Consider the following 72,089-nt stretch of genomic DNA (forward strand, 5'->3'; position numbering starts at 1 on the left):
GTCTTCCCTTGCCATGGTTCTCGTCACCCTTCTTCCTCCTCTTTCCTCCAGGTTTTCTCTTGACGTGGGAATGAGTTTCCTGTGTTTAGTGCGTGCAATGGTGAAGAACGAGTTGAGCCTTGGAGGAGGCTCGACCTGGAACTCAGAAGGGAGAATCCGGCCTCTACTTTCTAATTGATTCAAGGCTTGCTTTCAATAAACCCTTTTTCCCTATAAATAGGAATAGGGACGTAAATGAAAAACTCGACCCGAGGGTCACCAAGTTCACGAGAATTACAATTAACCAAACCAACATACATAAAAGGAAATTCCATAATTTAATTCCTACATATGTTTATTACCCGAGATGCTATGGAGTCCATACTAGAGAGTCCCTTCATCTTTTCAATATTTGACATTGACCTCCATAGGGGTAGCCACCGAAGATGTGTCCTCGAACCCAGCGAGTGTAATAAGATCTTGAATATACTTATGTCGGTTTAAGAAAATACCAGTGGGTTTGTGATGTAACTCCAGCCCTAACAAATACGTGAGTTGCCCAAGATCCTTCATATGAAAGGTGGCATGTAACACCTACTGCAGCTTGGTAATCAATCCAGAGTCAGTGCCAGTAATAATGATGTCATCCATATAAACAAGGAGAAAGACCATGCCCGCGACAGACTTATGATAGAATAGAGATAAACCATACTGACTCTGTGTAAACCTGTGGAGAATAAGTGTGCCATGAAATTTCTCAAACCAAGCTTGGGGGGCTTTCTTAAGCCCATATAGAGGACGATGAAGTTTAAAAACCTGATCAGGAGAGGAGGTAGTCATACCCGAGGAGAGCTTCATGTAGACATCTTCCAGGAGGTCACCGTGGAGAAATGCATTCTTCACATCCATTTGATGCAGCGGCCAGGACTGAGAGGCTGCAATGGCTAATATAGTATGGACCATGGTCATCTTGGCAACCGACGTAAATATTTCCTCATAATCAATCCCAAATTCCTATCTATTCCCTTGGGCCACAAGGTGGGCTTTGTAGCTATCCAACGATCCATCTGAATGCAACTTGACAGAGAATACTCATCTATTCCCAAGAGGCCGAATAGTAGGAGGGCAAATCACAATGTCCCAAGTGTGATTTTCTTTGAGCATTTGTAGTTCTGTTTGCTTTGCCTTTTGCCAACATTCATGTGACATAACCTGTTTATAGCCAGAAGGAATGGAAATAGAAGACAAAGTAGCTGCAAGTCATACAGGGACGGAAGGGAAAGAATGATGTGTGGATCTGTGAAGAGTGATGGGAGCAGAAGTAGAGGGAGCATCAGGATCAAGCGCCAGGTCAAGATGAGGAGGGGGCAGCGATGCAGTGGGGTGAAGCTCATCAAAGTTCGGCCGGTTAGACAGAGATGCAGAAGGCAGTGTAACTTGAGAGAGAGAAATATTGATTTTACAAGAAGACCACATTCCGAGAAACACGGGCTCAACGCGCCTAGAAATCATAGCAAACATAGCCCTTTTGAGAAAAGGCATACCCAAGAAATGCACACATAACTGATTGGGTTATAAGTTTATGTCGTTCATGATCAAGTAGATGCACAAAACAAACACAATCGAACGTCTGAAGATCAGTGTAGGACGGAGAATAACCAAATAATTTAACAAATGGAGAGACATGATGCAAGGTAGGTGAGGGCAAGCATTTGATTAAATGAACGGAGGTAGCGAGAGCTTAACACCAAAACCGAGGAGGTACGGATGATTCAATGAGAAGAGTACAGACCATATCAAGAAGGTGACGATTTTTCCACTCAACATTGCCATTTTTTTGTGGTGTCGAGGGACAAGAACGTTGAGAGATAATGCCTTTGCTTTGAAGAAATTCCTGGAATCCAGCCGACATGTACTTGCCTCTAGAGTCAGAGCTTAGTACTTTATTGTGAGCAGAGAACTGTGTTTCAATAAGTGCAAGAAACCTCTTAAAAATGACAAAAACTTCAGACTTAGCTTGAAAGAAGTAGACCAAGTTAAATGGACTAAAATCATCAATAAAGGTGACAAAGTACTTATTGTGTGTATGCGAGACAACAGAAGCAATTCCCCAGACATCACTATGACTAAAGTCAAAGCAATGGGAGGCATACAAGGCATGATGAAGAGATGGTATAACTTTACTTTTGCCAAGTTTGCATGATGAACAGTCAAAATAAGTATCAAGAGAAGTACAGTCTTGACTGCCTAATAAACCCGATTTAAACAAAGTACGAACGACATCTGAGTTTGGGTGGCCTAGACGTCTATGCCACATCTTAGTGCCAGAATCAACAACATTACAGGTAAAAGAAAGTACATGAGAATGTGGAATAAAGGTGGATAGAAAGACTTTTAAGTGAAAATAACCTGCCCACTTTAGGTCCCTTCGCGATCACCTTCCCCGACGTTTGATCCTGCACAACATAGCCAGAACGAGAAAACTGAATATTACAATTTTTATCAACCAGTTGACCAACAGACAGAAGGTTTGTCGATAGGTCAGGGAACACAAAGACATCAGCTAAAGCAAGAGAGAGATCACCAATAGCACTGATAGGCAGAGTGCTGCCATCAGCAGTGTTGATGTGCAGGTTGGCCCCATACTTTCTGACATTAGAAAGAGACATTACATTGTTGGTCATGTGGTTAGACGCACAGGATTCAAAATACCATGGTTGAGTAGAGATTTTTGGCTTACCTGAGATACCAAAAGTCGAAAAAGTAGATATGATAATCCGTTGTACCATTTTAGGAGTGAGAGTGGTCGAACTTGCAGGTGCTGGAGAAATCGAAAGTGCAGTGATGGGGACGGCAGTCAGCAATGCTGCAAAACTAGAAGTACAAGTGGAGACATGATAAGCGGTATTCTTTTTCTTTTCAGGGCGAGTAGAGCAAGTTGTGATGAGATGACCCGGCTTCTTGTAGTAGTTATAGGACTCCTTGGGGCATTCCCAAGCAAAGTGACTATATGTCTTGCAGTGGAAGCACTGAGCATAACTCATGTCCCGACCCTTATTTTTCCCTTCTGCTACATAAGCCACTGGAACCGAGATATCTGATATGCCCCATTTCCATGGATCAGCCACCAGACGATCTCTTCTTGGTTCCAAATCAGAAGACGTGAGGATAAGGAAGCTTGCACCTTAGGCCTTGTTAGAGAGAGAACCCGAACTCATGCCTCGTGAGAGAGAGAACCCGATCTCATTTGAAACTATGATCAATGCTTGGTCTTTCATTAATCAGACGTCTCTATAAAGGGAATTAGGGAATGACGCCAACAAGGTCCCAAGCAAGAGGCCATAAGTTTCAATCGAATTACAAGAAAACCCACTAATGAATTAAAAGTGAAAACTACATAATCCACCCTCTTCATTGACTAGTTAATCTAGAAGCTATGGAGTCCATAACATCACTCCCCTCATGGAGAACGAGTTTGCCCTCAAGCTCAAATGTAGGTCTGTTTGCCCGTGACAACGTCTCAATACATGCACAAGTGTCAACCGCAGTAGCTGGGTCAGCCCTCTGGACTACAAAAGTAGAGCATCCAACCAGAGGAGCAATAGACAACACGGAAGGCTATGACTGTTCCCATGAGGCTACAGCAGTGTAGTCTCCGTCCACGAAATGAAAACCTCCCACGCATCGGTATACGACGAGCCTACTGATGTAAGAGTTCCTGCAATACTAGCTTCAAAATCTACTACTACGTCCTGGTTGTGTTGTGTCTTATTGCCCTTTATAGTTGTGATAACTTAACCAAATAATCCCTTTTGTCTTGCGTTACTGCTAGGGGTTGAACTGGTGGCTTCATTTTGCATAGGAATAGTGTTTTGGTAAAGTAGGCTAATGGATTTCAGATATCGGTATATGTCATTCCTGGACAAAATAGAGATGAAAAGGATTTCTTGATCTGTGTTCACCAAAATGAGTTCTCCTTCCGAAGCACAACAGAAAGATAAATTCAAAGTTGCGCTTGATTTTGAATTTGAAACAATCAGATCCCTCAAGGAAGTGTCCAGTAGTAAGGATAAATCTAGAAGAGACCTTATTGCGAAATTGCCACTTGTAAACATAAGTATAAGACCAATACCAGTACTAGGAATGGAGACTGTTGATGCCCACCAGCAAGTCCCCTAGAAATTTTTCATATTGTGCACTTTTTTAACCCCCTGCACCAGATGAAGTAAGGAATACAAATGTGCAGCTTTTTCAAAACAAACCAACACTAAGTGATTGCTTTGATATTGTTGCGTTACTCATCTGCCCTTGGTTTAAATGTGGACTTGAGGCAATGTATCCATGGCCAGATGTATTTTGCTCATCGAGAAGGTGCAGGAAGAGTGCTTTTGCAGGTTTTTTATAGTGGACCCCATAGCCGCTGAGTGGATTTCCAGCGTCTCCATCAAGGGCCAAAATGGATGAATCTTTCAGGGTTACCAGCAAAATATTTTTTTGAGAGCCATTGGAGCTTCAATTCTCAAATTTTAAAGCACCAGTAGATGGTTCACTTGAAAAACGTCTCGGAGACAATATGGTAGGCCCTTCAATCTCAATTATCAAAATCGATCCTTCATCAGATCCAATGACAAGTTTCCCTAAAAAGGAGTTCATATGGATGGACATTACAGCTCCTATAAACTTTAGAAGCTTGAGGTCATGAATGTTATTCCTGCATCCTTGATTTGTACTTACTTGCTCAGGTTTGAATGTGAAATTGCAGATCATTCCATGTTGATCTCTAGAAACAAGAACCCGAACAAAGTTGTCACAGGAACACTACTCAAAGAATGAGTAGCATCCATATCACCAAAAAAAATTAACACAACATGTTGACATGGACTGTTAGCGCTGGCGAAATGACCCAAAACAGCCACCTTGTTGCTATAGGCATTCATCGGAATAGAATCTCGCCCCTGCCCTTGTGAAAAAAAAATTGTTGAGGGCAAACATAGGTAAGGCTCTCAACTGCTTGAATTGGAAGATGGGCATGATTCCATAAGGATTAATTAATCACGTTGGCTTTGCCGACCAGCCAACAACATCACGTTGAGGCATTACTTCAACAGCTCCCCACCATTAGGAGTCCCATTAATGCATGGAAAAATAGCTGCATAGAGAGAGAGGGATGCACGCTCCACTGTAAGAAAGGTGGAACGGAAATTGCACACCTGATTTTGTGCCTTGCAACCATGAATGGAAGGCCGTTTACAGCACCCCGAACAGGGGCCTCATCTTGTTGAAGTCATTTCAATTCGAAATCTTCTATGCGAGACCTCTCTTCTTTTGCAAGGGCCACGATTTCAACTTTGAAATCGAAATCTTTCAGTTTGGGTGGGTGTTGGTTGGTAGAAGCCGGCAATGGTGCTCGTCTGTAATTTTCAAGCCCCATGGCAACTACTAGCTCGTCAAGCTTGAGATGTTGTGGATGGTGAATAGGATGAACGAGTGGCCTAAATTGAGAACATTTCTGCTTCTCGATGAACATGTGTCGAGGTTCTGCTACGGCAGAGTAGGTCTTCGGTTTGGAGGTTGCCTCACCGTCTGATTTCAGACGGTCAGGGAGTTTGGCCGAGACAGCTAGCTCTTGGATTTTCGGTGTCTTCTGTTCGGGAGGATGTATGGCATTCAGGGAGAAAGGCTTTGACAGTTAACCCCCTTCCATTTTTGCTGACGAAGTTTGTGGGGAGGATCCTTCCGATTTTGGACATGTGGATTCCCCAATTGCGGACGACGCCGCCGCAGGAGAAACAGAGGGTCGAAGAGTGAGTTGACGAATAAGCTCTTGGATTTCCTTAAGACCAATGTGGAGTGCTGTGTAGTGGTTCTGTGTTTCAATCAGAAATTCCTTCACCAGAGTGCGGCAATCATTTAGAGAAGATGAATCGTCGACGATGGTCCGCTCTGATACCAAGTTGATATGCCCCATTTCCATGGATCAGCCACCAGACAATCTCTTCTTGGTTCGGGATCGGAAGACATGAGGATAACCAAGCTTTCGAAGGAAACTTGCACCTTAGGCCTCATGAGAGAGAGAACCTGATCTCATTTGCAACTATGATCAATGCTTGGTCTTTCATTAATCAGACGTTCCTATAAAGGGAAATAGAGAATGACGCAAACAAGGGCCGAAGCAAGAGGCCATAGGTTTCAACCGAATTACATGAAAACCCACTAATGAATTAAAAGTGCAAATTACATAATCCACCCTCTTTGTCGACTAGTTAACCTAGATGCTATGGAGTCCATAACAATATCACTCTGGACTCTATGTTCCATCCCGGCCTGAGTAGCAAGGTACTGCTCTTCCCTCAGAAGTTCACTCAAACAGACATCCAGTGATGGCATTGGATGACGATTCATCAAATGTGATCGAACAATCTGAAATTCTGGATGTAGCTTCATCAAGAATTGGTCCCGTTTACTGGTTTCATGTACGGCTTGTACTGCAGAGAGAGCAGCAACCGGGACATTCTCATAAACAATATCAGTGTAGTCTGCCCACAGATTTTGGAAGCCAGAGAAATATTCTTCAATGGAACGACCTCCTTGTGTGAAATTTGCCAATTTCATATTCGACTTGAAATCAACACGTCGTGCTGGTTTAGTGAGAAACCTTGTGAAGGTAGTTTCACATATCAGTTGCAGTTTTGTAGGGCCTCATATTAAGGACTAGATGAGGCTCAATGGATCCAAGTATCTAGGTCATGACTCTAGCATCCATGGTAGTTTATTTTAACAATGCTTCAGCATCGCGAGGCACCGGATAACTCCCATCAATATGACCCTATAAGTCTTTTCCCATGACAAATAACCGGAACTAAAATTCCCAAGCACTGTAGTTCTTACCCGTGAACCGAATAGGAGCGAAATCTAACTTGTCTATTGACATGTTACACCCAAACACCACCCTCAACAAATTCCAAGTCTACCCCCAAATTTTCAAAAATTCCAAATCTGCCCCCACATTTTCAAAATTTCCAGATCTACCCCCACACTTTCAGAATTACCAGATCTGCCCCCATGTTTTCAAAAATTCCAAATTTGTCCCCACAGTTTCAAAAATTGCAAATTTGCACCCACTGTTTCTAAAAGTTACAGAAATTACCTTATGCAAATAATTGCATTCCAAACTTATGAACAGGTCCTCCAAGCTCGGATGCTGTTTTCCGACTACGAGAGTTCTACAGAACTCTCTGAGTCGTCAGACAACAACTCATCGGATAGAGGTTCGTCGGGCGGAAATCTCTTTCGACGGAAGTGATTTGATCACTCTTCGGTTGGAGCAAGCTTTGATACCATGTCAAGAAGGATTCCCAACGTTGAAGCAAGACCAAAGAGTAGCAACAGGTAGAGTTCAAGCTCTGGTTTCTGGGAAGCGAAGAAGACGTTCGTCGAACAGCAGGCTGACGGTACAGCGAGAGCTCTCACCTCTTACGGCGGTGGACGGAACCACCACCACCTCACGGGACTGACGGAACAATCCAGACGAAGAGCGTCGCGCTCTCTGGACTCTTGGCGAAGAGGACGGCTATGGAGAAGAAAAAATTCTAAAAAATGATCTTTTAATTTCCTCCCTCTTCATTAGCTATTTAAGCTTAGGTTTAAGAGGTTATTACAAATGGGCCCATGGGCCCAATACAATGCCTACCTAAATACCCTATTTACATAATCCAAATTGTACAACAATTATAATCAGAAATTCTATCTAAATTATAATCTCACCCCTAGCTTTTGAGGGAGTGTTGAAATATGGGTCCAAGCGAACATATCCAAGTGTTGTGGAAGATGGGCCCAAGCCCATTAGACCAAGGTATTACCTCTTTTTAAGTCTTTTTGTGCCATGGCGTCTACTCAATTTAATACTACCTTAAAGATCGTTCGTTCAGATAATGCCAAGGAATAGTTGTTAGAGAACTTCTAATCCTTTTGCAGAGATAAAAGTAACCAAACTTTTTGTGTCTACACACCACAACAAAATGGTGTGATTGAAAGAAAGAATTGACACCTTCTTGAAGTTGTTCGTGCTCTACTACATCATATGCATGTGCCTCATTACTAGTAGCCACATGTCATCCTTCTGACATGTTATCTTATTAACAAGTTACCATCTTCAGTCTTTGGTAATAAGACACCATAATCTCATATTTTTCCTGTGATGAGCCATTTTCTCTTCCTTTGAAAGTTTTTTGTTGTACATGTTTTGTTCATGCTATATCCCCCCATACTACTAAATTGGATCCTAGAGTGATTAATGTATCTTTGTTGGCTACTCTCGTACTCATAAAGGATATGTGTGTTGCAATCTTTCTCTCAAGAATATACTTATTTCTAGTGATGTAATATTCTTTGAAGAATATGCCTTTTATTCCTCCACCAGTGTTCCACTTGGTTTTTTTGCAACCAATGAGTTTCCTAAGCGTATTGTGGCGATTGATGACTTGCTCTACCCCCTGAAGCATGGTTGACACTACACCTATGGAGTCTCCAAACACCTCTGAGGTAAGTTCTCCTTCTCTACCTCCTATTTTTTCTCCTCCATTTGATACCCGATTGTTGTCTCTTCAGAAAGAGCCTAGGGCATGCACATGACCATCTATCTCTCACCCCATTGCTAATTTTTTATCCACCCATCAGTTATCCCTATCTTGATGTCAATTTATTGGTTCCATTTCTTTTGTTATTAGTCCTCAGAAAGTAGTCAAAACGAACTAGAACTAGTGAATAATTTCCAAACTATTCTTCAAGCCCTAAGTTAGAGTTCTAACAATTTAATTGAGCCGCCACTCCTTCAACAAACTAGAACTTGAGGAGAGCTTCAAGAGGACTTTTAGTGTTCCTAAGGAGAGATTTTTGGTATAAAAATTAAATATAAAGAAAACTCACGCACATGACAACAAGGTGATTTATGGCATTCAATATGAAGAAAAAAAAAGGAATTTTGAGGGGGATAATTAAGGCTTGAGTAAAAAAAAAACTTTTGAGTATCAAAAACTTGAATCAAATCTCTCATAATGTGAAATATAAAGTGAACCTTATCTAATTAAGGAGTGGACTTGCCGAATAGACTTTAACCTTTTGATCCACTTCAAAGCTAGCCAAACCCTTTGATTGAGTTTTCTATCCACTAAACTCTAATACTATGTTGCATTCTAGGGTTTAATTCTTAGATGACTTGGTTTGAGAAGAAGAAGCAGAAAGAAGAAAGAAAGAAGAAAGAAAAGAAGATGAGCAAGAGAAGGCAAGAGCACAAGTTGAGAGAGCATGAATTTTAGCTCCTCTCCCTTTCTTTCTAATTTATATAAATGGGACATAGATGTCCATATACATAAGAATAAAAAAGAACACTTAAACCACTAATTACAACTTATGTCACTCACTCTTATAATTATATTGAATACCACTCAAATTACTTCGACAAACACATAGTGGCCTTGACCTATTGAGAACAGATGTGTTGGCGTAGATGGCACTCAAATAAGGTGGAGGGAAGATAAATCGAGTGACTATAAAATAAAATATGTGGAGATGGAAAGTTAACTCAAAATAAATAAATAAGTAGGAACACAAGATTTTTGTTTATGTAGTTTGGCCAACCTCGACTTAGTCCAGGCTCAGGCAAACTACATAAGCTCCGCTAGCAAACCATGGGAGGTTAACAAGGCTCATTCCTCCAAGTACAACAAGAGGAAACCTTTCTTCACAGACCCATAACCAACCTGCCGCCCATCTCAATCGCCTGAGGTTCACACCGGATCTCAATACAAACAGACCAACATAAATATTATGTTTTTTGTTTAAAATGTATGCATTTTATAACTCTTAATAGTATCTTATGGCAAATATATATGTTAAATTCAAGAGTATATCTAGCTTAATTTGTAACGAATGATCAAGAATCTAGAATTATCACGCTGAATTGCATGAATGTACATGATTCTTCTGAATAGCTGTGCCTGTGGTGGAGAAATTTTAGCAAGAACAACACTGGAGTCTGGGCTATAACCCCCTCTGCAAACGAAGTTCACTGAAACTTTGAGGTATTCAAGTCCGCTTCAAGATACACAACCACATCGTATACATATAGAAGCAAACATTCATCAAGATTTTCATTTTCCAAAACTGACACACATTGTTCCTTCAAAGCCTCCCATTCTCTTCAAAACTTGACTAAGGAACAATGATGTTCATAAATTTCCTCTTAGCAAACGCTAACCACCATTTGTTTGGGGTACCGTTAGGCCTATAGGCACAGCTCAACAATCGCCCACTTGTTTCCTCCCTTATTTGCTTCAGATAGGTTCTGAATAACTCTGTTGTCACACAAAGAAGATGTCAATACAGAAAACACGCTATTGAATGGGTTGAAAATGCTCAACCAGTGATTTTAAAACTGAACTGGGCATCAAACTGAACGTAAGCTGATTAGATCAGGTTCAACCAGTGGCCAAACCAAAACATGATGCAACTATTATATATGTTATTTCATCATATTTACACCCAAGACAGTGATCTAGTATGCTGGTTAGGTATGTAATTGTGTGAATGTCAGGTTTGCAGTTCTAACCCTCCCCCTTACACCTAAAAAACTTTCACTTGTCTTCAACCATACAACCTAGTTTCAAACAGGACCAATCCAAACGCTGGTTCCCTGGTTCTCAACAAAAACAAGTTATGAGTACTGAATACTACAAAGGGCTTGGGCTCCAGTCTCGTTGAACCAGTCAGTCTGCTCCAGTTCTGACAACATTGCACTCAACAGATGAAACAGAGCAATCAAAATTAGCATTACACTAGTACCCACTGTATGAGAACTACCTTCAACTTAAAGCAATACTCCAGCTCAGCTGGTACCAGTTTGCTGGAGAAACATGGCATACCTGTATCTAACACAACAACCGTTCAGGAAATCTCATCAAGAGAAAAATGAGTGAATAGATACCTGCTTCTTGAGGAGTCTGAGGAACAGCAAAAAGACCAGCAAAAGGAAAACCAGCCTCTCCTGGCACAGGAACCTTTTCAAGCCCTAAGTTTATTATAGCTTTGGTCCCTTCAGCTAATGTTCTGCAACCCTCTAGTCTTTTCAAAGCCACATTGATGTAGAGTGTCAAATAAATAAGGAGCTTGTCAGCAGAACTTTTGATGTCAAAGTTTCTAAAGAAAACATTCGCTCGGAAGAAACTGATTGCTTCATCGACAACATCAGTACCTGTGACAATGTTGACATTTTTATAATTCAAAGAAATTTATGTTTCATCAAAAATAAAAAGACAGTTTTGAAACGCAAATGTGTAACATTATAAAGTAGGGGAAAAACTCTTATTTTAAGGAAACAAATATCCTTTGAGAGTAAGAAATAAGAAAACAACCTTGATCTGTCACTGGAGCAGGACCCTTGATGTGACTTTTTAGAGGAAGAAGTGGGCATCCACAAGCTTTAGTAATCCCTTCCTCATCAATAAAGCTTGAATGATAAACCTGCAGACCACAAGAATTGATCTTTGTTCAGATGCCATCTTTTTTTACTTTAGAATACATAAGGCAATTAGGACTTTAGCAGTAAAATGTTCTTTATTATTGCAATTACGGGCTTTGGACTATTTTAATAACTCAAAGAGTAAATTAATAATTAGAAGAGAAAGATTTGACTTGGATGTGGCAACGTCCTAGTCTAAGTAAGAGGTAGTAATCAATGTTAGAGTTAGAATGAAATTAGGAGTTAAGAGTTAAAGTAGGACTTAAAGTGTTTTTTTTTTTTTTATGAATAGTGCGTATATTGATAAGAAAAAGAGAAAAAATACAAACCTAGGTCCGGGGGCCTGACTCCACAACAAAGTGTTGGAGAGAAATGCCCATCTTGGCCTGGGAGTCTGCCAAATGATTAGCAGAGCACGGAATGTGATTTCATTTATAGCTTAACGGGGAAAATAAATTACATATTTCATTGAACATATCCCAATAACACCATGGGGGTTTGACGGGGGTTGCACACTAATTGATGACCACTTTTGAATCGCCTTCAATACAAAGGGGACCAGAGAGGTGGCTAGAGAAGATTTTGAGCCCGTGCAATAATCCCGAGAGTTTTGCTGTGGTAGAGTCTGAATTGCCAAGGGACCCGGGCAGCCGAGAGCACTTCCATCAAAATTGAGCTTTGAGTGCCCAGGAGGAGGGAGGGCTCATGTAGCCATGGTTGGGGGGCGAGAGGGCAGAGATAGCCCAACGATTGTCTTTCCCCTGAAGTTTGTATCACTAAAGTTTCTGAATTCTTTTTTATTTAGAAGCCAGACAGTAACTTGATTAGTGATTTGCTCAGTTAGAACCTCAATAGGAGAGGTTTTGAATTTGAATTTGAATTTCCTCCTATTACATTCTTTCCAGAGAGCCCAAATTATATGACCAATACAGCATGATATAATCGTTTTACCTATCTTTGGGAGTTTGGAGCTGATGAGTGAGAGGACAGTGTCTGCTAAGTTTCCTGAGGCACAGTATTGGAAGCCAATTTTGTTTAGAAGGGATGTCCAATAGACCAAGTGGGCAAACTAACATGATAGGAGAATATGGGTTGTTGTTTCTGGAGCATTTTTATAGAAAGGGCAGAGAGGATCCAAGATAAGAGTGCCCTGACGGATTAAGGAATCAGAAGTTAAGATTTTGTTCCTGCATGCAGACCAAATGAAGAATTTGGCACGTGGAAGACCAAGGAGGTCCTAGGCATAGGCTACAAGGTGCTTTGGGTGAGCTGTGGAGAAGTTGTTTGGGAATTTGTAGGCAGAGGATGTGGAGAAGGATCCTTTTAGGCAGGGAGTCTAGATTAAAGTATCACTTGAGTTATTTGGCTTTCTGACTGGGAGGTTGTGAAGGAGCTCGGAGGCAAGGAGAGCTTCAGGATCAGTGAGGCGCTTTCTAAGGTTTAAATTCCAGCCCCCATTTTCTGACCAGATGTCAGAGATAAAGACCTTCGAGTTACCCGAGAGGCCAGAGATTTCTGGGAAGCTATTTTTGAGTGGGGATTGGCCAGCCCACCAATCATTCCAGAATTTTGTTGAGACTCCATTTCCAATGTAACATTTTGCTGCCATTTTGAATTTGGGGAGGAGCCTAAGAGGTGGACTACCCTAAAAGGAATACCTATGAATGTAAGATTTCTAGTTTATAAATTGAAGAAATCACATTTAAGGGTGGTGCTTAGACCCCTCATTCTATTTTGTTTCTCTTTGTCCTTTTCTTTTGTATATTTCTCTCTCTCACATTTTTTTAAGGTAGGTTTGACCTCAACCTCCTTTGAGGTAGGTTCTTAACAAGTTGGTTAAAAGCAGATTTTCCTCAGATTTATTAACATCAATACATAATTTTGATATTACAAATTATACCACAACGGAAAACCTTGTGATCCTACTTTCAAATGCAACAAAAAACTTATCAATCCAGTTTTGCTACAACAAGAAATCGGCACCAAAATCAGTGATGTCGAAAGGAGGGAGGTTGTAGGCAAAAGAAATAAGCTTCAATCAACTGAAGTTTTCACCATCCAAAACTGACTTTTATATTAAATATCTTGAAAGAAAACCCAGTTAGTTTACTGTCTAACACAAGAAACAAATCTGTCTACAAGGATAAATCAATGTCAGAAGAAGCAAAGGTTTTGTTAGAAAAATGTTGCGAACAGCAAAAGAAGTATCCAAAATGTGTCTCGAGAACTCAGACAACAATTTCTATAGCCCCTTTTTTCTCTCATCACTTTATTCACCGAATAAACGACAAAACCGAGATGACACCAGAAACATGTCACAGAGAACGAATGGAGACCCTATTTACAAGATTAAACAGAGTCATTACATGAATAGACGGTTTGACTAATCATGCTGGCCTCATCAAATCCAAACTCGCCAACCTTTAGACAACTATTGAGAGTTCTTTTAGACAGTTGTTCGAAATGGCAAAAGTAGGCACCTCCAGACCTTGACGCAACTTATACAGCAGGTAGAGAGTGACCTTCTGAAAGATGCTAAAGCAGAACCATCCAGCGGAAGCCACCTCCATAATTCAAGCTAGAGAAAGCCAACATCAACATGCCTGAGACCAAACCCATACTCTCACCCCAACTGAAAGAGTCATCCAGCAACCCTAATGAAAGGCTCCAACTCCAGCTTGCTCATCTTGATTTTCTAAAAGTATAAAACTGAGAAAGATTAAACCAATTGAGTGTTGTGGTCCTGGGTTAAGTACTTGGCTTTCCGCTACCTATCAAACCGGTCTTTTGGGTAGTATTGGCTAGGTACTTAACATTTGGTATCAAAGCCGGCGCTTACGTTGCGAGTTTGAATCCCGGCGTGAGCAAACTTAGCGGAGGGGGCGACATAGAGACTGGATTAAAATTACTGGTAGGGTCACAAAAGGTGGGTCGGGCCAGTGTCGGTAGAGTGGGTCATGGCTAGGTGGGCCGCCGGACCTCGGGCTAGGGTATGGGCTTGGGCTCGAGTCGGCTCGCAGCAAGGGAGCTTGGGCTTGGGCTCGTAAGAGCTTGAGGACAAGCTCTCTCCCCAAGGGGCGTGTGATGTTGTGGTCCTAGGTTAAGTACTTGGTTTTTCGCTACCTATCAGGTCGGTCTTTTGGGTAGGATTGATTAGGTGCTTAACATTGAATCTACAATGCCGAACAATTTTTTGAGTGGCACATGAACATTTTTTATCATAAGCCAAAAGTGAGATACTTTGTACTAGGCTAGAAGGCAATGCTCCACCAGCCAGGGAACAACCAAAAGTTGTTGCTGACCTCTTTTCATCTAGAAGAGCATCACTATGGTACTTGTGCACAAGCTCACATATTACTGAATGGGGTGATATAATGATTTCTCAATCTCTTCTAGTTGACCACATCACTATTGTTGGAGATGCTAAGGATTACTTGTGGCCTCTGACTAAATTATAATGCAATCCACAACAGACATCTACAAAAGTGTAGGATTATGTGACAATGGATGACACAAGCAACAATGGTCATAGCTTTAAGTGACATAATATAATTACAATTAAGGAATCGGGTATTTTAATTTAATTAAAGAGTAAATTATCAGTTTGGAGAGAAAGTAAGGGTTGACTTGGATGTGGAGATATCCTAGTCTATGTAAGAATCATGGAAGTAATTAAAGTAAGAATGAGAATGAAACTCAAAGTTAAGAGTTGAAGTACAACTCTTTTTTTTTCAATATTGAGAAAAAGGAATCCATTAAGAAAACTCCAAAGGGAGAGAGGTACAACTAGACAGAGTACAAAAAGAAACAAAAAAAAAAGAGTAAAAGTAGAACGTACTGTTAGAGTTGGATTTCTCTAAAACAGATATTTATGAAGGAAGATTTCTAGTCAAAGGCGGACAATACTTATGACCCCTGAACCTGTTCTGTCTCTCTTTTTTAGTGTGTTAGTCTCTCTCTCTTATGTTTCTTTTAAAGTTAGGGCTGATCTCAAGCTCCTATGAGATAGATTCCTAACAAATGCGGATCCATCTTTTTTTACTTTTGAACACATAAAACAACCTCAGTACCAAACAACTGTTAGGGTCTGTTGAGCAAAGAAAGCAATCACAGCAGATTTCTTTTGTGGTATTGTTTTTGTTTTTTGTTTTTTTATCAAAACAAGAAATGCCCTAACTAGATAAAAGAAAGTCACAACATGAAATGAAGTATCAATAAATGAATAAATGGAATACTAAACCTTGGAAAATCAACCATACACTTAAATTGTAGAGGGGAAATTTCTCTCAAACATAAGAATTCATAACTTGGACAGACCACCAGCAAGTTTTTTCTTTCCCCAAAAGAAGATACTAATGAATGGCCACACTTTGGTAGAAAATAGAAATATCAAGAAACCTGAAAATAATTTTTTATATATAAGGTGATATTTTATTCTAAGGCCAAAGACAAAAATAAGACATTAAGAGGGAGGTCTTGTTACACGAGAGATTGAAGGGACACTCCTTGCTTATCTAGCAAGTCAGCAACATGATCAGCTAATCTTGGAATTTTACACCAAGGACATAAAAAAGACTAAACAAGGTCCATAATTCATGGTAGGCTTGCCAGTCTCTATGAGGGTTTAATGCCTTTGGAACACCAGCTAATTACAATGCTAGAGTCACCCTCAATCCAAAGAGATCCTCCCATTCTACTCTCGAATATAGATAACCCCTGTCTAAGACTGAGAAGCTCCAGCGTGGTGGAGCCCAAAGTACCTATGGTGCCAGCACATTAAGCAAGGGTGGCACCTTCATGGTTCCGAAAGACCCCTCCAGTTCCAGCCGACCCAGGGATCTTATAGCTCTGCCATCTAAATTAAGTTTGATGATATCCAAAGGAGTGGACCATTCTGCCAAGTGATTAACCATCTCGTTCTCCTTACCACAGAGGGTGCAGGTGCTGCTTGGTAAGGTGGTTCCCCCTACAGTTCAGGTTGTCAAAAGGGAGAATCTGCTCCGGAACAGCATGCCACATGAAAAAAATTATCTGTGGCATGGTAGAGAGTTTTCATGGCATGGCCACCAAGTAAGTGCTACTGCAATCCCACCTCTTCTAGGCTGCCTAAGTGGAGGAGACTGTAAAATCCCCACTCACTAAAGGAGTCAAGATCATTATATCATCCTTCTCCCTACTGATTCGAGCCTCCTCAAGAAGCCCAGGAAGGTTTTCAAGCTATTCAGATTTCTCATTGCTCAGTCCCCTCCTAGTCCTAAGATTCCAGCCCTATTCGGCTTCACCAAAGACTCGAGCCTTGTCAATCAGCATTTCCGGATTAGTTGATAAACTAAATGCCTAAAGGTGGGTGAGTTGGAGATGACCATTGCTGAAGATAATGTGTTTATACCAATACCACTTGTCCTGATCTAGAAGTAGAAAATTTGAATTTTGTGGTATCAAATAAAATTTGCAAGATAAGAGCGAGTGTCAATCTGCAGGTGGACAGACTATGTCTCCCTAAAACACAAAAAAACCTTCAGATCAATGTCAACCAGACTATACCGGTAGAAGTGAACCTCAGATCAGAAGGAATTGAACAAGATGGACCTGTGAGACCACTCTCATCTCCTACACTGGTCCGATGGAGATTTCTGATTCGACATCAGTTGAGTTTTTCGCCCTCTTCCAAGGGCTCACTATCTTTCGTGATCACCTCACCGGCCCCCTCATCATTGAAGGTGACTCACAGGTGATTATCAACTAGTGCTCTTTCTTCGTGACCCTGATATGGCACCATTGGCTGGTCTTTCACCACATATCTGATATTGTTTCCCCTCTCCACTGTTTGTGGATTCATGCACCTCATTCAGCTAATTCCTTAGTTGATTCTCTTGCCAAGCAAGGAACCTCCTTCCAATCTCCTGTTGTAAAGGGAGGGCTCCTCTAGCTGGCATTGTATTTCTTTGTGCTCTAAATAAAATTTCATTTCTCTGTAAAAAAATGGATGGACTTGTGACTATCAGGGACGAAAGAAAACATTAAGAACATGATTCACGAGATGCAAATATATAGGCCTTTAAATTAGACGGGAAGTGGGTGAGAACGGATGATATAAATCAGGGAGAATTTACTACTACTTGTGATTGTAGGAATTTTATGAGTTCCGTCAAATTTAAGAGTCAGTCCATAGTGAAACTAAATTAAATTAAATGATTTCTAGTATCTTAAGTTAGTGAAATAAATGGATTTCTACATTTGAATTAGCAAAAAAATAATTAGATTCTACTTAACTTTTAATACAAATATTTTTTTATTCTTGAATATAATATGTATATATATAGGGGGTTTATATAGATAGATAGATAAAGGGCTGATCCAATACGAAAAGTCATTTGGTGCGAAACATGCAAAACGGCTATCTCAGCCGTCCGATCTACACACACACACACACACACACACACATACTTGTTTGAATATTTCTTGAAAAGTTCTTTGTAACTTATCATTGTTAAGAAATAGTAAATTTTAAGTTTATTAAGTTTTCTTTATTTTCTAAAAAAGTATTTTCCTGTAGAAACTAGATTCCTAGGGTTTAAGGGGAGCAAATATTTATTATAATTTTTGCCATTGATTAAGTTATAAATAAGAGAGAGAGTCTCTAAACCCAAAACTCTCCCATACTTCTATTGAGTTTCTCTTGGCTCTCAAAAGTTGTCTTGTTCTTCTTACTCCAAGCACAATTTTTTTGCAACCTTGGCTGTTGTTGTGTTGCTATCAGTATGATTCACATACCCCACATTTGAGAGACCCTCACTCGTTTTTGTTCTTCGCCTCCTCTAGATCCTGACCTACAAACTCAAGCATTTTTTTTGTTTTACATTTTTTTTTAAATGATGCTGATTTTTATTAAGACAAAAGCAAGCTCAAAAGAGCATACTACAAAAGAGGGAATCCTTCCCACACAATGAGAGATTGTTGGGAAATTCCCAATTTATCAGCCAAAGAGTTGGCTGAACTAGGAATGAGATTCCAATTGCAATGTGTAGAAGATACAATGTCAACAATACTATCAGTGATTGGCCAGTGGTGCCAAGGGGGGAGGTTGTCCTTGGAACACCAACTAATAACCGTCTTCGAGTCGCCTTCAATGATTAACTTGCCATGGAGACGATCCCTAAAGATTTGGAGGCCTAACAGCAGAGCACTAACTTTAGCATTATTAGAATCGGCAATGCCTACCGGTCCAGCATAAAAAAGAATAGGGTCTCCATTGTGACATCTGAACACACCACCTGCTCCTACTGGTCCAGGACATCCAATAGCACTACTATCAAAATTCAGTTTTATGCAATTGCAAGGGGGAGGATCCCAGATAGCCATACCCGCTACTGGGGCCAGACATATGTTTTGCTTTCAATCTCTCAGTCGTCTCTCCACCTGATTTCCAAAAACTACTCTCTACAAAGTGAAGCCTCTCTCCAGCATGCCTTTGGAGACTGTTAATCCTCGCTATCTAGAACCTTTTCTGCTCACCTCAAGACCCTGCATCATGGAGACCTGACAATGAAAAAGCTTTGATTTTCAAGAGACATACATACAACTCGCTATAAGCAATTATGATAAATTTGTCGGGAACAGTTACAAATTGCACATAGTGCAATCATACAAGTGCTTTTGAATCACACTTTTGGGAAGCCAAGGTGAGAAGATTCTATCTGTCCCCTTCACATCCATTTTGTTTTTAATAATTGCCTAAGTATCACTTGTCTCATTACTAACACTTCTCGCCCTCCTCAATTGTTCAATTTTTGTATTTTGTTTTATAGCAGTATCTCATTGGGATGTATTTCTCATTCCTAATGGAGCCTTCTGAGTTGAATTTTTTTTTCTCACAATTACAAAATAAAAAATTCCAACAATGAGACTAGAAACTTAGGACTACTCTAGATTTTGGAAAACCAAAAAAAATAAATGTCTCATCACATTCCTTAATAACAGTTCAATTGAACAAATAGGGCTTTCAAAAGGTAGAGTTAACACAGGTAGTGTAAAAGTGTATATTTTAGGGTTTTGGAGAGAGGGTCAAAGAGAGAAAAGATGGGAGAATTCAGACCACTGGAAAGACTCCGGTTGGGGGTCGAGCTTGCTCCCCAATGCTTTTATAAGAGTTTTGAGAATAAATTAGAGAAGTATTCTTTATCACTTAAAGAACACTTAAACCCTTATATCTCTGTTGAAGAGAAGATATGGAAGGCTCTTACAGGACTCTCAAAGTAAGAAGTCTCACAAAACCAGAACTAATATGGTGGAGTTTTACAGGAGTCTCACTGAAGGAAGTCTCACAGAAGAGTCTCAGTTTATAGGTGTTTTAGTTATGTTAGTCTTCTATTTATGTTTGAGTTATTTAATTATGCTAGGACTTATCTGTAAGTGTTAGAGTTTGCGTGTAATTGGGACAAGGGTAGTTTAATTGTAATTAGACTACTACTTTCCTCTATTATAAATAGGGGCTCATGTACTCTAATTACAACAAGTCAATGAAGTTTTTCTCTTTTCTATAAATTCAACATGGTATCAGAGCAAGTTCAGTGAGTTGACTCGGTCAACCCACAAAGATAATGTGATCCTTTTTCTGATCTATTATTGCTAGCATGCTTAGGTTCGTATCTATCTTTTTTTTTTCTTTTTTCAGTCCCTATACCCGTTGTTTGCTTTGAGTTTTCACCTCTATACTGAGATTTTCATATTGCATATTATATATTGACGGAAAGATATTTGAGTCTACTTTCCAACGAAAAACTAATTTTGGCAATCAGAGTTCTCTACAAAGATAAATTAATATTTGAAGCAGCAAAGCTCAGATTGCAAGAGAGGTTCAAATAGCAGCTGAAAGCTTCGACTTTCGAGCCGTCTTATGCCATCAAGAACGAGACCTTACAGGGAGAATTATATATACAAAGAAAGCTCTGTAAGTCTATTTTCTTAATTATTCAACCAATTCTCAATTTGAGTTTTCTAGATGGAGATATCAATCTTGGAAGAGTCAATAGTGGCTGGCCAAAGAAGAAATAGTACTTAGTTCAGCCAGATTATAGATTCCAAAATCTATCAAATTCTTTTTCTCAAAAGAAGTACATTTTGTGAACAGATATTATACCTGGATGAAAGGTATTGAAGTCTGGTTTCAGAAAGAGAAATTTCATGTCAATCTGATGTATATTTAAGGAGATATTGTCATTGAAGTCAGCAAGAGTCTTGATACAGAATAAAGAGAATCAAGAGATCATAAAAGATTCGAGAACGAATATTTTTATGTCAAATTTGATATCAAATTAAAGATATTTGAGTCTAGTTTCTTGATCAAGAAACCGTTTGTGATTTTAAGCTATATTTTTGGAGATATTGATATCAGAAGTATTAAAGCTTCCTTATTCAGGGATAGACTCACACCGGATTATTTCATGTGTCCTTATTAAGGACTTTCATTATTTGGTACGTATTACTTGAGCATTGGCTCATATCCATTGTTGCTATTGTCTCTTTGACTGAAACATTGTTATGGAAGGACTCCTCGGTTGCTAACTATTGCCAACATTGGTTATCCTGATGATGATTTGATTAAAGAACATTGTGGCCCCATCATCTTATCTTCCTTTGATTCCCATTATCATGTTATTGTTATTTGGCAGACTTACTCCTATCGTCCTTTATTTGACTCTCACTTACCCCTTTGGCCAAACCCTTTTGAAGCATTGCTTTGGTTGGTCCATTTTACTTATATGGGTGTTTTAAGTCCATTGAGACTTTTTATTGGTACCTGTTGGTCTTTTGTCATTGTATTATGAATGACAGGCATTACCCACTTTAGTGATTATTATCACTATATTTGTTCAAAATCCTTTTGAGTTTGGTTTTGACTTATGTTTTATCACCCATTTCTACCTTTGAGAGTCGATGCCCAATGTTGGGACACTGTGGAGGAGCTTATTACTACATCTATACTATTTGGTTCAAGTTGGGATCATTGCCATTACCTCCCAGCTTGAGGGTGAGTATTGAAGAGAAGATATGGAAAGCTTTTATAGGACTCTCACAGTAAGAAGTGTCACAGAGCTAGAACTAAAATGGTGGAGTTTTACAGGAGTCTCACAGAAGGAAGTCTCACAATAGGTCTCAGTTTAAAGGTGTTTTAGTTATGTTAGTCTTCTATTTATGTTGAGTTTTTTAATTATGCTAGGACTTATCTTTAAGTGTTAGAGTTTGGGTGTAATTGGGACAAGGGTAGTTTAATTGTAATTGGACTCTACTACTTTCCTCTATTATCATGTACTCTGATTACAACAAGTCAATGAAGTTTTCCTCTTTTCCATAAATTCAACAATCTCCTTACATACTTATTCAAATTACATGAAAATCGAACTAGAGACAAAACTAAACACATAAAATAAGATAAAGTAGCTGCTGGACTTTATAGTGAGTGCAAAATAATGATATTGCCCTTCAATAGATTTTCTATCACTCCCCCTCAAGCTGGAGCGTATGTATCCATAAAGCTCAGCTTGCCGTAGAATACCCCAAATTCACATCTACCCAGTGCTTTAGTAAACATATTTCCAATTTGATCACCAGACTACACATAGGGAGTCACAACATCATTTTTCATCACAGCATCTCAAATAAAGTCACAATCTACCTCCATATATTTAGTCCTTTCATGGAACACTGGGTTCCCACAATGAATATAGCAGCCTGATTGTCACAGTACATGGTCATAGGTCCATCCTATCGTAGGTTCAAATCTTACCTACATCAGTTCATTGACTGTATGAGTCATGGCTCTATACTCAGCTTTAACACTGAAACGAGTTACAACATCCAGCTTATTAGATTGCCTCCCATAAAAACACAACAACCTGTAGTAGACTTCTGGTCAAGCTCAGATCCAGTATAATCATCATCCAAGAAGGCCTCTATCTTCATGTGATTATGAGGCTTAAAAATAATCCTTTTCTAGGTGCCCCTTTCATATATCTTTGGGCAACACCCAGGTGAACCTTGAGAGGGCACATCACAAACTGACTAACAATACTAACGGCAAAGTATATGTCTCGACAAGTCACAATAGCTTATATGACTTTCCAACTAACCAATGATACAATTGTCTTATTGCAAAGCTCATCACTCGGTCCATCATGAAAGTCATGTCCAACCTCCATAGGAGGCTCAATAGGCTTAGAATCCAACAATCCATACTCATATAGCATGTCCTTGACATATTTCCTCCAAGTCAGTACTAGACTTGCCTTGTTTCTAGCTACTTCAATACCTAAAAAGTATTTTAGTAACCCCAAGTTTTTAGTCTGAAATTTCTTTGCTAAATATGCTTTTACCTCGTCAATGTTTGTCACGTCACTGCAAGATAATATAATATCTAGACTTGCACATTCAACAGATACATCTGGCTTATACTTCACAATATATACCCATCTACTGTCCACAACTGTAGCACTAGCGGGCAGGTCACACAACTGCTTGGTGCCCCTATCCAATAGTGTCTCCATCTCAACATCCATAGCTGCCTTCCACAAAGGAGAAGAAAGTGCAGCCTGAATAGACGAATCATTAGTATCGGAGGACAACAACAAAGCATATTGTTTGTACCGATCAGAGAAAAAATCAAATGACACAAAGCGAGATGAAGGATAATGAATACCTTTTCTAACACCTTTCCAAAGGTTCACTTTTTGTCTGTGATATATCTGTAGCGGCTTCTCTACAGTAACATCAAGAATCAGACTAGGAATCTCCTCCACATGCATGGCTGCAACAACTTCAGGAAAGAAATGGGTGGAGACACATCTAAGGAAGATGTAGAAAAGAAAGGAATATCCTCAAAAAATATCACACTTGTAGAGATAAATGTTTTCTTAGTAAATAGATAGTAGCACTCGTATCCTTTCTGTGTGCAAGAGTATCCCAAGAAAATATATTTGACAACTTGAGGGGATAATTTGTCCCTGGAGGTACCAAAGAGATGTGCAAAATAAATGCACCCAAAATCCGAGGAAACAACGAAATAAGGTGGTGATGGTATTGGCACCTATATAGGAATTTTACCTTTGATAACTAAGGAAGGCATTCGGTTAATGAGGAAACAAGCAGTGAAGACAACATCAGCCCAATATGATTTCAATATATTTATTTCAAATATATATATTCATATGAAAAAAAATAGTCCGAGCCACTTCTAAAATATGACAATTTTTATGTTCAGCAACACCATTTTGTTGTGGTGTAAACACACACGAGGACTAGTGTATAATACCATGACCTTGATAGAATAAGTTAAACTTTTGATTCATAGACTCCAGACAATTATCAATGCAAAGTGTATAGATGTATCAAACTGATTCTTTGTTTCATTATAAAAAAGTTTGAACACATCAAATACTTTCATAGGAGACATACCCAAGTACATCTACTGAAATCATCAATAAACGAATGAAAGTACTTATAGCCAAAAAAAAAAACAAGGCATTGGACAAGGCCCCCAAACATCAGAATAAATAATATCACATGAACGACTATGTTGGGATTGACTTGGAGGAAAGGATGTCCGATGATGCTTGTGTTGACCATAGGTTGACAACTAGCATGTCGTGGGTCAAATGTCCATCCCCTCTTAGACCCCTACTTGACAAGCATGGCAACTGCCACAGTCAAGTCTCCTCAAACTCAATTTTGATAGAAGTTCCCTTAGAAACCCATGTCAAATTGGTTTTGGATGAGTATTTCACAATTCGGAGGGCATGCCCCTCATCACTTACTCAGGGCCATTGAGAATTTCTAATTCCACTTTTGTTGAGCTCTATGCACTTCTTCAAGGTTTCATCATCTATCGGGATCACCTCAGCACCCACTCTTAGTCGAGGGTGACGCCAAGGTGGTAGTTGATTGATGCTCTTCACATTCTATCCCACCTTAGCGCCACAAGGACATCTTTTATGAGATTATGGATATCATTCCTCTCATTGTTTGTAATTGGTCTCAAATTCCTAAATCAGTAAATTCTTTTGCTGATTTAATTGCTGAGCAAGGAGCATCCCTCAAATCCCTTGTTGTAAAGGAAGTGCTCCCCTGATCTGTTTCTATTTTTGTGTGCTTGCGGAAATAAAATATCACCTTTCTAAAACAAAAAAAAGAAACTTAAACCCGTAGAATAAGATAATGTAGCTGTTGGACTTTATAGAGAAAAAACTAAACACGTAGAATAAGATAACGTAGCTGTTGGACTTTATAGTGAGTGCAAAATGACGATATTGCCCTTCAATAGATTTTCTAATAGGTAGCTTAGAAGATAAAATAAATATTGGCTGTGAAATTCAGTCGATTTACAAATAAGCCAAATATAGGACACTATGGAAGAATATACTCCAATCAATACAATTCTCAGTTAAAGACAGATGACCTTGATCTAGCACCTGTTATTTGTAGTCAAAATTACGAATTTAGCAGACCAAACAAAGTCTCCGTTAATAGTAAGCATTTACATCCAATAACATAACATCATTTTTGTCTCATTACTGCAATATCACTATTTCAGGATCTAGACTTTACACCAGAAAAAGCATAGGTGTACCAATCCTCATCATTAAAAAAAAAAAAAACTAATTAATGTTTACCATGATTATCTTCAGAAGACTTCCACAACTGCAATAAGTTTTATGCACGAGGAAACATGAGACCACTCAAAATGTGGGATTCCTGCTACAGATTATCGCCATTGCTGTCAAAGTAAAGGCAATGCCAACATTAAACCAAATCAAGAATGGAAATCTAAAATTGAGATTTATTTCAGGTTGTGTTATAGAAAATTTGTTCAGACCTTAACGAAACAAGTGATACAAATGTTACGCTGATGGTTACCTAAAAGGTCTGATGATTTGTTGTTTAAACTGCCTGTTATTACTTCTGCTGGAAATGGATTTCAAGGACGTAGGACAGATTCCCTCAACGTCCTAAGCCTTTCATTCTTTATCATTCAAATTGGAGAAACATGGTGAGCACTTACAGGGCTCGTGCAGAATAATGGAGTAAAGAAACAAAGGCCTCTCAAATATCAGCAGTATATAGTGATGACTTTAGGGGGGGTGGACTATAATAATAATAAAAATGACACTTAAAGATTACAACAAGCCTAACAAGTTAGTTTTGAAACACAATAGAATCCAAGTAAACTTTTTTTGAAGAAGAAGAAGAAGATGTATTAATAAAAAGAAAGAGAATTACAAAATTTGAGGGAGCACGTCCTTTATAACCAGTGATTGTAGGGTAGCTCCTTGCCTGGCAAGCACATCAGCCGCCGAATTTGTGGATCTCGGAATGTGAGACCAAATACAAGGAACAATTGAGGTAATATATAAAACTTCTTTAAATGTATCCCAATGCCTCCACGGAGGAGAAGATTCGTTCTCACACCAACCTATCACCACTTTGGAGTCACTTTCAATGTGGAGAGGCCCCCTACATTTATCTCTGAAGATACGAAGACCGGAGAAGAGACCGTGCAATTCAGCAGATGTAGAGTCTAATATACCAAGGGGTCCGGCATAAGTGAAGAGTTGATTACCGGAATGGTTTTAAATAACTCCTCCGAAACCAGAAATACCAAGGTTGCCAAGAGACGAACCGTCAAAATTTAACTTTAGGAAACCAGGATCAGGAGGAGACCATTCTTTCATGACCGGAGGCTTTTTCCCAATGTGCATCAATGCCAAGTTTCTCCAATTTTCACGAATGGAGGAACCCAAATAAGGAGAGAAAGCTTTCTTGGTTAATAGCCAAGTTGATATTTGCCCAACCACTCTGTCCGCAACTCGGTCTAGAGATTCACTTTTTGCATCAAAACGTCTTCTATTTTGCTCATTCCAAAGACCCCACGGGATAAAACTAGCACATGCAGAGAGCATCATCTTTCCAAGACTCGGCATAGGGGTACCCATGAGAGATTTACTGAACGAAAGCAGATCAGCCACCATGCAGAACTGAAAACCAAACTTTCCAAGAATGCTGATCCACACCTTCCAAGAAAAGCTGCAATGGAGAAGAATATGGCTAGTAGTTTCATTTTCAAAGTTGCAGAATGGACATATGGGATCCACTGAGGGATGACCTCTTCTTCTCAATACGGCTGCCGAGAGAATTTTACTTTGACAGGCACTCCACATGAAGAACTTTACCTTTGGAGGGGCACATAAATGTCATACAAATTTGATTTCATTCACCCTCCAAGCCGAGTTACCGCTGTTTAAAAAACCATATGCTGTTGAGACCATGAAGGAGCCCTTTTTGTCTGGCCACCAAATGAGCTTGTCAGCCTCCAATGGGCGAATTTTAAATGAAGCAACAAGATCCATCAATCGACTAGCCTCCAGAGCCTCACTATCCGAAAGACCTCTTCTAGGATGATCCCCCCCCCCCCCCCCTCAAAAGCTTCTGCTACTGATATCTCTCTACGAGTTGTGAGAAGATAAAAACTCCTGGATGCAGCCTGCAGGGGTTCTTGCCCAATCCACAAATCATCCCAAAACTTGAGCGATTTACCATTGCCTACATAGAATCTACAAGCTGAATGGAATTTAGGAAGCAGAAGGTATAATGCCCTCCATATTGGGGAGAGGGCTCTACGATTCCCACCAGACATCCACCAGTGAGGATCCCCACCCACCTTTGTGAGAACCATTTCCTTCCAAAGATTTGAGGAGTGAGTATTAAACTTCCATAGCCATTTCAGAAACAAAGCTTGATTCATTTCTCGAGTTTTCCGGATTCCCAGGCCACCCATATTCTTTGGCATGCATACTTCATCCCAGCTAACCAGATGGTACTTGAAAGAATCACTTGATCCCCTCCATAGGAAACGTCTTTTTAGCCTATCCATAATCTTACAAATTGCAACAGGGCAAGGCATGAAAGATAGGGCATAATTGGGAATACCGGCTATGCAGGACTTGAGAAGGATGAGTCTCCCCGCTTTACTAAGAAGACGTCCCTTCCATGATGCTAGACGAGATTCCATTTTTTCCACCACCATATTCCAAAGCCTCTTGCAAATACGACCATTGAAAAGAGGCAAACCAAGATATGTTCCAGGTAAGTGGCTTATTGTGCATCCGAATATACTTGCCATCTCACTGAGAAGCTCAGGGTTAACATTGAAGCCCATTAAAAAAGTCTTTCCCCAATTTACTTTTTGACCAAAGGCTTCCTCAAAAAGACCCAACACAGCTTTAATCTTTCAAGCACAATCAGTGGTGCCAACTCCGAAAATTATGGTATCATCTGCATACTGGAGGATGGGAATATTATAAGCTGAACTGGAGCTAGTAGGGGGGAGCCACCCAAGATTACCTGCCGAGTAGAACATAGCAGATAGAAATTCACCAATCATATTGAATAAAAGCGGGGATAGGGGATCTCCCTGCCTAATACCTCTAGTCCCTTTGAAATAACCACATACGGAGCCATTGATGAGGAGCGAGTATGAAGCCGAGCCCACACAACTTCTTATCCAGAATCTCCATCTATTGCCAAAACCCATCTTTTCCATGATCTCATCTAATAGGATCCAATTAACTCTGTCAAAAGCCTTTTCAAGATCTACCTTTAGGGCAATTCTAGGATCCTTGTTGCGCTGAAAATGATCAATAAGTTCGTGAGCAGCCATAGTAGAGTCCAGAATCTCCCTTCTCTTCAAAAAAGCCCCTTGCCCTTTGTGAATAACCGATAGAAGGAGAGCTTTGAGACGGTGCGCCAAGATTCTGGCTATTATCTTATAAGCACTAGAGCTGAGACTGATAGGCCTGAAATCCTCTGGTTTCTCCACACTTTGCTTCTTCGGGACCAATACAATAAAAGAAGCACCAATACTATGAAACGTGATCCCATTGTTGTAAAATCAATTAACCATGGCTATGATATCCCCCTTGAGACGAGGCCAAAAACTTTTTAAGAAAACCCCATTGAAGCCATCAAGGCCTGGTGCCCTATCACCCTCCATGTCTAAAACAGCACGTTCAACCTCTCCCAATGAAAACGGCAAGTCCAAAAAAGAGGCAACTGCTGGAGATAAGCGAGAGAACCTGATATTCTGAAGCTTCGGTCTATAATAACATTTCTCCGAATATAAATCTGTGAAAAAACTTGAGTAACACATTAATGATCGAGGTCCTACACGATGTTACCTCATTATTAATGCATAATGAGGTAATACGGTTGGACCTCCGCTTAGCTGAAGCTACTGCATGAAAAAAAATTGTGCTGGCATCTCCCTCCTTTAGCCATTTAAATCTGGCACGTTGTTTCCAACGGACCTTCTCTTGATGGAGAAGTAAATTAAGATTTGAATTTTGAGAGATTCGGGTAGAGAACTCCGCTGGAGATAAATACCTCTGTTCCTCCGCCAAGTCAAGGTCCGCAATTTGGGAGATAATGGAAGACTTCTCAGTAGCCAGAGAAATGTGATGCTCTATGGCCCACTCTTTAATTTTCTTTTATATAAACCGAAGCTTTAGAGGAAAAACCCACTCCTGCCTGCCCATGTCTGGGCCCTCGGCCCACCATTCATCAATACGAGCTTCAAAATTTTTGGTAGATAACCATGAATTCTCAAACCAGAAAGGACAGCGGCCCCATTTCTCAAAAGAAGTGGTCAACATGATTGGCCAATGGTCTGATCCCACGTTATTCAGAACCCAACCTGAGACATTCCCAAAAAGTTGCAGCCACCCTGGACAGGCCAAAAACCGATCTAATTTGGACAAAATAGGCTGATGTTGGTTATTCGACCAGGTATAATTTTTTCTCGAGAGAGGGATCTCATCCAACCCACTCCCACCAATGAAGTCAGAGAAACCACGCATAGAAGCAGAAATGCAATTAGCCGGCGGTCTCTTCTCACTGCAGTATCGAATGGCATTGAAATCACCAACAAAGAGCCATGGAAGTCTCCAGGACTGGAAGAGATTACTGAGTTTTTCCCAAAATAAGCCACGCTCACGGTATCTGGTCGGACCGTATAAACCCCCTACACACCAGATTTTGCCCAAGGAGAGGTCTCTAAACTGCAGACCCAAAGAGAAACGACCTTCAGATACTTGCAAGGATGCCAAGAGCGTCGAGTCCCAAGCAACTAGGATACCTCCTAAGTTACCCTCAGCATTGACAGCCACCCACTTAATAGAAGAATTGGACCAAAGCTCTTTGATGATAGCATCGAACATCTCTTGACACTTTGTTTCTTGGAGGATCGCAATGGAAGGCTTGAATTGAGAAATAAAATAAGAGATCACTCCCCTCTTCCGGAAAGCCCTAATTCCTCGAACATTCCAGGAAAGCACGATCATTTATTACCATACTTGATGACTCCGGATGCATTTCTGTCTCCAGGTAACGAGCCTCTAAAAATTGCTCCCATGAGATGGGCCAAATCCATCATTTGCTGCCAAGATTCCGCATCATATTTGTGCCTTTCCACTTGGAGTGCCTTGACCTCACGGCCAGGTCTACCAGGAGAGAGAAGGGTTTGGGGAGTAACTGGGCTGTCCTGATTGTGGAGATTAGCCGGCGTTGGAATTCTGGAGGCATTAGTGTCTATTTCTTGCTGAGGGGGTAAGTGAGCAGGCTCTATTATTCCCAATTCAGTGGTGTCCGGGATATCCGAGAAGAGAGATGTCACTTGACAGTTTTCATTTAGGGTTTCGGGAGTAGTGAATTTGCTAGCTTGGCTAGATTGTATGTTTTGGAGTGTATGCTCAAGATCAAAATTAGAATTTTGTTGTGAGCGGTGCTGATCTCGAGAATGAAGATTCCAGTGGCGGATTGAGGAAAAGGATAGGGGATCGAGAGGACTTTTCTGGGGGAGAGGTAGGGTTGCGCTAATTGAGGGGTGGTTTCCTTGGGAGTTGGAGCCGTGGGATAGGGACGCAGAGGAGAAGGGTAGTGTGGCTTGTGGTATTTTTGGGCTCGAGTAGATGGGGGTAGGCGTACAGGGGGTAGAGGTGTGGGGGTCTGAGAAAGTTGAGATGGGGGTTCCTGAAGCAGTATTTGAATTTTCTGCTATACAATTTGAAAATTGCCTTGAAAAAAGTGAACACCCTTCGGTGAACGTTGCGCCTGTAGACGGTCTATCTGCACCATTCGAAGAAAACTCCTTCTAAATTGACTAAGTCAGATTTTCGAAAATCGTACCTGGATGGGGCTTCGGATCGTCTTTTTGGAGACTCCCTTCTTTGCAATGTGAACCGGAAGATGTGTGGACTTCGTCCTCCCGATTTTCACCGTCATTCCTTGATTTTGATTTAGAGATGGCAGATGACGCTTCGAGGAGGGGTGCTTCGTTTATTTTAGGCGCCTTTATCGGTGTCTGGAACCTCGCGCAGGAGTTTTCGGGAAGATGCAGTCCCTCGGTTGGAGTACACAGAGAGTATTTTTCGAGATGTACCGTTGATGGGCCCTTGCTGGAGTCATCGGGACTCGGGTCTAAGATTCCCCGGATTTGAAACACTTTTTGTATTTCGAAAAGCGAGTTGTCATCTCGTTTTGAAATACTTCCCCACGATTTTGAATTTGAGCCCGAGTTCGATCCAGAACTCGGTAAAGAGGTTGACTCACCTGAATCCGATGAGTTAAAGACTGTGTTGACTCAGTTTGGGGGTGAGTTGGCCTCCAGAGTAGTGCGTCTCCTTTGAGTCCGGCGAAGCTCCAGCAGTCGTAGGATCTCCATGGCTCCGAAAGACACCTCAAGCCATACGAAATCACCGCCAAAAATTAACTCCGTGAAGAGAGATTCAGGCCAACCGTGTTTGGGGTAACGAACGCCTTGGCGATGTCCAATTTCTTTTTCTCCATCGTGTCGTCGTCCCATCTTATGATGGTTCCAAAAGCACAGAATACTCGTCGCAGGACCTCCTCCGACCACAATTCTATTGGAAGTCCCTTGACGGATATCCATTGTCCGAGGGGAAGATTCCTGGGGGTTTCCTCCCATTCCGACACTGTTATCTCAGTTTCGGCCTCCCAAAAGCTTTCGTCGAGGGCTATCTTCACCTCCTCCCACGAGTTAAGAAAGACAAGCCACTGTCGAGGGCTCAGCCAGGAGATTTCCAGGAGGTAGTCGATGTGGATTTTATCCCGAAACCAGTGCGTGAGGGTCTCATTTGTCCATTCGACGGACTTGGTCTTCACCTTGAGGGCTGATTTTAAAGCTTTACATCCGGTCGAGAAGAGGTCAGAGGGCAAATGTATGGCAATATTTTGGTTTTTGGGGGGAGGGGATTTCTGGCCTAACGGGATCAAAATATTCAAAGGTGGGATGGATTTCTGAGATGAGAGGGGTGAACTGACGGTCGTCTTTTTCGCGAGGGACGGGATGAATGGATGGGGTCTCAAGGGCGATTTCGATGGGATGAAGCTTAATATTTTTTCTCTCAAAACTTTCCAACAGAAGGATGTGCCAAATTTTTCGGGGAGGTACACTCGGGCCATTATCAACATACCTCTGCTTTGGACGACTTTCAACGTTCTCGTTCCTCTTTGTCGAAAAACCGAAACGGAGAAAGAGAGCTCTCTGACTCTAATCTCCCGAAGCCGAGGAACTTGCAACACTTCTTCATCTACGAGACAAACTGCGAAATCCAAGGCTGCGGCCAACGGTATTGAGACGAAAGATCGCTTATTTCCATTTTTCACTGTAATTCGTAACACCTTTTCGGTTCTCCCTGGTTTGAGCTCCAGCGAGATTTCTGAATTTCCGACGACCCACGCTATTTCTTCTTCCTTTCGTTTTTCTATTTTCCCGGAATTCCGGCCCCTTGCCGTGTGCCATTCTCCGTCACCATCTTCCTCCACTTGCTTGGGATCTCCATCTTCTTCCACTCGATTGGGAATGTTATCCGCCGTCGACAAGCTTACCTTCGACTTCGTCGGCGTCATCTTTGTCGTCGTCGTCGTCATCGTCTTTGGTTGGAGAACGGACGATTCCCCTCGCAGCTCCCAACGTCACATCACTCTAATTTCTTTTTTTAAATTGTCTGAATAATTTCCAAGAATCTTTAATACAAAATTGAATAGAATCCAAGTAAATTATGTGGATTTCTGTGGTATTGAAGATCTTTTTTATTCTCTTTCTTTTCTTTTTTTATGTAAAGTGTGAATTTATTAAGAGAGAAAATTTCCAACCTAGAGGGGAGGGGGGGTGGGCTCCCGCCACATCAAGAACTTGGAGGATGTGCCCCGTTTAGCTTGAGCATCCGCAATATGCGGATCTAGGCACATGATTCCAAATACAAGCTAGGGAGAAAGAGATGTTACAAATATCCCAAAAGATGTCCCAAAGGCGCTAGGAGGGAGACTTGGATTTGGCGCACCAATCAATGATCACTTTAGAGTCTCCCTCAATGATGAGGGGACCAAAGAAGCGATCACGGAAGGACATCAACCCATGAAGCAACCCAGCAAGCTCTGTCATGGTGAAGTCCAAGATGCCCAAGGGGCCGGCATAGGAGAGAAGGAGGTTGTTGTGATCATCATGGATGACACCACCAAAGCCCGCAAGCCTAGAGCACCCAAAGGCACTACCATCAAAGTTTAGTTTAAGGTAACCAAAAGGAGAAGGGTTCTAGGTAACCATAGTAGAAGGGCTATAGGCCCCAACCATAGCAGCAACAAGACGCCAATTTCCCCGGAGGTAGGAGCTTCTGAGATGGAGGAAATCTTTTTTCGTAGGAGCCAAGTAGAGACCTGACCGACAATAGATTCAGCTAGTTCAGAATCAGTGGAGGCCTTAACAGGAATTTCCGCCTATTCCGCTCCTTCCAAAGCGCCCAAGGGATATGACCCGTGCAGCTTGCAGCTAGAAATGAGGAGCTTACCAAGCTTGGGAAGCCGAGATCCAACAAGTGATTGGATCATCGAAGGAAGATCACTGGCGACACAGTAATGGATCCCGATTTAGTTCAGGAGGTTGGCCCATACCGCTGGGCAAAGCTGCAATGTAGGAGTACATGGATGGTGGGCACGACGGGTCGGCAACAGGAGTTCAGCTGTGAAGCAAGACATCGGAAATGAGAATCTTATTCCAACAGCGCACCAAACGAAGAATCTGGCGCGAGGGGGAACATGAAGAGACCAAGCAACAACAGTTGGGTGGTGGGCCAGGGAGGCATCATAGCCCATCAAGCGATTGTAAACAGAAGCAGCAGACCCTTCGGCCAGGGCATCCAGATAAGAGTATTAGGGGTGGAAGTCCTGATTTTAATCTTTCCGAGATCAAAGAGAATTCGGGTAGCTTCCAAAGCCTCCTCGTCAGTAAGATTTTCGCAGAAGTGGAGGTTTCAATCACCCGGAGCAACAAGACTGTTTGAGAGGGTCGAGAGAGACGGTAAGATTTCAGTAGCAACTTATCTCCCAACCACCAATCCGACCAAAATTTGGTGCGGAGACCATTTCTGGGGAAGCATTTGAACGGCAACCAAGAAGTGAGAGAAAAGAATAATTTTTTTCTTCCAGATAGGCATGAGCCTGTGGCATCTTCCTCCATCCAGCCACCAACCAGAGCACTTATCAGCTTTGGCAGCCACCAACGAACACCAGATCAACGAAGGAGAGGTGTTGAATCGCCAGAGCTGTGTGAGGAGATATGCAGAATTGATGCCCAAAATGTTCTTGATTCCAAGGCCGCCAAGAGCAACAAGTTTACAAATATCAGCCCAATTCACCGGATGATACTTCCTTGTTAAGTTGTGGAGCATAATCAACGCCCTACGTTGAGTCGGTATGCAGATCGACTTTCGCAGTAAGGTCGTCGTGTTGGAAGGGGGACGAGAAGCCCCCCTCCCGAGGGTGTGGGGACGGAGCCCCCGCCCTACGTTGAGTCGGTATGCAGATCGACTTTCGCAGTAAGGTCGTCGTGTTGGAAGGGGGACGAGAAGCCCCCCTCCCGAGGGTGTGGGGACGGAGCCCCCACCCTACATTGAGTCGGTATGCAGATCGACTTTCGCAGTAAGGTCGTCGTGTTGGAAGGGGGATGAGAAGCCCCCCTCCCGAGGGTGTGGGGACGGAGCCCCTGCCCTGTCCACGATATATTAATTGTTGTTTCATTAAGGGCAGTTTGAGAATTTTACTCTTGTATCGCAGTTGCCTTAATTTTCTCTTTATAACTAAAGGGTGCCGCTATTAGGGTTTTATCATCACCGAGGAGCTGGAGTTGTAGCCCAAGAGTGGTTAGAGAAAACACTTGTAAGTGTGTCCAATTTCTCATGTAAACTATTTCATCTTTATAGTGGATTACTATAGCAGCGGAAGACAGGACGTAGTCTCACCTTGAGGCGAACCTGTATAAATCTTGTCTTGTTTTCATGCTTGCTTTTCCTTTTTTCCGCGATTATTATTATTGTTCTCGTTAGTTTGGAATTAGGGTGTCTAATTCTTAACAAGTGGTATCAGAGCTTTGGTTTGTGATTGAGAGCAATAGCTAGCAGAGAAGGATTGGTACTTGGAATCAACAAGTTCGATGGTATAGATTTTGCGTTCTGGAGGATGCAGATCGAGGATTATCTGTACAGTAAAAAGCTGCATGCACCACTTCTGGATATGAAGCCAGAAGGTATGAAGGATTATGAGTGGAATCTCCTCGATAGACAGGTGTTGGGAGTAGTCCGGTTAACACTATCGAAGAACGTTGCTCACAATGTGGCATCGAAGAAAACCACAGTGGGGATGATGAAGATTTTGTCCGACATGTATGAGAAGCCTTCCACAAATAATAAGGTACATCGCATGAAAAAAACTCTTCAATATAAAGATAAAAGAAAATACATCAGTGGCATCACATTTGAATGAGTTTAGCACGATTGTCAATCAATTGACCTCCGTTCAAATTAAATTTGATGATGAGGTTCGTGCTTTAATTCTTTTGACATCTCTGCCAAATTGTTGGGAGCCTATGAGGGTTGCGATCAGCAACTCTATAGGCAACGGGAAGTTGATTTTTAATGATGTTCAGGATACCATTCTTGCGGAGGAAGTCCGTAGAAAGGACTGGAGAATCGTCAACATCTAATTATGCCCTAAGTGTCAATACTAGGGGTAGGAACTACAAGAGGAATTCCAACAAGGGCAACGGTAGAGGGAAGTCAAGGAATGGAAGAAGCATGTCCAAATTCGGAAGGAATGTGGAGTACTAGAATTGTGGCAAGTCTGGTCAAAGAAGAACTACAGAGCACCGAAGAAGGATGAAAAGAAAAATGATGTTGCAAATGCAGTGACTAAAGAAATACAAGATGTTTTACTCTTGTCGGTTGATAGCCCTATTGACTCTTGGGTGTTAGATTCAAGAGTCTTTTCACACCATCGCACATCGTGAGATCATGGAGAAATTATGTTGCTGGAAATCACAGGAAGGTGTATCTTATTGATGGAGAACTTTTGGATATTGTCGGTATTGGTAATGTTAGTATGAGGATGTCAAATGGGTCAGTGTGAAAAATTCACAAGGTGAGACATGTACAAAAACTTATGCGTAATCTGATTTCAATAGGGCAGCTTGATGATGAAGGTCATAAAGTGACTTTTAATGGTGTTGCCTGGAAAGTCACTAAGGGAGTCATGGTTGTTGCACGAGGAGTTAAAACTGGAGCTCTTTATATCACTTCCAGTTGCAGAGACACAGTTGCAATTGTTAATGCTGTTACTAATTCTGACTTGTGGCATTATAGGCTCAGTCACATGAGTGAGAAGGGATGAAAGTGCTTCAGTCCAAAGGAAAGCTACCAGGGTTGAAAACTGTAAACAACAGTTTGTATGAAGGCTGTATTTTTGGTAAGCAGAAAAGGGTTAGCTTTTCTTAGGCTGGAAAGGAGCTAAAGATAGCAAAATTGGAGTTGGTTCAATAGATGTGTGGGGGGGCTTTCAACTGTTACTTCCCTTGGTGGTTAAATTACTATCTAACATTTATTGATGATGCAAGCATAAAGGTATGGGTTTATTTCCTAAAAATGAAATTTGATGTCTTTGATACCTTCAAGAGATGGAGAGCAATGGTTGAGAATGAGACAAATTTGAAGGTGTGAAGTGTTTGTAGTTAAATAATAGGAGAGAATACATAGATGATGATTTCAAACGATACTGTGTTGATAATGGAATCAAAATGAAGGAGACTATTCCTAGAAAACTTCAACAGAATGGTATGACTAAAAGGATGAACAGAACTTTGAACGAGCTTGCTAGGAGCATGAAATTACATGCGGGATTGCCAAAGATGTTCTAGTCTGAGGATATTAGCACCGTTGCCTATTTGATCAACAGAGGTCTCTCAACACCATTGAATTGCAAAATACCAGAAGAGGTCTGGAGCGGCAAAGAGATAAACCTTTCTTTCTTGAAAGTTTTTTGTTGTGTTTTTTATATTCATATTGATTATGCTATTAGAAATAAACTTGATGTTAAATCTAAAATATGTTTCTTTATTGGCTATAGTGGTACCGAGTTTGGTTATCGCTTTTGGGATGACTAAAGTTGCAAGGTTATCAGGAGCAAGGACGTGATCTTCAATGAAGGTGCCATGTATAAAGACAGGTTGAAAACAGAGTCTGAGAGCACAAGTGATGAAGCCAAGAAGTCTGAAGTGATTCAGGTGAGAGATCTTCCAATTATTGAGATGGAGAATATCACTTAGGAAGACCAGGAAAACATACCCCCATAAGTAAATCAGGACATTCCTGTGACTGAACTCATGAAATCTGCCAGAACTAGCAGACCACCACAGTGGTACTCCCATGCACTAAATTATATTTTATTGACTGATAAAGGTGAACCAGAGAGTTATGAGGAAGTCGTGCAAGTTGATGAATCAACCAAGTGGGAGTTGGCCATGAAGGACAAGATGGATTCACTGTTATCCAATCAGACATGGAAGCTAACCGAGTTACCAAAAGGGAAGAAGGCCTTGTAGAATAAATGGATGTACCGAATAAAAGACGAACATGATGGCAGCAAGTGGTAAAAGGCAAGACAGGTGGTAAAAGGCTTTCAACAAAAAAAAGGCATTGACTACACTGAGATTTTCTCTCCAGTAGTGAAATTGAATACTATTAGAACAGTGCTTGGACTAGTGGGAAATGAAGACTTGCACTTAAGAGCAGTTGGATGTAAAGACAGTCTTTCTTATCATTCTATTGCTATATGTTGATGACAAGTTGATAGCAGGTGCTTGCAAATAGGAAATAGAAAAGTTGACAAGGGAGTTGTCCAAGAAGTTTGCAATGAAGGATTTGGGTGTTGTAACACAAATCCTTGGGATAAGGATTACTAGGGACATTGATGTCTTGAAACTGTTACAAGAAGAATGTGTGAAGAAGGTGCTAAGATAAATCAACATAAATGATGCAAAACCAGTAAGTACTCCTTTGGCTAGTCACTTTAGGCTATCTAAGGAGCAGTCACCTTCTATAGAACAGGAGCAAGCCAACATGGCCAATGTGCCTTATGCTTCTGCTATTGGCAATCTCATGTATATCATGGTGTGCACTAGACCAGACATAGCTCATGCAGTGGGAGTTGTGAGCAGATATATGAGTAATCCAGGTAAGCAACATTGGGAAGCAATAACGTGGATTCTCAGGTATTTGAGAGGCACTGTAGACTCAGCCTTATGTTTCAGAAAATCAAACTTGGGATGATAGGGTTATGTAGACGCTGACATGGCTGGAGACATTGATGGCAGGAAGAGTACCACTTGATATCTATACACAATGGGTGGTACAGCAGTTAGTTGGGTCTCTAAGTTGCAAAAGATAGTTGTTCTTTCCACTATTGAGGCAGAATATGTTGTTGTGACCAAAGCCAACAAAGAGATCGTATGGTTGCAGTCTTTCTAGGAAGAATTAGGTCTCAAACATGAGAAGAATGTGTTGTATTGTGACAGTCAAAGTGCTATTCATTTGGCGAAAAATCCCGTTTATCATGCCAAAACAAAGCATATACAGGTGACTTATCACTTCATCAGATCGGCTCTGGAGGATGAAGTCTTAGCACTTGAGAAGATTCAAGGAAGTCGGAATCCTGCTGATATGTTGACAAAGACTGTTACGATTGAGAAAATGAAGTTGTGTGCAACTTCAGTTGGACTTCTCTCTGAGGATTGAGAAGTTGTTGCCACTGCAGAGGAGATATTGATGATGGATTAGTCTCCAAGTGGGAGATTGTTAAGTTGTGGGGCCTAATCAATGCCCTACGTTGAGTCGGTACGTTGATCGACCTTCGCAGTCAAGTCGCCGTGGGGATTGGAAGGGGGCGGGAAGCCCCCCTTCTGAGGGTGTGGGGGTGAATCCCCCGCCCGGTCCAAGATATATTAACCATTGTTTCGTTAAGGGCAGTTTGGAAATTTTATTCTTGTATCGTGGTTGCCCTAATTTTCTCTTTATAATTGAGGGGCACCGCTATTACGGTTTTATCATCACCAATAAGGAGCTGGAGTTGTAGCCTGAGAGAGGTTAGAGAAAACACCTGTAAGTGTGTGCGATTTCTATTGTAAACTATTTCATCTTTATAGTGGATTATTAGTGGAAAACATAAGGTAGTCTCACCTTGAGGCAAACCTATATAAATCTTGTTGTCTTGTTTTCATGCTAGATTTTCCTTTCTTCCGTGATTATTATTATTGCTCTCGTTAGTTTGGAATTAGGGCGTCTAATTCCTAACATTCCTCTCCCCATTGGGACCACCCCAAAAGGAAGTGCCGCTTGAGGAATTCGAGTCTGCCAGCCACGGTAGCAGGGCATCAAAATAGCGAGAGGTAATAACTTTGGATTCCATGAATACAGGATTTAATAAGAGTGAGCTTGCCGGCCTTATAAAGGAATTTCCCTCGCCAAGTAGCCAGCCTATTCTCCATCCGATCAATGACAGGTTGCCAACACTGCTTACCCGATTTACCGTTAGTCAACAGAAGGCCGAGGTAGGTGCTAGGAAAACTAGTGATTCTGCATCTGAGGTAGTCAGCCATACAATTGAGAGTGGTTTGCTCAATATTATATCCCGATATAGAAGACTTGGCCCAACTGACTTTCTAACCTGATGAAAGCTCGAAGAGATTCAATAGTGCCTTGAATCAGATAATATGTTCCATCGAACCCATGCCAAATAGAATGCTATCATCCCCATATTGAAGAATAGAGACGTCTTGGTTAGGTTGGTCAGAGATGGGAGAGAGCCAACCAATGTCTTTAGCATGGCGGATCATGATAGGCAAATACTCAGCAATGAAGGTGAAGAGGAAAGGAGGCAATGGGTCGCCCTGTCGAATCCCACGGCTCACTGGATATTTCTTGACTCAATGTCACCTAGGCTTCAAGGCCTTCTCAATGGGCTCCGTATTTTTAGAGACAATTGTGGAAGCCCTCTTCACATTGAAAGAGACTCGAAGGTGGTTATTGGATAGTGCAATCACACATCCCCCCCACCCGCGTGGTGCCATTGGGACACCTTCTTGGAGATTCTTGATATTGCCTCTCAATTTTCTTGTATTTAGTCTCATTCTGAGATCCGCAAATTCAGCAACTAATGTGTTTACCAAGCAGAGAGCAACCCTCCAATCTCTTGTTGTTAGGGTTTTGCTCCCCTAATTTCTATATTGTTCTCTCTCTGTTAATATATACATCATTTTCAACAAAAAAAAGTATGGAATAAGACGCACTTGAAGGAGTTCATGAGCCGCCATGGCCGAGTCAAGAATATTCCGGCCTTTGATGAAGGCACTCTGATACGGCTGGATAATCTGTGGAAGGACCTTTCTGAGGCGGTTAACCAACAACCGCGCGATTACTTTGTAGGGGTTGGTGGTGAGGCTGATGGGTATGAAATCGGAGGGAGCTCGGCATTGGTTTTCTTGGGAACTAAGGCTATGAAGATCTAAGCACCCGATATGTGATACCACAGTTGTAGAAATTATTGGCAAAGGCGTAGACATCATCACGGATTGCCTACCAGCAATGTATGTAGAATTCCCTATTAAACCCATCAAGTGTAGGGGCATGGTTAGTGGGTAGGCCAAGAGCTGCATCTTCGATCTCCGCATGGGAAAAAGGAAGTTCCAAAGTATTGGCCGAGCTGGGGCTAATATGCTAGAATATAGGCATGTCAAACTGGTCCTCAGTGTAAAGATCTACAAAAAATCTCACCATAGCATTAGTAATGGAGGGTCGGTCTGAACTCACTTGTCCCTCACTATTGAGGGAGGTGATTCGGTTAACCCTCCAACGGGTCGAGGCGATGGAGTGGAAGAACCTTGAGTTTCCATCACCCTCGGCCAACCAGTGAAATCCGGCACGCTGTTTTCAGATAATAGTTTCATTATAAGTCAAGTTTTGAAGATTACAAGTGAGATCAATACGAAGAGAATATTCAGAGTTTAAAAAGGACCTTTGTTCCTCGAGTTGGTCCAGGGTGGTGATTCGACTGAGGAGAGAATTCTTCAAACAGGAAGCAGCACAACGGCATTCAGAAGACCAGGCCTTAATGCGAGCCTTAAGAGACTTGAGTTTGAGCGGGAAGTTCCATCCCGGGTTGGGGTTGGCAGGAAGAGAAAGCCACCAATCCTTGATTTTGGAGTCAAAGTCGGTTTCTCAGAGCCAATGGTTCTCGAAGCAGAAAAAAGAGTGCCCCCACTGCTGGAATTTTGTGTCAATGAGGATTAGCCAGTGGTCCAAACAAATCCAATTTAGCACCGTGCCAGTGGTGCTAGGATAGAGGTGTAGCCAGCTGGAGTTTGCAAGAAACCCATCGAGCTTTGATAGGATGGGAAGTTGTTGTTCGTTGTTCCAGGTGTACGTCTTCCCAGAGAGAGGAATTTCAGATAGCTCAAGACTCCCAATGAGATCGCCGAAGGCTCTCATAGTGGAGGTGGTCCTTCTAGCAGGGGGGAAATTTTTCATGGCAATGGCAAGTAGCATTGAAATCTCCGGCTAGGATCCATGGTAGGCTCCACTACTGAGAGATGCTCAGAAATTCATCCCAAAATTTGGCATGGTCTTGATAAATTGTGGGACCATAGATGCCAGCAATGGCCCAACAGTGCCCCAAAACCCGGTCTTTCAGACGAAGTCCAATGGAGTATGTAGTCAGCACAAATTGGAGGGTTTCAATGTGGTTTGGGTTCCAAATGACAACCATCAATTGCAGTGGAGGGGTGAAATGGAAAGGTAACCGTCAGACTGTTTGTCAGGGGGGTAGGTGGGGGTGATTTGAATTTTGAATGGGAGCCTCGACGGGGGATGGGTTTGAGTTGAAGGGAGGGGAAATGTGATCGAGTTGACCTTCTGAGTTAGGATTGGGCAGAGGGGAGACCTCCATGTCGCCAAAGGTGAGCTGGACCCAGAAGGTGGCCGGTTCTGAGGAGAGTTTCAGGAGAAAGGAGGCGGTCATTTGCTGGGTAGGGCAGATAAAGAACTTAGCCTGTGAGAGGTCAGCCATGGATGCAGTGTCGTTGTCAATGTGTATCAGGGTGCCAAAGATATTGGCAATCCTTTCGATAGTGTGCCAACACCATAGCTCCACCGGAATCCCGCGAGCAGTGACCCACTACCCTGGGGGGGCGCGAGTGATGGGAGGGGGACCAATCAAGGATTCCATCCACCGGACAGTTTGGTTGTTTGGTGGCCTCTTTGGTTAATGATATGTCTTCAACTGATTTGAAATGTAGGAGCCTTAGTTGATCAGAGATGTGGGATATTAGTGGAGTGTAGTTGAGGGATAAGTGAGTGGGACCCATTGACGGATAAAGTGTTTGGTGGAGGAGGGTGAGCGGCTGAGTACCAAAGCAGCAAAGCAAGGCAATGTGAACCGTCCGAAAAGGCTTGGGTTGGGAGGGTCGCGGTATGAGCTGGAGTAGGCGGTTTCGGAAGGCGTCCCACCCGAAGTCCGTGTTGGTAAGTTGAGGGATGAACAGAATACCCATGATCCCACCTCCGCGACATTGGGTGATACAGTATTCTGGCCGGTCATGGTAGAGTTGGGTGGTGAGGTAGAAGACGAACTCGCCCATCCAGAGCTCCCTGGCGAAGCTTCTTCCAGTGCTGCTCCCACTGACTTTGTCAAAGAGCTTAATGAACCTTCATCCTCGGTTGGGACGGAGATGAATGATCTTCGACTTCCTGTCACAAACAAAATACAGATCGCCAGTCTAGATCTCTCGTGGGTTTTCCTGATAGTAGTGGTAGTCTTTCCGTACTTGCAGGAGAAGGTGGAGGGGTTGTTGGTCAAGGCTTGTGAAAGTCTTCTTTTAGTTGACCTGTTGGTGGCCGTCTGCCACTCACCAGTGTTGTCTTCCAATGACCCCCTCTTCAAAAGTCTTCCATTCTGCTGCAGCTGCTGAGTGAAATCCTGAGCACCGTCGAGGTCGCCACCTTGACCATTCCCAGGGGGGGGGGATGCGAAGGCGTGGAGACGGAAGGGTGACCAAAGAGTCAGTCTGACCCAGAGGGTCTCCCAAGAATCCACACAGCAACATTGTTTCTCTTACTCAATACTTTATGTTTTCATTCTCTTTCTTATACAGAACAAATGGTTGAGCTTTAAATAAACAAGAACAAAGAAGAATAAGAAGATAAACACACTTCTATCTCCCTCCTTGCCAGCCTTTACAAGGGCTGTCTGAAGTCGTAGTTTACCAGACCCACTAGAATGTTTTTGCAAATTACTGTATCATGTAAAACAGTAACATAACAACAATTAGAGCTGCGTCTATGAGGGGTTTCAAATTAATGGAGAAGATTATTGCTCTGAGACAGTTGGTCAAGTAAATATGAGAATGATAAACCAACACCGTGACCCAAAACCACATTAGGCGTAACCTCCAAAATGACAAAGCCAAAATTCAATAGTTCACTTCCAGAATCAAATGGGTGTAGGACAATGCAAACATTGGATGGTATTGGATCATCTCACTTATAAACAGATAATAGGAATTGCAAATTGAAATATCCATAAAGTGGTGGACACTAATGAAACTTAAATAGCAGTGACTTCAACATCTTTATTTCAGAAAGAAGAGCACTCTTTTTTCATTAAAAAGAAAGGAAAAAATGGAAAAAAAATAGAAGAGCATTCCATTTTTTTCAGAAAGATAAAGAGTTTTATTGTGAGAAAAGACAGACTGCAAGGATTCCAAACAGCAAAAAAGTTGAAAACGGTAGCAACTATAGCAGGAGAGTAGGAAACATATCAAGAGCTAATATATGAGTCTCACATTGAGGTGTCCAGGAATGCATATCCATGAGATGGAAACACCACACTCATGTCCTGAGTCTTCTATAAGAAACAGAGCAGTCACAGTGGTGCATCACAATTGGAGGTTCATCTAATTGCATTTATGTAATCTCATTCAACAATGACAGCCACATCAAAGCGATCTTTGCAGTGTCTTCTATCATGAGATAAGTCTTTCCAGAAAATAAAAAGGTACTGATGATGACTAGAAATCAGTTTTGGTAAAAACAGAGTTCTAAAGTTTCCTGGGAAGATTATCAGGTCCTTAGTGCATTTCTCATGGCATTATTAAATGACAAATGTTATTGACCTAAAGTTTGGACACAAAAATGTGAAACAAAAATGGAAATTAGAAACAATGTTAAATGCAAATAATATCAAAACACACTGGATGCACGGTACTAAAAATTAGAAAGCAATTTAACTTTTAAGTAACTAGATGCACATTACTCAAAATTTAGAATGCAATCTTTTTTTCTGGAGAATATGTAGAGTTATCTCCATGTGAGCAATGCACCTTCTATCTTTGTACTGAGTTTCATTTTTTTTCTAATGTTTCTTTTTGTATACCTTTGGCCTTGTTGTACAGTGGCCTTCATGTATCTTTTTTCTATAATCTTCAGTTCTCTTCTCTCATTCAATAAAATTCTCAGTATTTTCAAAAACATTGAAATGAAATTTTGACCTTAACCAGTTCAAATTTTCGGTTTTAAGGTATTTCACTGCATTCGATATGAAGCAGAAGTGCTATAATTGGTGACTTTTGCTGACTAAGTTTGGCCAAAACAGAGATGTAAATTGTTCAAGCTTCTAAGCTCCCTAAACGTTTACTTGGCGTAAACTAGAGGCTCGCCTAAAAAATAACACTTTGAATCATGAACTCTATGATTTCAAGCTAAGACATTAATTTTTTAGCCTAGTTTCTCAAACAATGTCAACAACTTCAAAATGCTTAAAGACAGAATGGCCCTCTATATCTTTAAGCTTTTCTCACTAATATGGAGGCATATAAGATTCAGAGAGTATGATCTGACAAAGTCATAATGTTCGACAGTACATATGCAAACATTAACACAACAATAAGAACAACTATTTCCAGCAAATGCACCTTTACTTAAACGTGAATTGGACAGGATTTTTGTTTTAGTTTTAGAAAGGCAGGTAAAGGAATGATTATTTTAAGTTACCAAAAGGAATAACTGTTACATTGATTTTGTAATTACTGTGCTAACATCATACATGTATCCATGTCACAGTTGACTCTTGGATATTGTCAGTTCATAACCAGCAAACAGAGTATCAAAAACATCCATGCAAACAAAAGGGCATAGGTTCAGCATCTAATGGCAGGCCACACCATGTCATAAGCCTCCTTGATGAGCTTGGGAAAACCAGAAATAAGACATCTGAAAATTTATCCCTATGTACAATCAACTGCTATGGATCCACAAGATGTATCTTGAGTTCTTATCTGGTAGAAAAGAGAGAGATAGAAAAAGGCCTGTCCGCCGATAAAGGGACAAGAGATGGTTGAGCAAACGAAGCACCTCAGATATACAGGATGAAACTCCTTGCCAACAGTGACATAAAGTGGAGATTTTGGGAATACGAAATGTAATGTTTTTTGTTTCTTTTTGGTGTGCTATACCCAATAAAAGTTGAAACTTTAAAGTAACTTGAAACAAGTGCCATTTCTGTCATGTTTTCTTTAGTACTCATTTGGCTTTGAGAGAAAAGGGAGAGGAAATAAAATGCTTCTCTTATTTCGATGAGAGAAGAAGATAGGGGAAAAAGTAGAAGAGAAATATCGTTTCTTTTATTTTTATGTAGATAAAAATGACAAACAAATAATAATAATAATCAAGAGAGGGAAGCAGGAAGGGGTGTTAATCCATCTGAAACTAAAATTCAATTCCAAAAGAACATAATTCTTTTTATCAAGGTTCTCATTTTTTTGGTATGACACAAAGGGATAATGAGAACCAGATGTTGATTGAATCTATAGCTTTTGACTCTCCGTTATTCTAAAAAAAGAAAGAGTGAGAGAGAGAATCTTCTTACCTTGTATAGTTGTTCCAAGTTTACAATATTTTGCAGCTCAAAGTTCTTCATTTGTAAAGCTACTTTCAAAACTGTTTGTGTTGTGATAAGGCATAACTCTCTCTTATGACTAAATTCTCCCTTGACTGTATTAATTATTAATAAAATCAAATATAGCCAATTATTGAAGACCTCACTGTAGACAATGTGAAGAACCAATATTGAAAAACGGTGTAGTCGATATGAACAGATGGAGGAGTTTACAGAAAATGCTGACATTAGACGTTGAGGGAAGAAAGGAAACTTCTTTATGTGCTAATAAGAATGTCATGGTGCTAGGAGAGCTTCACAGAGGATCATATCTGCCATTGAGCAAAAGGAAGAGAGCCGGGGAATAAGAACCATGTGGCTGCTATCAAGGAGAAGAGGGACAAGATTGAAATAGACTGAATATTCGTCGTATTGTATTTATCCTTTTCCCATCAATAGAACTGTATAATCGCAGGGTGGTAAGCAAATCGTGATGAATTTGATTTAATTTTCAACAGAAGACGTCATACAATTCCTTTTGGTAGTCCAGATATTATTCCAATTTTCTGCAGTGCTTTATCTCACTACACCTGGAATACGTATCCACATGAATTTGAGGACTTCGCATCTGGTAAAGCTATTCAAGGTCTCTTTTTTTCTTTTCTTTAGCAATCGTTCGTATAACGAACAATTGAAGAAACCATCTAATGAATGCATCAATGTCCAATCAAAATACCCTCTTAAAAAGAACTTAGTAAAGAAGGAATTTCGCACCATATAATTGGGGAAAAAGTCAAATTGGAAGAAGAGAAAAAATGGAAATCAGACAAGGAACTGCTGATCTAAAGGAGGAGAGGACTTACAATTCTGGATTCTGCTGGACGTTTGTTGTAATGGATGGAAGTTTCGTCCTTCGAAGCAATCTCCTGAAACTTCGTTTTGGTTTAGCTCTTCGTATGGCAACTATCCTCGGCGTCTGGCTCGTTTCTTCTATAAGAAAAGCGGAGAAGATCGATTACAGAGAAGGAAAGCTCTCGGTTTTTTCTCTGGAAAAGGGGAGGGAGAGTCGTGTTTTTTCCCTTCAGCGTCGTGAGGTTTTACCGACTCGGAACCGAGAACAGACTCAGAATTCCCATTTTCCGAGTCGATCGAGCGAGTCGGACGAGGAGTCGCCAGTCAGACTCGACCATTGTAGAAGGGTCAAGTCTAACCCGAATCCGTCTCCCTAAATCTTAAGTTAAGCCAAATCGAGTCATGCACCAACTCGATGAGTCAGAAAACTATGGACTCGAATGAAACTAAAATGCGCCTAAGCGTCTTTTCTGTTGATCTAAACCTTCTTACAGGTTGAAACTTGGGTTTTTACTTTATTTGTTTGATTTAGAAAGAGAGGAAAATCAGGGGACACATAAATGCCCGCCTTTGCAATACCTTGTATATTTGTTCAGTTGAAATCCAATTAAAATTTATTTTTATTGTTTTAAAAAAAATTATACTATTTTATATTATTATTTACTTTATTATATTATCAATATTATCAAAACCGAACCAAACTAGCCAGTTCAACCAGGTTAAACCGGAATCAAACTCTTTTTTTATTCTTATTTAGGCAAAAATTAGTTTTATATTAAAATCAAATGACCCAACTGATTCGTCCGGTCCAACCACAAATTTGGACTAATTGAATTGGATCTAATATGATCATTATAGTGATTCTGAGTGGAGACCAAATACTTGTATAAAAACGTAAACTATTGGATTGTGTAAACAATTAACAAAATAAAAATATAATAAATCTAATACTAGCATCAAACTTTGATCCAACTTATAGTTGAACCGTGTCTAACCGAATTAGATCAAAACCGGCCATCCTATCGATTTAATGGCCAATTTGGTTTTAGTAACATTGATATTTATAATAATATTATTTCAATAGGTTTTCCTTCCAGATTTACAAAACATAAATTTCCCCACTAAGAGAGTTAGAAATGTTTCATTTACAAATAGCCACTCTCAGGTTTCAAACTTTTTGGATAGTAATAAGACCAAAGTGTCTATTATGAACACATTCTCCCTTCACTACCTTAATTATAATTAATATGTGGTCAATTACTTTCTAGCTTTAGACAATGGAGTTAAGGAAAATCGCTACTTCAACTATATAAAGGAGTTGAATAAAAAATTACAACAACAAAAAAATTATTGAGGAGAAGCCTTGTTGACCTCTTATTACTTGATCTATCGATCTCCATCAACCCCTTGATATAAAAAAACCCAGTTAAAAAAAATGTGAGAGTGAGAAAGAAGTTTCTTATGGGCACTCAAGATTCTCATGTAGAGCCTTTGTGTACATATTAAAACAAAAGAAGAACAAGTTTGTTTCAAAAACGAGCAATGCATTTCTTGGGGGATACTTATTCGAGTATAATCTATGATGATCAAGAAGAAGATCATAAGGAGTATATACCACAAGAAAAAAAAAACATTAAATGATTTTGCCACCACTAAAAGAGAGGGGTTTTACCCCCTTTCTTGGGTTTTTGAGTTGTACGATCCATACATGGGATTTGGTCTAGTTGAATGTAGTTCAATTGGTTGATATGATCTAAGTTTTATATGGTTCTTATAAAGATTAAATACAAGTAAAATTATTTCATAAATTTAACTGACATATGAGGTCTCAATCAGCTAAGAAATCCATCCTTGTCTCTCCTTACAATCTATACTTTTGAAAATTCAATTTCATTATATCCCTCTATAAATTTGAAAACTAAATTTTAAATGAATTTAAAAAATAAGTAAAAACTTCAAATATAAAAATAAATAGACTATCTCATCACATGCAACAAGGAATGACTTTGTCCAATTGAATGTCTATTGTTTGTTTACTAATACTTTCTACATTCAACTTAATATGTCTCTATAATTTAAAAAATAACATAAGATAATAGTTGATATAACACACACACACACACACACACACACACATATATATGTTACATTCTGATGGTCCTTAGTGGTAAATACATTTATCACAACCATTTCCTGCTAGCATTGGAGTTCATTTATATGGATTTCTATGTGCTTCAACTAACTCAGTGAGTGACTTGAGATGCCAACGCATTTGATATGTACAGTCACATAATTTTCTCCCTAAATGTAATGATTACATCTTTAAACAAATTTATCTTCTGTTACATTGACCTAAAAAAGTTCCTTTTAAGTATCGTATAAAATAAACAAAGAAAACTTTGAATTAAGTATATGAAATAGCGAAAACAAAATTTAACAACTATGTAAGGGAAACATTAGGTTACCTCAATATATAGGTACTCAAGTCAACCAAATTAAAGAGACCAAAATCTATCAAATTCTTTCTCTCAAAAGAAGTATATATTATGAAAAAATATTATACTTGAATTAAAGTTATCAAACTCTACTTTCATAAGGAGAAAACATCTTGTCAATCTGATTTATATGTAAGGAGATATTAGCATTGGAGTCAGAAACCATCAAGATACAAAAAGAAGAAGATATAATGGTCATAAAAGATTCAATAATGAAACTTTTTATGTCAAATTAGGTATAAAATAAAGCTCTTTGAGTCTAGTTTCTTAAAAAAAAAAAATTTTTGTGATTCTTCAACTAAAGGTCGGTTCTACCAAAAATCTCTCCTTTTTGTTATCTCTCTTTCTTATTATCTCTCTATGCATTGGTGTGAATTGAGTTTCAAATTTCTCTTCTAATCAGAGATTTTTTTTCATAATTAATCACTTCACAATGTTCTCATTCAAGGTATGCAAAAATTTCCTTCTTCGATGTTGTTTTCAAGTTTTATGTTGTTGTTACTTGGTTGTGTATCATACGCTTCATCAACTTCGACAATTGTCGTCATCCCCCAAAAAAGTTATACTTGGTCAAATTTATTAAGTTTTACCGTTATAGTCTCCCCTAAAAAAAGGTCATATTCTAGATTCATTTGGAAGTACGAGTTTTGCATTGTTAGCTCCTTCCAACTAAAGTTGTTTTCCTCCAGCATTTATTTAGTTTATCTTATTGTGTTTCCATCACTTCAAAGCAATGCTTAGACCTTAGGAGCGTGTCCAACATCCAGCATGAATCAATTCTTTTATTCTTCACCCAATTGTGTTTGAGTGACCCTTAAACAACAAGTAGTGTCTTTGTGTAGTCCTAAAGTTTAACCATTTTTTCCGCCTTTAAAATTGAGTGGAGAGTGTTTCAAATAGTCACCATTTTGATTGGTGTATAGAGCTTTGTCGTATAGCTGGGAGTATATCCTTCTCCCACATTGTGTTTTGTCCAAGTTGGGTCTCTATGTCATTTTTATCCTTAACTTGAGGGGGAGAGGTAGAAGAAGAAGTACAAGAAAGAGGTATTTTTTTCCATAAGTTGTGGTAATTTTTATGTGACCAAAATATTCAAAAAAAGGGGGAGAACAAATGATGAAGATTTAACATCTATGAAAAAATTTTAGCCAATGAAAATTAAAGACCAAGATTGAAGACCAAAAATCCTTTTCATTGCAAACTAAAGTTATAAACTCCAACTTGAGGGGGAGTGTTGAAGAGTAAATATGGAAGTGTTACATGACTCTCATGGTAAGAAGTCTCACAAGGCCAGAATTAATACGATGAGTCTTATAAGAGTCTCATAGGAATAGGTCTCACAAAAGAGTCTTAGTGAAAGGTGTTTTAGTTATGTTAACTTTCTATTTATGTTCATTTGTTCATGTTGGAAGATGGGCCCAAACCCAGATGACCAAGGAAGGCCCACATATCCAAGTGTATTGAAAGACGGACCCAAACCCATAAGATATGGACCCACCATGATCACATGAGTTGGTGGGACCCACCATGATCACGTGAAGTGGCATGATGAGTCATTACACGAGTTGGAATCCTTATCACATAAGTTCGAAGATTTGGCACGAGTTGGAATCCTTATCACACGAGTTGGAAGATTTGGCAAATCTTCCTAGATTAATGTAATTGATTTATCTTCCCTTGATTTATGTAGATTTGAATAATCATGATTGATGTAATTAGGTTTAAGTTCCAGGGGCATAATTGTAATACTGTAGTTTGATTAATCTATAAATTGAGCTTCAGGGGAAGGGTTAGGATAAAAATTCCATAACCTCTTCTTCCTCCTGTTTTCACCCAATGGGTGCCTTTCTCTTTTTCTCTATGAGCTAAATCCATGGAGTCCTGAAAATCAACATGGTATATTGATTTTCGGGACTCGTAGCCTTTTTATTTTTTATTTTTTCTATATACAATGCTTCTGTTTTTTTCTACTAGTAATTGCCACCAAGCTAATATGTCGGAGGCAACCACTAGAGAGCCCATCTTCTGTCGTTTTATTTTATTTTAATCGGCCAACCCATCTGGCTTACCGTCTTCAGTTGAAGCCTCCCCGTCACCGTCGTGGTTGTTGCTGTCGTTTCTAGAACCAGCACTTATGGGGACCATCCTCTGGTGACAATATTAATCTTGGGGAGCAGAAGTCATTTTTCAAAAATCTTTTTGACTGTATGTATTTTTCGCTAATTGAAACCAAAACCAATCTCATTGGCGCCCACCATGGATGTTTACCGAAAGATTTATCCCAAATAACTTGGTCTATCTGGTGGATGTAACTTGCTTTGTGCCCTGACATATTTTCAACTCAAATCTTCAGAAATTTATATACGCTGCTTAATCAACAGTCCATTTTGATTCAAGTTGTTGCTGGAGAAGATGACACCAAAAAATCTACTTCACCGTTGGTTTTTACCTGCTCTCTCATTATATGATGCCAAAAATCTCATTTGGAGAATAATTCAAGATTGTGTTGTTGTCTTCACACTGCTGATTTATTGTCTTATCTGTTGCTGAGTTGTCGTTTCTGGACGACGAATCAACTTGGCGGATTTGCCGTAATTCTCACTAGTTCCCGGTGCTGCCTTGCCATTATGCCGAGGTTGTGTTTCTGTCGAGGTTCTGTTTTTCCGAAGATGATGTTGTTGTTTCTCGAGACTTGACGATCTCTAGTTCTCTGATTATGACAGTTGCTCCACTATAGAAACAAGAGGGAAGCGAGAGGTGATTGATTGTTTAATCCACTATTATAGTTTATGTTTCAACTAATTTCTTCTTGTTGGTTCATCACTGGCTATACGGGAGGCAACACCGCGGGATGACTCTGCTATCCCACGTTGTTCGGGGAAGATGATACTATTGTCATTGATATTGGGAAGTTTTGCTATCATTCAGAAACTTATTGATGATTCCATCACCTGCATACTTATCTTCATTGTTGGATCACTGCTTTCCGTTTTTCATTTTCTTTCAGAGAGTCTAGAATAAAAATAAATAAATTTTGAATAGACGCCATGTTGGGTTCTAAGAGGAAGACGAAGGCATAGTTGAAGAATTAAATGTATCCCTAAGTTAGGAAACATTTAATCAGCTCACTGGTTCTATCGAGCGACCCAGTTTTGTTCCGCCAGGTTAACCCAGCGAGTTGGGCAGTTATGGTCCCGGGTCATGGATCTTGTAATTCGGTGTTGGCAAGGAGGATCCAGAGCTTAGTGGACGAGTTCAGCACTGCTATGGTTTCCTTATGCTGGAAGGGTTAACCCAGAACTCAGTGAACAAGTTCAGCACTGCATTGGCTAGCCTTGGTTTCGGTAAATGGAAAAGAGAAAGGAGAAAATGGAAGAAATCAGAGCTTGTTGAGGAGAACTCCAAACCTTGTTTAGGCTAAAATCAAACTTCTCCCTTCATATTCCACTTTCCCTCCCCCATAAGGTTGGAGCCAACACAAGTTCAAGCTAGAAAATTATAGTAATATCCTTGTGGCATATTTTCTCTTTGACTGAAATAAAAATGCAGTAAAAAGTAAATTAAAATAAAGGCAATTAACTTAATACTAGATGACTCAGCAACGACGCCTCTGAATGACTTGACCTACAATTGAGTTCATAACATCACTCTCCCCCTAGAGAAAGAGCTTGTCATCAAGCTCAAAGGCAGGGTAGGCTTGGCGGAATCTCTCCACATCTTCCCATATTGCATACGCTTCATCTGTGTTAGCCCACTGGATGATAACCTCCCACTTGTTATGAAGTTGTCGGGCTTGCAAGGATGCGGTTGGAGAGAGAATAACATGCCCCTCTTTCACTGGAGGTAAGACCGGAGGTGGAGGTGGTGCTATACCCTTGAAGGGTTTGAAGAGTGACACATGAAAGACATTGTGCAGTTGAGCTAAAGTTGGTAAGCCACCTGGCCAATGCGTTGGAGAACAGAGAAGGTTCCAAAAAATTTGGGTGATTGCTTATGGCAGGGGCCAACAATAGACTGTTGATGGTAGGGTTGTAGGCGAAGCCACACATAATCACCTGGGTTGTGAGAAAAATCTCGGTGCCCCCTGTCATAGTATTCTTTCATCCAAGCCTGAGTTTTCTTGAGGCGTTGGGTATCGTCTTGGAGTACCTGATCATGGTCCAGCAGTGCTTGGTCAAGAGCTTCAACTTTGGTGGAGCCGGTCATATATGAAAGCAACCTTGGAGGATCCCTGCCGTAAAGGACCTTGAAAGGGGTGGCTTGCAAAGTTGTATGGAAAGACGTATTGAAACAATATTTTGCCCATGGAAGCCATTCTATCCATCGTTGATGGCGATCGCCCACAAAACACTGTAAGTACATTTCCACTGTGTGGTTAACAACCTCAGTCTGCCCATCGGATTGCGGATGATAAGAAGATGAAAAGTTGAGTTTTGTACCGCATAATTGGAAAAGCTCTCTCCAAAAGTGGCTAATAAAGACTGCATCACGATCGCTCACTATGGACTCTGAAATGTCGTGCAAACGAACAATATTTTCTAAAAATACTTGAGCTACTCTAGAAGTCGTATACGGATGAGCCAATGGTATAAAGTGAGAATACTTTGAAAATCTATCAACCACCACCAACAGGACAGATTTTCCAGAAGTTTTGGGAAGACCATCAATGAAGTTCGTGGAAAGATCAACCCAAACCTGTGTGGGAAGGGCAAGTGGTTGAAGTACACCAACTGTTCAACCTTGTTACGTTGACATACATGACACGATGCTACGTAATCAGCAATTACAGACTTCATACCTTGCCAAGAAAAATCGGCCTTGATCCGATGCAACGTCTTTTGAATGCCCTCATGAGTGCTATCATGATAGGTGGGTAAAATTACTGCAATCAAAGGAGAGGAGTGTTGTAAATAGATGCGATTGTCATACATGATTATATTGTCCTGGATAGCCCACTTGGAGTCCATTGCCCCTGCCATTATCTTCTAAGACAACTGTTGGAGTGCCGGAGTAGTCTGATGGTCCTCTTTAATGGAGTCTAACAGGATAGACATTGGCTAGCTAATCGCATATAATTGGTGTTGTTCATCCATAAATTGGGATAAGGCATCAACCACCTTGTTCAATTTGCCCAACTTATGTTCCACCGTGAAGTCAAATCCCATTAATTTGTTGATCCAATGTTGTTGTGGAGATGTAGAGATGCGTTATTCCAGTAAAAATTTGAGGTTGTAATGATTAGTGCGAATAACGAAGGTGCGTCCCCACAAGTAGGGCCGCCAATGTTGAACAACCTTGTCCAATCCAATTAGCTCATTCTCATAAGCTAGTAACTTTTGGTGATGTGCCGCTAATTGTTGGCTAAAATATGCAATGGGATGCTGAGTTTGTTGTAGAACCGCCCCAATACCTCCTTTGGAAGCGTCACACTATACCACAAATAAGGCCTCAAAGTCAGGCAATTGCAGGACTAGAGTGGAAGCTAAAGCTTGCTTGAACGCATTGAAGGAGTCTGTAGCTGCATTGCTCCAATTGAAGGCATTGCATTTGAGAAGACTGGTCAAGGGAATGGCCAGCGTTCCATAATTTTTTATGAACTTTCGATAATATCCCGCTAACCCAAAAAATCCTCTTAAGGTTGAAATGTTGTGTGGTTGAGGCCAGTTGATGACTACTGTAATTTTTTCTAGGTCCACTGTTACGCCCTCTACTGAGATTATGTGGCCAAGATATGCAACTTGGGGTTCCCCAAATGAACTTTTAGAGCGTTTCAAGAAGAGATGATGTGTTCGGAGAATTAGGAAAACAAGTCGTAAGTCTTCTAAATGTTCTTCCCTTGATGTGTTGTAAATCAAAATATAATCAAAGAAGACTAACACAAACTTTTAGAGATAATCATGGAATACCTCATTCATCCCGAATGGCATCACCACGAATTCGAAAATGTCCATGGTGAGTACGGAATGTTGTTTTCTTAATATTGGGAGGAGGCATTCTAACTTTGTGCTAACCCGATCGTAAATCCAGCTTGGCAAAAATTTGAGAACCATGCAATTTATCCAATAGCTCATCCACAACTAGAATGGGAAACTTGTCTTTGACTATTTTTGCATTTAGCTCCCTGTAGTCTACACAAAATCGCTATGTGCCATCATGTTTCTTAACTAGTAGGATTGGTGAAGAAAATAGGGAACGACTGCTACAAATAAAGCCATGTTCTAGCATGGCTTGGCATTACCGTTCTATTTCATCTTTCAGGAGGTGAGGATACATGTATGGTCTAACAACCACCACACCTTATCCAGATTTTAAACAAATTCTATGATCATAGTGCCTTAATGGAAGCAACCCTGAAGGCTCTTGAAACAAGTTGGTGTACTCTTCCATTAACTTTTCTAAGGTGTTGCCTAGTGGTTCTTGTTTGTCTAGTAGGTGGATATGATGTGCCGCTTCAACTTGACTGCCCTTTAGCATTACTTGGCTTCTATCCTACACAAAACTCATTGTTAAGGCAAAGAAATCTTTGGGCCCAAGGTTTGCAACCATTTGATTCCAAGCACCATATCTAATCCGGCTAATGGTATGATAAAATATTCAGTGGTAATATTAGTGTTACCCATAGAAAACCTTACCGCCTTGCCGTTGCTAGGAACTTTCTCACTATTGGCAATTGAAACCGTGGCAATTGGGTGAGGTTGGATCCCAAGTTGAAGATGTTTGGCAGCTATTAAGCTTAAGAAATTGTGGGTACTTCTAGAGTCCACTAACCCCACAAGTTCCTGGTTTAGAACCCTTGCCCGTAATTGCATAGTTTTGTCCTACTTTTGTCCAGTAATTGTATCTAAAGAAATTTCTGGCTCATCCTCCTCATTCCTTCTTCCCCCAATGTATCTAACTCCAACCAGAACAACCTTTTACTTTGGTGGCTTGCCCTGTAAGGTTCATGACAATTATAACAGAGGTTTTTTGCCCTGCCGTCAGCCATTTCTGAACCAGTTAATTTTCTTATATATTGAGGTGGTGAGTTGCTGGTCCTAGTATCTACTACCACAATATTCACCTGTTATGAACTCGATAGTGAGCCAGGTAACTCAACTGCGCTGTGGATGAGTCACTGGGTACTGCATCTTTTAATTACATTTCTATTTTTATGTTATTTCTGTTTAAATATGCCTCAGGGGTATGTTTGTAATTTTTGCCCTAAACTCGTGTTGGCGTGAACTATTAATAAGGGAGAAAGGGAAATGAATCGGTAAGTTGCATTTGGCCTAAAACGGGATCTGAGGTCTTCTTCTAGAGCTCAGGGTCGGGAGTGCCCCTAGAGCTCTAGTTATCTTCCCCCCACCCCCCCACCCCCCACTTAATCCTCCATTTATTCTTGTTAAATCATCCATTTTTCTACAGCTCCAAGCACTGGACAGCAGCCGAGTCCTCCGGTTTTTGGCTGCTACTGTCCGTGGTGTTTTCACGTCAGAACTCAGGCACTGGGAAGACGAAACGACACCTCGATGAGTTGCTACTGAGGTGGTCGGAGAAGCCGATAAGTAGCTTCCCACAGCAGAGCCGAGGTGTAGTGTAGAGGAGGCTCCTGAGCACGGCGGCGGCAGGGGATTGCTGTCGGGTTTCCGCCAGAACAACAAGGTGTTAAGCTGAGCCACCGGCGGTCCCGTGCTGTCCGGCCACCGAGCACGACCATGGTGGAGTTTCCGTTAACCGGTGACGGTCAGGAGGTAGCCATCGGATCTGGCCGACCTCCAACGAGAAACCCACGACTGCCATCATCGACGAGCATACCAATAAGTTTAAAGGGAATTTCACTTAAATACCCATTTAAAATAAAATATTTTTAAAAATACCGACGTCATCAAAATATTTCTAAAACTACCTAACTTTGACCGGTCAAATGCCTATGTGTGCAGTCAAAAGCGATACATAAGCTTTGACTGCTTATGTGTCGCCACGTCATCTGTGCAGTAAACATAGATCGACACCTCGTCTGCCACATCATTATTTTACCATGTCATCGGCCAAGTAGGCTTACATGTCATTAAATAAAAATTAAATATTTTTTTAAAAAAAATCAGATACTTTTTTTATTACCTAATATCTATAAGTTTGGACATTCATCTTTGGGAAAAGTAATAAATGTTATGTCTTGAAGCCTAAAAATTATTTTAGAGTTTAAAAATATAATTTATTTGTATAATTTTTATCATATTATTTACAAAATAATAAATTATTAAAATATATATATTATTTAATTAAAAATCTTACAACACCTTTTATTATCAATTAAAAATATTTATTAACTAAAAAAATATAAAAAAATTACTTGAGTTTAAAAAATAAATGTACCGGTACACTTTTTATTACCTTATATTTAAAATAATAAGTTATAAAAAATCTTACTCTTACCATTTTAACACCTTTTTATTATCGATTAAAATTTATTTTAATAAAATTTTTTGAAAATTTTAGTTTTGAGTTTAAAAATCAAATTTATCAATACTTTTTTTTCAAATTTATTTTTACCTTATATTTAAAATAATTAAAAATAAAATAAATATATAATTAATTAAAAAAATTACTCTTCCTATTTTAACATATTTTATTATCGATATAAATTTTTTTTAATTTTTTAATTTTTTAATTTTTTGAGAGAGGGGCGTCGAGGGCGAGCGGCGGCAGCAGGCACTGCGAGAGGGGAGAGGAGATAGGGAAAGGGGGGGAGAGAAGAGGAGAGGAGAGGAGGCCGAGGCTGAGTGACGGCAGCGAGAGGAGAGAGGGCGAGAGGAGGGGGAAAGAGGAGAGGAGAGGAGGTCGAGGCCACACGATGACAGTGACGACAGCGAGAGGAAAGACGGCAAGGCCAGAGCGGCGGCGAGAAGGCGAGAGGAGAGGGGGCGAGAGGAGAGGAGAGGGGGCGAGAGGAGAGGGGGCGAGAGGAGAGGAGAGGGGGCGAGAGGGCGAGAGGGCGAGAGGAGAGGAGGGCGAGAGGAGAGAGAAAGATGGGAGGGGACACATAAGGCATTTAAAATAAATTATTTTGAAATACAATGCGATGGAATACAGTGAGGATTATTTAATTTTTATTTAATGACGTATCAGCTTATGTGGCAGATGACATGGCAAAATATTGACGTGGCAGATGGCATGTCAATTTATGTTTACTGCACAGATGACGTGGCAACACATAAGCAGTCAAAGCTTATGTGTGTCGCTTTTCACTGCACACATAGGCATTTGACCGGTCAAAGTTGGGTAGTTTAGAAATATTTTGATGACGTCGGTATTTTTAAAAATATTTTATTTTAAATAGGTATTTAAGTGAAATTCCCAAGTTTAAATAAAAATCATTTCATCAAGACGAAGAACAATCCCTACCTGCAAGCTTCGTGGGCCATATCAGTCCAGATCTGAGACCCAGACCTGTCCAGATCTGTGGGCCAGACTATTCCAGATCTGTGGGACAGATAAGTCCAGATTTGTGGGACAGATTAGTCCAGATCTGTGGGCCCACACCCTCATAGTCCCTACTGCTGCCCCGATCAGTGGACTAGACCAGTCCAGATCGGTGGGTCCATTGCTTCACAGCACTGGATCGATTCGTCCCTCGCCATGTTATGCGATCCATGACTCGGGACCTTAACATCACCAGAGTAATTTTGGGTGGCTGCACTGTTGGCAATGTCACTTGAGGTGAATAATTCCTCTCCCCTTGCCAACCCGGTGAATTGTTCTTCCCCCCCTTGCTAACCAGTCCTCAGACTTTGAACTTTCTGTCTTGTTTCCAGTGCTCGAGTTAAATTCATTGCTCTAGCCAAATTAGTAGGTGAGTGGAGATCCACCTCTAACCTCAAAGACTCATTGAGGGTTGCTGTAAATAAATTCACCTGTTGGTCGACTCTAACCATCTGGCCTGCTCGAGCCTATTTTTCTTGGAACTGTTTCTGATAAAGTTTCACTGATGTTGTTTGTCTCAACATGACCAAATCTCCCAACGGGTTGTTATGTGCTGAAGGCCCGAATCTTATCATACATAACTCTTTAAATTCCTCCCAATCCAGCACCAATATCTCCAGTTCTACTTGATGAAACTATAGTTGCGCTTCATTGAGCATATGGAAAACGGTCATTCCCACCTTGTCAAACTCAACTATCCCTTGATTTGAATTTTTTTTCTCACATCTATGCAACCAAACTAAGGGGTCGTCTGACCCAGTAAATGTGGGAAAATCCAACTTTGTGTACCTGGGCACTGTGCCTCCACCCTACTATGCATGGACACCAGTGCACCCAACAAACTACTCCCCCCTTCTACTTTGCGAGTTGTCCTCCCCTCTTCGGTTTGTGGTTGTGTTTCTTTCAGCCACAAGATCTACAACCATACTTGAGAACCTCTCAAGTAGCAGGTTAATACTTGGAATTTGTTGTAGACTCACCTGCTATTCGGCCTATGTGTTCTGCACCTCTCTGATTATGACTCTCCACTCTTCATTGTTGGAAGTATCCCCCATGTTATCCTGCTCTGATACCAAGTTGTTACAGTCACGGGTCATGGATCTTGTAACACGGCGTTGGGAAGGAGAATCTAGAGCTTAGTAGACGAGTTCAGCACTGCTATGGTTTCCTTGCACTGGAAGGGTTAATCCAGAACTTAGTGAACGAGTTCAGCACTGCAATGGCTAGCCTTGGTTTCGGTAAATGGAAAAGAGAAAGGAGAAAATGGAAGAAATCAGAGCTCGTTGAGGAGAACTCCAAACCCTGTTTAGGCTAAAGTCAGACTTCTCCCTTCATATTCCACTTTCCCTCCCCCATAAGGTTGGTGCCAACACAAGTTCAAGCTAGAAAATTATAGTAATATCCTTGTGGCATATTTTCTCTTCAACTGAAATAAAAATGCAGTAAAAAGTAAATTAAAAGAAAGGCAATTAACTTAATACTAGATGACTCAGCCACGACACCTCTGAATGACTCGACCTACTATTGAGTTCATAACATGCGCCTAGGATTGAGTCAATCTGGTCTAGGTCAACTTAGTGAGTTAACTCAGACATGGCCCACTTATTTCATGCCTCGGTTATACGGGTCTGGATCTCAAGGATTATACCTATTTTTTGCAACTTGGCTATATTGATCTACTATTTGACTCGGCACAACTCAATACTTTTTCCGGCTGAATTATTATTTTGAGGTATTCGCAACATATCCCTTGGTTGGCATATTATTTGGTGCAAATATTCACATCGGATTATTTCATGGGTCCTTTTACAAGGATTTAATTATTTTGGTTCGTGTTATACGGGCCTAAGCCCATTTTAGCTGCACTATTATGTCTCTTTGGATGAGACATTATTATTGAAGAAGTGGTCGCTTTAGTATCCTCTCTCCTACTATCCTTTATTTGACTCTCACAAATATATTTGGGCCAACCCTTATTCTAACCTTATGAGTGTTGCTACGGTTGAGATTTTAAGTCCATCATGTACACATATGGGTGTTTTAAGTCCATTGAGACTTTTATATATATATACTTGTGGGTCTTTTATTGTCATCTTGTGAATGACAGGTATTACCCACTTATCACCAGACACCGTGATGGAGGAGCTTATTACTACATATATGTTACCCCACTTAATGGGCATTTATTACTCCTACCACTTGAGAGTTGTTGTCTTGTGAAGTGACACGATGTTGAAGAAGTTTTATTACACTTCTGAGCATTGCGTATAGCCAATGTCATACGACTTGGAGTGATTTTACTCTCACTTATATTATGCCAACTAGGCCTCATGGAAGAGACCTAGCGTGAGGGAGAGTGTTGGAAGATATGGAGGATTGCCATTTTATATGAGAAGATCCTATACATCATGTGCAGCAAGCTGGGAGTTTATGATGTTCTCTCACTCCCAGGTTGGGAGGGAGTGTTGGAAGATGGGCCCAAGCCCACATGACCAAGGAAGGCCTATATATCCAAGTGTGTTGGAGTATAGGCCCAAGCCCATAAGATATGGACCCACCATGATTACATGAGCTGGTGGGACCCACCAAGATCACGTGAGGTGGCACGATGAGTCATCACACGAGTTGGAATCCTTATCACATGAGTTGGAAGATTTGGCACGAGCTGGAATCTTTATTACATGAGTTGGAAGATTTGACAAATCTTCCTAGATTTATGTAACTGATTTATCTTCCATTCACTTACGTAGATTTGGATAATCATGATTGATGTAATTAGGTTTAAGTCCTAGGGGCATAATTATAATACTATAGTTTGATTAATCTATAAATTGAGCTTCAGGGGAAGGGTTAGGATAAAAAGTCCATAACCTCTTGTTCCTCATTTTTTCTCCCAATGGGTGCCTTTCTCTTTTTCTCCATGAACTAAATTCATGGAGTCCTGAAAATCAACAGTTCAATTATTCTAAGACTTATCTTTTACCCTTTAACTTTGGGTGTAACTGGGATAAGGGTGATTTAATTATAATCGGATTCTATTTGTTTATGCTATTTTACATAGAGGCTCATGTACTCAAATTATATCAAGTTATTGAAGTTTTTATATTTTATAGTGCGGGTTCTGTGAATTGACTTGGTCAACCGACAGAAACAATTTGATCCTTTTTCTAATCTATCATCTCAAATAGTTTAGATTCGTATTTTGTCTTTTTTCTTTCTTTCTTGTCCCAGTACCCATTGGTTTCCTTGCGTTCGCACCTCCATATTGAATTTTCATATTTCAAAATTTTATATTGATAGAAATATCTTTAAGTTTACTTTTCAAATAATTTTTTTTCAAAATCGGAGATTGAAAACAAAGAGAAATAGATATTTGAATCTGCGAAGGTCAGACTACAAGAGAGGTTTGAGCAGTAGCATAAAACTTTACTTTTTGAGCCATTTAAATCATAAAAAATGAGAATTTATATAGAGAATTATATGTTAAAAGAAATATCTGTAAGTCTATTTTCTACCTATCTAACCAATTTTCAATTTGAATTTTCCTGAGGGAGATATTGATCTCGTTAGAGTCAATAGTAATGTTGGCCAAAGATGAAAGAGTACTCAGTTTGGCCACATTAAAGAGTCTAAAATTCGTAGATTATTTCTCTCAAAATAAGTATATTTTATGAACAAAAGTTATACTTGGATGAAGGTTATCAAAGTCTTGTTTCATAAAGAGAAAATTTCATGTCAATCTGATCTATATTGAAGGAGATATTCACATTGGAGTCTGCAAGGGTCAAGCTAGAGAACGAAGAAAATCAAGAGGTCATAAAAGATTCAAGAACAAATATTTTTATATAAATTTAGATATAAATATTAATCTCTTTGAGTTGAGTTTCTTCAGTGACAAACCTTTTTTTATTATGAGCTATATTTTTGGAGATATCAATGTCAGAAATACCAAAGGTTAGTTCTGCCAAAAATCTCTCATTTTTCCCTATTTTCTCCTTTTGTTTCAATGCATTGACATGAATTGAGTTTCCTTTTCTCCTAAAATCCGAGTTTTTTTAGCCAAGTTACTCTTCTCATAGAGTTTTGGTCAGACTTATTCACTCCATGATGTGATCATTCAAGGTATGAAATATCTTGCTTCAATGTTGTTTCAAGTTTTGCATTTTTGTTACTTAGTTGTGTATCTTCCGCTTAGTTAACTCTGAAAAATTATGGTCACCCCAAAAAAATTATACTTGGTTAAATTTATTAACTTCTACCATTATAGTCTCCTGTACTTTTTTTTAAAAGGTCATTTTGGAAGTATGAGTGCTGTATAGATGTCTCCTTCTTATTTTCCTCTAGTATTTCTTCAGTTTATCATCTTGTGTTTTTATCACTTCAGTGCAATGCCTAAACCCACTACCTAAAAAGTATAGGAATGTGCCCAATATCCAGCTTGAATCAAGTATTTTGTTCTTCACCCAAGAGGTGAATTTGTGTTTGAGCTACCTTTAAAAAATGAGTAGTCTCTTTGTTAAGCCCTAAAGTTGCGCCATTTTTCCACCTTTAAAATTGAAGTAGTGACTATAGCCATTTTGACTGGTGTATGGAACTTTGTCATATGACTAGGAGTGATTCCCTTCTCCCATATTGTTTTTTTTCCAAGCTGGGTCTCTTTGTCCTTTTTATCCCCAGATTGAGGGAGAGAAGTAGAAGAAGAAGTACAAGAAAGAAATATTTTGTTCCAAATGTTGTAGTAGTTTTTATATGATCAAAATATTCAAGAAAGGGGAAGCACAAAAGATGAAGTTTGTTTCATAGAGAGGAAGTTTTTTTTTCAGCAAAAGAAAATTGAAGACCAATAATCCATTCATTACAACCTGAATTTATAAAATCCAGCTTTAGGATGGGGGGGGGGGGGGGGGGGGGTGGGGGTGGGGAGGGGGGAGGGAGGTGTTTAAGAGCATTTGTGAAAGAGTTTTACGTGACTCCCACAGTAAGAAGTCTCACAAAACTAGAAACAATATAGCGGAGTCTTACAAGAGTCTCACAAGAGGTAGTCTCACTGAAGAGTCTCAGCTAATGGTATTTTAGTTTTATTAGTATTCTGTTTATGTTCAGTTGTTCAATTGTTCTTGGACTTATATTTTAGTGTTTAACTTTTGGTGTAACTGGGATAAGGGTAGTATAATTGTAATTGGATTCTACTTGTTTCTTTTATTATAAATAGGGGCTCATGTACTCAAATTACATCAAGTTAGTGATTTTTTTTTTCTATAAATTTAACAATATTTCAATAAAAGAATTGGAATTCAAATAAAAATTAAAGAAAATATAATGTAAATATGTACACACCACAAAATTGAACACAAGGTTGTTTTGTTATCGATGTTCTCTTATCAGTATTCACCACCCAAGAACCCTTACTTGGGAAATACCACTAATAAGCTCTATTAGTAGGAAATTGCGTAAAAAGAAATTCCAACTCTCTTTTAAGCCATGTGTATGCCCATATATATGACTTCACAAATCTTCACAGAGAATAAGTGGCCAGATTCTAGCTCTAGCAAACTCTTTTACATAGACTATAAATTCTAGACCAACCTTAAAATAGAAAGAAAGAAAATATAACACCCTTTGAATTGATAGAGAGACAACTTTCTCCTTTGAGATATCTTTCTCTTAAAAGTGGTTTTGTGAGGAATTTCAAGTGGAAATAGATTTCTATGTGTTTCGTTTACAAATAAAATGCTCAATATAATGCTTTAAGGCACGTTTGGTGGGGGTATTTATAAGTTTTCCAACCAAGCTAGCCGTTATGTTGTCGTTTGAAAAAAAACTGTCAGACTCATGATTGATCAATCGTGTGTAACAACTATATTTTTATGAGTTCTTACGCTAATTGATCAATTAGATGATGATCAATGCCATATTAAGCCTTCAAAAAATGTAAGTTTATCTTTCAATTTAACCGAATTGATAATGCATTGATGCTCTGGCTATGCAAAACTAAGTATAGTCAATCAATAATGTGGGAATGATCGATCATGCTTTTTGTCCCTTTTTGGCTTACTTCTGTTTGATCGATTAGTACATTAGAATGATCGATCATTCCTTATATGTTTTCAATGCTTGGATAGATATGATAATTCATGCTATCATTCCTTATATGTTTTCAATGCTTGGATAGATATGATAATTCATGCTTAATAGCTCTTTTGGCATAGTTCTGTCTGATCAATCAATCCACTTGGTTGATCAATAATGCTTTGTAGTACTTTGCCTGATGCCACTTTGCAAGATCGATCATTACTACATAATGATAGATCATGCCATTGCCAGTTTTCTTAACTAGGCTTTTAAGCAAGATGAAAATGATCCTAAGGATTTCTAACAAGTACAAAACATGACTTGATAGAAATATGTCCTAAGGCTCTAAGTACTCTTGTGTACTTCAATTTAGAGTTTTGGTATTGTCCTCTTACACGATTAGAGTTCTTGAGACTTTTTTATACCACTTAAACTCTAATCTTCAAGCCTTCATTTCTTCGCTTGTGGGTGCTTCTTCAAGATGACTTGACTCATGCTTTGAGCTTGAGGTCTTGAGTAGCATTTGCCAGTTCATTCTCAAAGGCCTTGATTTTTAAGTTTCTTGAAGGAAAAACATTTGAAATGCTAAATTTATAATTACTATCAGTACTAAATTTTTTGCCATCAAAATATGAATGGGAATCAACTTTAGTTCAACACATGATTACTCTAGCCACAATGAATACACATTGTATAGAGGTGTCAATGGATCTAGATCCAAAATTTTGTTGACCCATGTGAATTCTCAAGATTAAAATTGATTTGTGCAAGTAATTAAAATATCATACAAATAAGCAATTCAATGCAAGTATGAACAATGCACATCCCAAGAACCCTTGCTTGGGAAAATTTTCACTATTATGCTCTAATAACTAGAAAAACACAAAGACATTCTGACTCACTTTAGCCATGTGTAGCTCAATACATGATTTTCACACAACCAAATCTCTGCAAGAGGTTGTTGCTAGATTCTAGCTCTAGCTAAGCCTTTGTATCTAGATTATCAGGTTCTAGATCAACCTTTCACAAATATGTTAGAAGATATGAATATGTTGGAGTGTCATTGATGCAATTAGTTTATGTTTTCTCTCTCTTCTTCACTCTTACAAGTAAGGGTGGCTTCGAACCGAGCCGGTTGGCGGGCCGCTCCAGTTCGGCTCGGTTCAAAACATTATATTTCGAGCTCGAGCCGAGCTCGAACTCAGAAATGGGCTCGTTTACATTAACAAGTTGAGCTCGAGCAGAGCCAGGTTCGGCTCGTCGGCTAGCGAGGCGACTCATTAATTTAACGAGCAATTCGGGGATCGGGAGATTTGGAAATTTTTGGGGAAACCTCTCTTCGTTTCGTCTTGCCGCCTGCAAAACCCATACCTCACTTTGCCATTTCCATGCCGTTTCAGCATGATTTCTTGTGGAAATCTCTGTCTGTCGGCAAGTATTCAGGGGAAATGGGGGATTTGGTCTTCAAATCCCTTGTTCTCCCTCTCCCTCTTCGATTCCTCGATTTCTTCCTCTGCGATTTCTGTCTCTTTTTCCTCTGCGATTTCTTTCTCTTCTTCCTCTTCGATTTCTTCATCCAAAGTTTTTCCTCACCGACGAGACGAAATCGACAGTTCGACGGAAGGAGGTTAGATTTTTATTTAATCTTTCTATTTTTTTTTGTCGCAGACCTAACCTAAAAAAATCTCTTAACTCTCGCTTTGTTTCTCAGCAGTGCTCCTTCATTCTTGGAAAGTCTTTTTGGATATCTGAACGGCAAACACTCTGTTTCTGTAAGTGAAATATTCTATATTAGAATGCAGTTATGCCTAAGCAAAGATAACGATCAGTTTTTTTTTTTGCAGATATTTGCAGCTGACAGTTCAAAGTACACTCGGGAAGAAATCCTTGGAAGAAAACTGCGGGTATGAATTTTATTTCATGATTTTGAATGTTGAATTTTATTTCATGATTTTGAGTGTTGATACTGTTTGATTTTTTGAAATGGTGAGTTCTTCATTTAAGGGTAGAAGGTAATGCACTGTCACAACGTACTTGGAAGATCATTTTATACAGATTGTATAAGGATGTTTCCTTTAAGAAAAGAGGTTTGGGGGATGGATTTTCCAACAGAGATGGTCATAATTATTCTCTTTGTTCTCATGTTTTATTTCAAGTCTCATCTGCACAACCTCCACTGTTTCAAGGAAATCTCCTTTACAATTCCAATCCTAATGTTAATGTTAAAGTTAGTTTTAAGTGATTTTGGTGGGCGAGGGCATTCAAATTCTGGCAATTGGTATTGTAATATAGGTTCCTCCACTAGATGAGTTTTTGGTATACTCTCTTTTTATTGCAATTCTTTGCATCTCAAATAGTTCAATGGTGCTTCAGTGACACCTGTTCTTACTAGAGGTTGACCTATTTTATTCTCTTAATTTTTTTTCATTTTGTTTTATTTTTTGCTGGAGTGTGCCATCAATTGCATTCTAGCTGGCTGAGAGCCAGGAAACTTCATACTGAGTTATGACATTCAAGAAGGAAATGAAGGGTGGGGGAGAAAAATCCCCCACCTTGTCATTTGTTATGTTTTTGTACATCTCATAATGACATACTAAGCTCAAGTGCTATAATGTTTGGAAACTAGTTGGTCATCAATGATTTTTTTGCTCAAATTCCACTGTTCTTCATAAATGAAGTTATTATTCTAGACTTTAAAATATTTTTATGTTTTGGGATCTTGTTTCTTTTTTGCCTTCTTATTTTTAGGTGTCTGACCTCTTATAAAATTTTGTACGCTTATCATACATTTCAACAATAAACAACAATGGTATTCAAATTGTTACTTGATATATTTTAGCAATGGAATTTTATTTCATGATTTTGAGTGTTGATAACATATTCTGTTCAATAATACTCTATTATAGTTAATGGAATCAGGAGATTTCTTAATTGCATCCAACTTCTCTTTATTATAAAAAAGAATAAAAAATGTTAGTTTTTGTCCTTGTTTCTTAATTCTCATTGAACTTATATCTGCTGCTGTTCTAAAATGTTATATGGCTTGATTTATTAGCAAAAATGATTTGATAGTTCCTTTCCTATCTTTTGGAAATTGAGATCTTGTGTGTGAACCTTTGATGTCTTAAATTTACTCATTGGATGATATATGATGCCTAAACCTTGTCAAATGTTCATAGTTCGTTGAATTGATACGTTAGATATAGACGGATGTAAATTATCTCTCTTTTTTACAATCGATTTTTATCCTTCCTCTTCGATTTCTTCATCCGAAGTTCTTCCTCGCTGATGAGACGAAAGCAATGGTCCGACGGGAGGTAAGATTTTTATTTAATGTTCTATTTTTTTTCGTCGCTGACCTAACCCTACAAAATTTCTAACTCTCGCTTCGTTTCAGCAATGCTCCTTCATTCTTGGAAAGGCTTTTGGAGATATCCCTGAATGGCGAACACACTTTCGGGTTCTGTAAGTATTGAATTTTTTTTTTATTTTTATCATTAATTTCTTGGTATTGAGGTTGAATTTCATCAGAATATTAGAAGAGAACGTTGATGTGCTTATTTCCTTCTCTTAGAAGTTTTTAAATTTATATATAAAAAAAGGATTGGTATATTGGACTGGAAACTATTGGGTGTAGAGCTACTGGCTCAAAGAGACCCCGCTGCATTGAAAGACAAGGGTTGTTCCCGATTGTCACAATATCACGTACCTTCCTCTAAGAATAGACAAGTATCTTAAATTATGTGTAGGATTTTTGTTGTTTGGATAACTTTCTTTTCTTTATGTTTTTAATTTTTAATTTTGTTTTTTTGTAGAAGTAAGAATATCAACACCTCCTCAATTGACATCAATAATTAACACTAGTTCTAGTGTGGCTATAAATAGTGACTCAACTCCACCAGAGTCACTACCCTCTGTCATAGAAGTGGGCCCAGATGAAATTACCATAAATGAGGATGAGGGTGATTCTACTCATACTTCAAAAAGACAAAAAAAGTCTCATGTGTGGTTGGAATTCTAAGAAGTATCACTTAATTGTAAAAAAAGGCTCAGTGTGTTCATTGTAAAATCAATTTGAGTGTTATTAGTAGTGGAGTGACCACACATATGAGTCGACATTTGAAACGCTGCACTAGTAGAAAAGTGGCAATGAGAAAACAAAAAATCTTAAACTTTCAACCAGTGGGAGCGGGGTCTAATGTTGATCAGAGTCCATACGGACTTCCTTTTATGGATTTTGGAGGAAAATATGATCAAACTAAAATGAGAGTACTCATTGCTCATTGGATTCTTATGCATGAACATCCATTCATGATAGTAGAAGAGGAGGGATTTAATTTTGTAATGAAGATGGCAAATAAATATCCCGTAAGACCATTAAGAAGGAGTGTATGGAGGTGTATGAGGCAGAGAAAAAGAAATTGAAAATTTTGTTAAAAGAGATTAACAAGATTAGTCTTACCACGGATCTTTGGAAGTCTCAAAATCAAAAAATTGAATACATGGTTATTACTGGGCATTTTATTGACAGTAATTGGAAGCTACAAAAACGACTCTTGAGTTTTGTGCATGTTCCTTCTCCTCATCGTGGCGTTGATATAGCAGATGCTATTTACAAGTGTTTGAAAGAGTGGGAGATTGAAAATAAAGTTTTTAGTACTTCAGTTGATAATGCTGCATATAATGATGTTTGTATCAGAGTTTTGAAACAAGATTTTTCAAGGAAAAAAATTTGATGTGTGGTGGAAAATTGTTTCATGTGCATTGTTGTGCTCATATTTTGAACTTATTAGTCCAAGATGGTCTTGTTCAAATTAAGGATATCATTGATAATGTGCGTGAAAGTGTCAAATTCATAAATCTGTCTGAGGCTAGACTTCACACTTTTTCTGAAATTGTACAAAAATTAGAACTTGGTGAAAAGATGTTGGTTATTGATTGTCCAACTCGTTGGAACTCCACTTATGATATGTTATCTTCTGCATTAAAATTCAATGATGAATTCTCTAGATTTAAAGTTAGAGAACCAACATATGATTGTTTGCCAAGTTTTGATGAATGGGAAAAGGTTGACATGGTGTGTGAGATTTTAGAAGTTTTTAATGCAGTTACTAATATAATTTCTGGGAGTGACTACCCTACTTCTAATTTGTACCTTAGTATTCTGAATTTTCATTCTACAAATGAAAATGTTTTCATTAGGACAATGGTTAGTAGAATGAAAGAGAAATTTCAGAAGTATTGGGATGAATGCAATTTATTGATGGTTGTTGTTTCAGTTTTGGATCCAAGGGTCAAATTAAAGTTGATCGAAATGTGTTTTTCAGTGATATATTCTAAGGAGGAAACTACAATGAATATAAATTTAGTTCGACGCAACTTATATGAGATCTACGATGAATATGTATCCTTATATAATGTGGATAATAGAAATGAAGAGATTGTTTCAAGTACTAGCTCTATGGGTGTTTCCACAAGTTGTAGGTCTTCATCAAGTTCAGGTTGGTCAAAGTTAATGAGTTATATGAAACAAAAGGATGTAGTTAATTCACCAATGTCAGAATTGGAAATTTATCTTGAAGAAGGTGTATATAGTTGTGAGGAAACTTCACAATATGATTTTGATGTTTTAGAATGGTGGAAAGTGGGTATTATCTAAGATGGCAGTAGACATCCTCGTAATTCCCATATCCACAGTAGCTTCAGAGTCTACATTTAGTGCTGGTGGTAGAGTAATAGACTCATATTGTTCTTCCTTGGCACCAAGTACAGTTCAAGCTTTGATTTGTGGCAGTGATTGGGTTTGGGTTCTTCACGGTGTAAAGAAAAATCAAAAGGTGAATTTCTTTGATCAATTCTTTATTATGATTTTTTTTAGTTTTATTTATTAAAATTTTATTTTATGATTATAGCCTGAGAAGAAGAGTGTAGAGATAATGCTACCAGCTACATGATTTTTCATGTTTCTCTCATCATTATAATTTTAATATTTTTAACGACATTAAGTAACTAGTAGTGGAAGAGTATTTTTTTATCTGACAATAACTAATTTTTTTTTTTTTTTTGTCATAGGTGGAGATTTTGCTCATGCAGGGACGTATATTATTTTCTAGCATTAATAGAAACAACTATAGTTTGTAATTTTATAATGGATTTATAGTTTTTATTTGGGTGATTGTAAATTGATAGTGATATTTAATTTAATTTTGTTGTGTTTGATTATTGTATGGAGTTTATTTATAATATTATACAGTGTTTGAAGTGTTTAGACTATTTTCTGGAGTGTATAAACAATTTCATGGAGTGTTTGTGGAATGTATAGATAATTTTATGGAGTGTTTATGTAGGTATTATGTATATTGATTATGCCCAATTTTAAGTAAAGGTGATACCGAATTTTATACAGGTATTATATACATAGATTATACTCAATTTTAAGAAGAGGTTATGCCTCAATCTTATACTTGTATTATATATATAGGTTATGCCTAATTTTATGTAGAGGTCATGCCCAATTTTATGTAAAATGTATGTATAATTTTATATATAATTTATTTGATATATATTTTAAAAAAAATTTTAAATGTATGTTGAGGCTCGAGTTCGGCTCGAAATATTTAAATCAAACTCGACTCGAACATAGGCAGGTTCGGGCTCGGCTCAGCTCGATGCCACCCCTACTTACAAGGGTGAAGGGTATAATTATAATATTGTTACTTTAATATCTATAAATATAGTTTAAGGGGGAGGGTTTGGGCTAAGTCCATAACCCTATTCTTTCTCCCTTTTCTTGCTCATGTGCTCTCACCTTTCTTCTGTCTTTTCTCCTTTTTTCCGCTCTTTTTCTTATTTACCCAAGATGTAATCTATGAAGTCTTGAAAATCAATATGGTATCAAAGCTTTGATTTTTAGGACTCCTAGCTATGATTTTTTAGAATTCCAAACTTGCTATTGCTCGGTGGATGATCGACTTGCTGATGGTATCTCGTTGGTTTATTTGTTGTCTTTGATGGCTACTACCTTGCTACATATGGTATATTTTCTTTAATCGTTCTTTGCTATCTTTGCTACTAAGTTGATACAGTTGTGTATAATGTCTCATTCAATTGCTTCCGGTTCTAGATATGGCTCAGACAGTTGCTCTCAAGGTTGGTATGTCCTATGAAGATTGACTTGGCACCCACCATGGTGCTGAGAGGATTCTTGTTCTTGGGTCAAAGGGTCTAACTCTCTTGTTCCTGAGTTGACTCTATTAGTGTCGATTTCAAGCAAAGGGAATCTGTCCATTCTGAGTTTATCTCCCTTTCAGAACTCAGAGCACAGTGAGTAACTTGGTATCTTT

The 72,089-nt window shown here is 39.5% G+C and overlaps 2 protein-coding genes across 2 annotated transcripts; both read right to left on the bottom strand.

Moving 5' to 3' along the window:
- Positions 1–9,832: 9,832 nt before the first annotated feature.
- On the bottom strand, positions 9,833–46,909 carry LOC137941193 (actin-related protein 2/3 complex subunit 3). Its single transcript, XM_068786505.1, has 5 exons — positions 46,729–46,909; positions 25,159–25,262; positions 11,388–11,496; positions 10,961–11,227; positions 9,833–10,331 (listed from the first exon to the last, which is right to left on the bottom strand). Exons 2-5 carry the CDS (start codon positions 25,159–25,161, stop codon positions 10,189–10,191), a joined length of 522 nt encoding a protein of 173 aa, XP_068642606.1. The 5' UTR covers positions 25,162–25,262; positions 46,729–46,909; the 3' UTR covers positions 9,833–10,188.
- Positions 27,774–29,880, bottom strand: LOC137942863 (uncharacterized). The gene is made up of 2 exons (XM_068788591.1): positions 29,039–29,880; positions 27,774–28,404 (listed from the first exon to the last, which is right to left on the bottom strand). Exons 1-2 carry the CDS (start codon positions 29,878–29,880, stop codon positions 27,774–27,776), a joined length of 1,473 nt encoding a protein of 490 aa, XP_068644692.1.
- Positions 46,910–72,089: the final 25,180 nt, after the last annotated feature.

The sequence above is a fragment of the Aristolochia californica genome, unplaced genomic scaffold (assembly GCF_029961685.1).
Source record: "Aristolochia californica isolate CCGP_79_NKW_82.1479 unplaced genomic scaffold, dmAriCali1.0.hap1 SCAF_10, whole genome shotgun sequence".
Classification (NCBI taxonomy): domain Eukaryota; kingdom Viridiplantae; phylum Streptophyta; class Magnoliopsida; order Piperales; family Aristolochiaceae; genus Aristolochia; species Aristolochia californica.

Coding starts and splice junctions, on each gene's coding strand:
- LOC137942863 (XM_068788591.1), bottom strand. CDS start 29,880: ATGATCGTGCTTTCCTGGAATGTTCGAGGAATTAGGGCTTTCCGGAAG. Junction 28,405..29,038: donor GTTTTTCCTCTAAAGCTTCG/GTTTATATAAAA, acceptor CACGTTTCATAG/TATTGGTGCTTCTTTTATTG.
- LOC137941193 (XM_068786505.1), bottom strand. Junction 11,228..11,387: donor TGCTCCAGTGACAGATCAAG/GTTGTTTTCTTA, acceptor ACATTGTCACAG/GTACTGATGTTGTCGATGAA. Junction 10,332..10,960: donor TCAGACTCCTCAAGAAGCAG/GTATCTATTCAC, acceptor GTGTGACAACAG/AGTTATTCAGAACCTATCTG.